This window comes from Condylura cristata, unplaced genomic scaffold (assembly GCF_000260355.1).
Source record: "Condylura cristata isolate star-nosed mole 26May11 unplaced genomic scaffold, ConCri1.0 scaffold00026, whole genome shotgun sequence".
NCBI classification, from domain to species: Eukaryota; Metazoa; Chordata; class Mammalia; order Eulipotyphla; family Talpidae; genus Condylura; species Condylura cristata.
Window position 1 is genome coordinate 13,905,450 of NW_004567127.1, and position 63,976 is coordinate 13,969,425.

The following is a 63,976-nucleotide window of genomic DNA, read 5'->3' on the forward strand; positions in this document are numbered from 1 at the left end:
CTCTCACCGCCCCTGAGCCTCTGGCCTGTACCCCAGTTCTGTCTGTACAAATAAATAAATCTTTAAAAAAAAAAAAAGAAAATTAATTTTGTTTGACTTAACTTCCCCCCCATAACCTCGTCCTAGCTTTTCCCACACAATCTTCCTGGTGTTTTCTATCACTTAAAATGTTGATGTAAAAGATTTTGTTGTTAGATTCTTGACTTTTGACCCTTGTTGAATTCTTAAGCTTTTGGAATACATAATACTATGTCATAGACTGTTCTTTGATACCTTGCTGAATTCTACAAGCTAATATTTTATTTACACATTTTGCATTTTTATTAAGGGGTGATGGGGCCATAACTTTATTTTTAGTGGTTATTAGGTTTTGTTATTAAACTTCACTTATTGAATTTAGAAGATGAATGGGGAGAGTCTTCCATGCTTTTTCTAAGGTCAATGATTTAAATATGGCATTGCAAGTTTGGAGATAATTCAGTATCTTGCCTTTGGAGCTTCTAGAAGTCACCTGTGATCCTTAGCTCATGGGTCCTTTTTCCATCTTCAAACTAGACCACCCAGCCATTGCTTCTTCTGACACATCTTCGTTACTGATTTTGTCCCCCCTGACTCCCTCTTATATGGCCCCAAATATTACATTGGACCCTTAGCAATGACCCAGGGTAATGTTGCCCACCTCAACTCAAGATCCTTATATCTGTAAAATGTCTTTTACCGTGTAAGATAATACAGTCACAGGTTCCAGGAAATAGGTCATGACATCATTTTGGGGGTGTGGGGTTGGGTGGGAAGTAGATCATTATTCAGTGAAACAAAAACTTAAACTAAGCTTCTCATTTCTCCGAAATAATTAGGTTCAGTTAAGCACCATTAACTAGATTGTCTTTACTATCTGTATCTTACTGCCTTTTCTGTTTGTCTGTTATAATACACCGATTTTGTGCCAGGCTATTTGGCCAGTTTTAATTCTTTCTTATTCTCATTAGTACACTCGAAAACTTGAAACACTCATTTGCCTTTTAAAATTTTTTCTTTTCCATCTTCCTTCTCCTCATCTTTTTACCTATTTCTTTCAAAGTTTCCAAAATCAAAAAGTACAAATACAGCAAGATCAAACCTGTGTTGTATTTTAGGTCCAAGTATTTTCTTTAGGAATTTGCTCACAATGGCAGCTAGTGGTTCATACACAGTGACCCATATGTTTCTTTTAAATTCAATAGAAGGAAGACAAGTGTCCAGGGGACAGTTCCAGATAGTTCACATAAATTATCTGGGATTTTTATGCTCATCACACAAACATACAGCAAAAACTCATCTGGATAATATTATCATCCTTCTTCCTTCCCATAACAAATGGAGGATGTAAGATAAATTTCTCTTTTAAGATTACTTGCTATCTATCCTCCCCAAATGTCTAAACCTATAGAAATCTATTTCACATATAGAATGGAAGGTAGCAGAACACAGAGAATAACAGTACAGACTCTAGAATCAGACAAACTATAGTTAACTGCAGCTCATCGATTACTGACCCTGGGAAAATTACTTAACCATTCCAGTTTAACTTTCTTATCTATGAATTAATAGTACTTAGCTGGATTGTAGTATAAATAAAGCAATTCATGTAAAACTCTTAATCTAACACAGGCATGCAGTAAGTTCTGAATAAACATTAACTGCCACTTCTTTTTCCCAAGTCCCATGAAAAATGTATCAGGCATATTAGAAATTTGTTCCCAGCTTTGGTCACCCTGAAAAACCATTAAAACAGACTGCATGAAGTAATGGAACCAATGACAAAAGGAAACTTTCAAAGAATATATTCTTTTTAAGTTTTTCATTAATATTGAGCACAAACTCACTTACTAACTGAAAAGAAAAAACCTGGCTTGCACCATCATTATCCTAAGTTTTTGAGGATACACACACACACACACACACACACACACACATATATATACATATATACATACATATATATATATATTTTAAAGATTTATTTATTCATACAGAACTGGGGTACATCCAGAGGTGCAAGGGTGGTGAGAGGCTTCACCAGAGGCAGAGTGAGGAGCAGAACAGGCAGGCTGATGAAGTATACTGCTGAGGGGAGCAGCGGGCAGGTCAGGAGAGGTCTGCCGCGCCATGTGGGTCACAACCCACTTTCTCAGCCTTGGTTCATACTGTGTGCTTTTACCCTCCCCTCTCCCCCAAGTCTCTGCAAATTGAATCAATTCACTCTTCTCTAAATAGAAGTGTAAGGCTTTTGCTCCCTTCACACCTATGCTCACGCTTCCCCTTCACTTTGAATATTTCTGTCCTTCCCCATCATGATTTGCCCACATCTCTTTCCTTGATTCATGATACCTCCTTTGTGAAGCCAGACCTGATTTCTTCAATCTTCTTTGGCGTTTTCCTCCTCTCAGTTCTCATCTCTATCTATGCATTGATTTTTTAGTTGAATAATGGCTGTCTGTTCACATATCATGCCTCTTAGACTATGGATCAAGGTTTTTGGAAATCTTTGGGTCAAAGTGTCCTTTTGCATTGAATATTTTTTGATACATGCTAAAGAATTAATAACATTGAATTGTATGACTCACTTGTCACATTATGTCCTTGCTTGAGTAGAACTGCCCTGCTCATTTCTCATATTCAACAGAGAAATATATATGACCTTCTGTCCCCTATTCTCCCTCCCCCAAGCTTCCCACCCCGGCCAACTGGTCTCCAAAAGTGTTCTCCAATCATTCCTCTCATGCTATAAAGACGTGTTCCCGTATACATCAAGATATAGATCTGCCTCCTCACAATTCTCAGCGTGTGGGCTGGCCTTCAAACCAGCTTTGACAAATAAAATACAATGGAAATAGGGCCCTCCCTGGTGGCGCAGCGGGTTAAAGCACAGCACTGAGAATCTGAAGCCACTTCCGCATGAGTTCGATTCCCGCCTGCCTCCTGCCCCGGAGGAGACCACATGGCGAGCCAGACCTCTCCTGACCCGCCCGCTGCTCCCCTCAGCAGTGTACTTACTTCGTCGATCTGCCTGTTCTGCTCCCCACTCTGTCTCTGGTGAAGCCTCTCACCGCCCCTGAGCCTCTGGCCTGTACCCCAGTTCTGTATGAATAAATAAATCTTTAAAAAAAAAAATACAATGGAAATAATCATCTGGGACTTCCCAGTCCAGGTAGTATTCTAAGAAGCCCCAGTAAAAGGTAAAGAACCAAAGGTCTGTGTTGGACAGCCACAGGTGAGCTCTCAGCAGGCATCCAGCACACACTGCCAAACTTGTGGGTAAGTGTGTGAGCATTGCAGTATAGTCAAGTCCTTGAAAAACTGCCCCCCTAGCAATGGTGCCTGGAACAGAAGAACCCAAACCATGTGGCTGGCCATAGTCAGTCAAAGACTCAGTAGATATGGTAAAATGGTAGGCTGCAAAGTTTTGGAGGTGGTGTTATACAATAGATCAATCTAACACTAATACACAGTTAAACCATGTGAATTGCTGATACTGGCCCGTTTTTGAACTGCAATTTTATTGTTTAATCAGATATAAACGATAACTTGATTTCCTGTATCCATCTTAAATTTTATGCTAAGCAAGATTTAAGCTTTTTGTCATGGAGCCCACATAGCAGAATGATTAATAGTTATCACCCTGAGAGTAAGAAATAATAAAAGTAAATATAATTAAAATAAATAATGTGCATTTATTATACATACTATGATATGCTGGCTAATGGAAAAATGGGTGCTTTATATCAGTCTTCATGTATAATACTGGGGAGAATTGTCTCTAATTTCTGCTTTCCTAATGTGAGATTTTTATCTACAACCTTCATGATTTGGAGGCACATATTCATAATTATTAATTTATTACATTGTTTTTATTATAACAAATGCATTTTAATGATACTTTACACTCCCCCATAAAAGGAAGCCAATATACTTGCCCAAAATAGAAAGTCAAAACAAATAATAACCACTGAAATAAAAAACAAGTTTCCCTCTCTCACACATCTTAAATACCAATCTCTGGAGATCCTCAATGTTTTAATTTCCTGAGCCCAAATCAGTGTCTGATTCAAGTTTGAATACCCATAGCACTCACCACAGCATTTCAAGTGTAACAGTTACATAATTACAGATGTCAGCTTACTCACCAGCACTCTGAACTCCCGGTACTGAAACCAGCCTATTTTCTGTACTTTGACTCAGTACAGTGTTCTTCCAGCTACTCCTGGGTGTTAACTGTATGACCCTGAGCAGTCTCCTGCCTCAGTTCCCCATCTGTAGTATGAAGGTAACTGTATATACATAATAAAGTGATTATTAAATTGAAATAATGGGGAAAGAAAACAGAGAAGATACCTGAAACAATGGTTTGCAGTCAGTAGCTATGAAGTAGCAGAGGCAGTGATAGCTAAGAGTGGGAACAAGTGAGCTAAATCTTAAGATTGTTCCAGCTTGTTGCCTGGAGACAGTTTATGGGTCATAATTCTGGGAGAAAGGGAACACTTCAGAGCCTGGTGATTTCCTGAACTGAGGAAATTGTAGTCAAGAGAGGTGGGGGTGGTTGGCATATACAACACAGTATTAGCCAAGAGAGCTACATGGGGGGAGATCTGGAAATCTTCCCATCTTTAGTTAGGCTATGATCAGTGGGAGTGGTAGAGGAAACTACCCACAGCTGGGGGAAGGAACCATCCAATAAGAGTGAAGAGAACAGACAGATCTTGGAGTTCCACAGAGCAATGGAAATGTTTATGTGCCCAAGAGTGGAAAGAACTTATAAATCATGGGATTCAGATAGAATACTCAGAAGACTATTAACTCAGCAATAAAAGAAAATGACCGAGGAGCCCTGGTGAATTCTCTGATCCCCTGCACCTCTGACCTGTTCCCCAGCTCTTGTGTGCATAAATCAATACAAAAATCCTTTAAAGAAAAATTGTCCCGTATGACCTATTAAAAAATGCTCAATACTATTTATAAAAATACAAAAATATTTAATATCAAGCAAGGTAAAAACCACAGTATCTTACATCGAATAAAACATTCTGTCATGAAAAGCAAGAAAATATGGCATATGAAAGAGGCAAGTTAGTGAAAAGAAATAGAAGCAGAAATGATACATGTAGAATTAGGAGGTAAGAACATTAAAATGATTATAACCATTTTCAGTATATTCCACAAGGTAGAAGGAAGCTTGAGCATCATGTGTAAATTACTAACATGAAATGTAGTACAATGGGATATAAAAGAAACAACCTGGATGTGATTAAGAAAAGATTAAACAATGCAGAAGCAGATATAATTAGATTAAAAAGACAAAGCAATTTAAAATGAGTTATTCAAAATGAAACCCAAACAGGACAAGAGTAGGGAACAAACAATGGGAGTGCCAGAGACTTGTGAGATGATGCAAGATGTTTTGTGCATCTATAATTGAAGCCCACGAAGGGAGAAGGTGGATGGTGCAGGAACATGTTTGAAATAATTATGGCCGAAAGTTTTCCAAATTTAAGGGAAATTCTAAAACCACAGATGCAAGAATCTTAACAAACACAAAACATCCTTTAAAAATGATAGGAAGGTGTGTCATAGTCAAATTTTGTAAAAATCAAATGTTTTAAAATATCTTTAAAACAACCAGAGATAATAGAAACATGTTAAAGGAACAAAAATAAGCAGATTCCTCATTGGGAGCACTGTAATTTAGAAGATAGGGGAGCTTTCAAAAGGAACTGAAAACAAAACGAAAGTTACCTGTCAAACTAGAATTCTGTACAAATAAAAACATCTATCAAAATGAAAGATATATGAAAGAATTTCTCAGCCATTTAAAAAAAAAAAAAAAGCTGAACAATTCATCTCCAGCAAGCATGCAGCATCAGAAATGCTAAAGGAAGCTTCTTAAACAGAAGGAAACTGATAACAGAGGGAAATCTGAATTTACAGAAAAGAATAATGAATGCTGGAAACAGTAAATATGTGGTTAAATATAAAGTTCTTTCTTTAAATTTCAAGTATCTTTAAAAGATAATTGATTATTTAAAATACAACTAGCAATGTATTGTGGAGTTTATTATACCTATAAAGTGAAACTATCATATTAGTTTTATTTGCTATTCCACAAGACCAAAAGGGATGAAAAGATACTATTGTAATAAAGTTCTCACAAGTGAAATGGTATAATAGTAGACGACAAATTAAAGACATACTCTAAGCCCTAATACAACTATCAAAAGCAAAGTCATGGAATAGCTATTAAACCAACAAAAAAGTTAAAATGGAATTGGATATATATGTAGGTGTGGTATACACACCTACATACATATGTATGTATACAATCAACCCAAAAGAAGACAGAAAAAGAGGAGTAGCTTTTTTTTTTTTAATTTATTGTCCTAGGTTTTTTTTTTTTATTTATTTATACAGAACTGGGGTACAGGCCAGAGATGCGGAGGGTGAGAGGATTCACCAGGAACAGAGTGGGGAGCAGAACAGGCAGATCGACGAAGTACACTGCTGAGGGGAGCAGCGGGCGGGTCAGGAGAGGTCTGCCATGCCATGTGGATCTCACCCGGGGCAGGCGGGGATCGAACTCATGCGGAAGTGGCTTGAGCTTCTTAGTGCAGTGCTTTAACTTGCTGCGCCACCAGGGAGAGCCGGAGGAGTAGCTTTTTTAATGGGTATAAAGTTTCAATAAAGCAAGGACTAAGTTCTAGAGATCTGCTGGACAATATTTTGCCTATAGTGAACAAGATTGTATTACACAATTAAAAATCTGTGGGTGATGTTATTCTAAGTGTTCTTCCTATAAAAAAAATAAAATTAAGAATGCAGGTGGAACTTATAAGAAATAAATAACATAATGTTTGATTTGACCCAAACATCAATAACAATAAAGGCAAACTGTCTAAGTATTCCAAATTTTAAAAAGGAGAGATACTTATGTGGGCAAGAAAACCAAGACACATATGCAATAAATCCATTGTAACTGTACGTACAGAGAGAATGTTAGTAAATGAATTTAAAAATATCGCATGCTTATGCTAATTAAAAGACATCCAGGGTGACTATATTCATAACTGAAACAAGTTAAATTTCAAAGAAAATTTTATCATAAGGGAATGTTTTTATATAGTGCTCAAAAGATCAAGTCTAGACAATTGTACCCCTAAGAACAGAACTTAAAATTATGTTACTCCAACTGATAGAACTGAGAGAACAAATAGACAAATACAACTCTATAGTTGGAAGTGTAAGTGCTCATTTGTTAATAATTGGTAGAACAAGAAGACTGAAGTATACAGAAATATGAATGGAGGTTCTTATGAGGTATCTCTGATGTTGTCCAACAGATCTCCGAAATCACATTGAGCCTTGGAATGTATATTTGAAATGATGAGCACATATTACAAAAAGGATAAAGTCATCAGAGAGAGTATCTAAAATGAGAAGAAAGTCCATATGAAATCCACAATTCAACGACATTCAATGGACATGTGAAAGAATGTGTACAAAAGTGAGAAAACAAAGCCAGAAGAAGTAGGAGAAAAACCAGTGTGATGTGATGCAAGGGAAACCAAGTGGAAAGACTCTTCAGATTGAAGCTGGGGTCAACCGTGAATAGAAAGAAGTTGAATAAGGACAGGGAATCATCCATTCCATTTCACACTGGAACAAAGTCAAACTTTCCACATTGTAATTCATAGTACAGTAATGATTTGCACTTACCCTTGCGTCACCATTTCTGCTGATTCAGGAAAAAAGTTCAAATTTAATTAGTTGAAATTAGTTTTGTGTTTACTCAGCCTTTCAGGGTTCCTCCTCTGTCTTCTTTTCCACTTCTTGGATGTCACGGGACATGGAGGCAGTGGGTGCATTGTGACCCCCAGGCTATGCTCGCCCCCTTTCTCTGCTGGATGACTATTTTGCCCAGTAGAGCTGATGTAGCTGCTACTGACTTTTTTTTTTCTGACTGAGAACTGTAGACCTTGCTTTTGTGTCTGCCAGCCCTAATGTTCCCACACTGTGTGATTTCCTAATCCTACTTCCAAACCACTTCCAGTTCACTAGCAATGATGCTCAACTGTTCCCACAACATATTAGTAAAGCTAAGCCCACGTCTCTTTTGAATGGCTTCAACTCTCGGGGAAGGGAGAGACTAGGGGTATCTTTTGGTGTCTCAAAATTATTTGAATAATTCTAGTGAATCATAATTCTACTGAATAATTTTGTAATATTGACCCCAAAGCAGAAAGTGCTAATAATAGTTATTCCTCTACCATTTCTGTCTATTTCTCGGCTCCTCCTGTCAGTCATGATAAAACTTTCTCCCATTTGTGTGTCCTGGACTTACTTGATATCTTTTGTCTTCTCTATAATATAACTTATTATGTTAGGTCTCTAAGCTATTCTGATGTTAGGGGAATTTTTGGAATGTAGAAAGTGCTTTTACTTGCTCTAGGTAGCCTGCCTTTTATAATCGTTGTCTTCAGCTACATCTGGCTTAATGTTTAAAATTGAGTAATGTTTCAGTCTTTTTCAACTGGGTTCTCTCTGCTTCCAAGAAACAATGAATGGGAATGTAGAAATTGTAAGTTATCAAAAATGAAAATACTGACATCATATTTCAATATTATCTCTGTTATTTAAGTTAAGGGATCATTACTGATTTTGGTAGGAATAGATTCAGAAGCACTATAAGACTTTATTACACTATCTTTGATAAACCTTGGCTATATGGCTATCCCTTCTAGATTTTCTCTGTGCAAAGAAAGGTGAGCTAGGACTATAATTAACAGGGTACTCAGGACTGAGAATTTTTTTTTCTAAGTTGGCGGGATTAGATTCTTAAAATAATTAAAAGATAGCAGAGGTTGAATACAGAAAAAGTGTTTGAATGACAGACCAAGAGTCCAGAAGAGGTGAAAGGAGGTAGTTGCAGACAAAAGAAAATCCTTCCAAAATGCAATGCTCAGGCAATACCTTCTGAAGCATTCTGAAAACTCATAATAATTAAATCCTTGTGTTTTTTTTTTAAAGATTTATTTATTTATGCTTACAGAACTGGCGTACAGGCTAGAAGTGTGGTGGGTGAGAGGATTCACCAGAGACAGAACAGGCAGATGTACTGAAATACTCTACTGAGGGGAGCAGCGGGTGGGTCAGGAGAGGTCTGCCACATGGGTCAGCTCCCTGGTGGGAGGATCGAACTTAGGCTGCAGTGGCTTCAGAGAGCTTCATAATGCGGTACTTTAACCCACTGGGCCACCACGGAGGGCCCTAAGTCCTTGGTTTTTATAGGACAATGTTTCCCAAATACAGACATAAGAGTCACCAGGGATATTTATTTTAAATTTTGATTTCCAGAGATTTTAATTTAGTGGTCTTGGGAAGGGCCCAGGATTCACTATATTTTATGAGTACCCCATGCTATTTTTGTGATAAAGAAAATTTGGGACAATTTCTGCCAGAACAATGCTAAATGGCAAATGAATAAGCACGTTTAAGGGTTAACTCAGCAGTGACTTGACACTAAAGTAAGAGGAACTCAAATGAATAAGGAGAAGCAGGACCTGGTGAGACTGTCACAAGGGAAAGTGAACTTGGCTGTTCAGCTTTCTGTCTGGGAACACAAAGTTATTTTCATGGTAGTATAGTATCTATAAACCTTGGAAAGACAAAGTCAGAAACTTCATTAGACAGCAACTCCTCAAGTCTTCATGTCCATATTCCTAAATGTTTAAATATCAAATGTGACCTTAAGCCAAAGTAATATTGTTCATTTTATCACTCTATTTCTATATTTAATGTTACTTACTATATTTAATGTTGACTTCTGACTTTTCAGAATGTTCATTATTCTGACAACTGTATACGTTTTCAATTAAAGCAAGTTATATGAAAAAAGATAATAATAAAGTTGTTATAAATTGCAAACTAAAACATTCCTAACATTAAGAAAACCTTTCTCCTTTTTATTTATTACATTAGTTTTACTGAGGTAGCATTAGTTTACAAAACTGTTTGATTTTGGTATGGTCATACTTCTTCAGATATATGTCACCACACCACACTCACCACCCAGGCACCCATAAACCTCCACCATAATCCGAAAGACCCTCCTCGTTTATTCCCCAACACCATACCATGCCATTCTGGTAGCTTTAGTACTACAGCCAGAATTTCGAGCATTTGTTTTGGTTTATCTTTATAACTTTGTTTTATTTATTTATCTTCTATAAGTGTGAAATCACTGGGTATTTTTATTTTTCCTTCTGACTTATTTCACACAGCATAATCCCTTCACTTCCATTCATGTTGTTGCAAATAGGAGGAGTGATTAATCCTTTTTATAGCTAAGTAGTATTCCACTAAGTAGTATTCTAGAAACCACATCTTAATTCACTCATCTGTCCTTGAACACTTAGGTTGTTTTATAACTTAGCTATTGAAAATGTGCTACAATGAATACAAAAGTGCTTATATCCCTTCCAATTAATATTTTTTTGCATTTGATAGATAACTAGGAATGGAATTGCCAGATCATTAATCCATTTGTATCTGAATACTTACACCAAATTTATTAATAATGTGTAAATGTAAACAATCCAATCTGGATTGAATGATCTTACAATAGTATGCTGTAACAATAGGAAAGTATAGACCACTACTATTGTAATGATATAGATGAATTTTAGGAGCATTGAACAAATTGAAGCAAATTATTTATAAAAGACTGTGTTGTACAAATTCAGTTATTTGACATTTTAGAAGAGAAAAGACTTCAGTTGTAGAAAGCAAATTTGTGTTCACCAGGGACCAAAGGAGATGGAGTGTGGAGAAGAGATTTATTGCAATGGGGTCTGAAGTGAAGGAGATGTATATTTCTTGATTGTGGTCATAGTCAATGAATCTTAGTATGTGAAAATTATACATCAATAAATCTAATTTTAATAATACCATAAAATATAAATACAAACTTCTTAGAGATAAATCAAATGAAAAAGGAATAAGATTTATGAAATGAAGGAAAAATCAAACTTTTCTGGAATATGTCAAAGATTATCTAAATGCAAAAGGACTATCCTTTGTTTAGTGATTGGAAAAGTCAATGATTTTAAAATGTTAATTCTATTCAAAATGATCTACAGGTTTAATATCATTTTATCAAGACCTCACCAATATTTCTTTGTGGGTCTTAACAAAATGACTTTAAGTTTTATATAGGAACACAAATATATTTGAAAAGAAAAAATTAGAGAGATTTGTCCTATAAGGTATGAATTTACACAATGTTTTATTGACATCAAAGAAAATAACTATCTTAAAAGAACAATATAGAGAGTCCAGAAATAGGTCCACAAGGTTATTTGATATAGGACTAAATGTTCTTATAGAACTGAAGGAAGAAATTATGAGTCATTCAATAAATGGTATAGCTATCCATGGTCTGAGACAATTATTTTATCACCTGAAAAAGAAAATTGGATTCCTACCTTGCACTGTATTTAAAATCAATCCAAAGAGGAAAAAGCTCCAAACTTAAAAATGAAATAATAATTTTTTTGAAATGGCACAGTGCACTTTTCTACCTCATGATAAAAAAGGAGTTAATGATGAAACAAAATACGAGATTAAATTTTTGCTTCTATAAAAATAAGTGATATTCATCAAAAGATACTGAAGTATGAGTGAAGAGAAAGTTGACAAGATTAAAGATAAAGATGGGTCACAAACTAGGTAATGATGTTTACTTAAAACCAACAGAAGACCAGTATCTAGAGCTTCTCTACTTTAAACCTCCCAAGAATGAATATGACTAGAAAAGTCACTAGAAAAGTAGCAAAATTATTTTGTTTGCTAAGATATTATTGAGGATTTTTGTTCATCAGGGATATTGTTCTGTAGTTCTCTCCTTCTTTCCTTCCTTTCTTCTCTTTCTCCCCCTCCCTTCTCTCATAACCTGAAGTAACCTCATAAAACATGTTTGGAATCACTTCCCATCCCAATTCTTTGGAAATTTGGGGTAGATTAGGTAAAGTTTGAAAGTTGGTAAAACTCACTGGTGAAACCATCTGTCCTGGGCTTTTCATACTCCTATGTCCACTGCAGCACCATTTACATTTATTGCAGCAGCCAAATTATGGAAACAACCTAAAGGCCCAACAACAAAGACTGGATTGAGAAGTTGTGTTATATGCACACAATGGAATACTACTTAGCTATAAAAAATAAATTTTAAAAATTCATGACAACATGAATGGAACTTGGTGGTACTCTGCTAAGAGAAATAAGTCAGGAAGAAATACAAATATTGGATGTGAAATAAATAAACAAATATTGGATGTGAAACAAATAAACAAATAAAAGGAACATACCAAATTAAAACAAAACATACTTCAGAAATTTATCTGTATACTTGAAGTCACCAGAGATGTAAGGTGGGAGGGAGTTGGGAGCAAAAAGGGGAAGAGCCCAATGGATTATGGGTGATTTGGCGGTGAGTAGGTGTGGTGACATATATCTAAAGATGTGTGGGCTATAGCTCTAAATCATACATGGTGCTGTAAACCAACATTATTGCAATAACATTACAATAATAAAAAAGAAAAGCTAACAAAAATAAGAGAAAAACAGCTAAAGAAATGTTCAAATATTTCAGAGGAGCAAGCTCAAATTAACCTAAACATAAAAGACCCTTAAATGTATGAAAGGATTTTCAAACTCACTAGTAGTTAAAGAAATACAAAATTTAGTTCATTATGAGAACTCATCTGTACCAAAAGATAAGAATATTTAAGTTACGCAGTGCCAAAATTTGGTAAGCTGTTTAATGAATGAGGATTCTTATTTACTGCTGATGGTGGTATAAAGTATTTCAGTTTCTTCAGAAAATGGATTAGCTTTCCTGGTATCTTGGACATATATCTTACCTATAAATGATCAGTTCCATTAATGTGTATAGAAGCAAAATAATTATTGCCATGTGGGTCAATTCTTACAGATATTGTCCAGGAACAGGTAAAATAATGTTTTTAGAAGCATTGTACATAACATGATAGAAAAAAACTGGAAACTGTCCAAATGCCCATCAACAATAGAAAGGACAAATAGTGTCAAAACCTTATAATGAAATACTAAATAAATAATATTTAGCTATATACAACATGGATGGATTATGAAAAAGCATAATTTTGAATGACAGAATAAAATCACAAGACCAATACACTATTTGATTATGTTTATGTCAATCTTAAAACCTGGCAAGCCCAAAAATAATCTTCTGTTCAGGCACACCTATGTGGGTATAAAACTTCCAAAGAAAGCAAGAGGATGGTTGATATATAATTTAAGATATCGGTTACTACTTAGTAGATTTGTAAACAGTGAATCGCATCTAAGAGCCTCTGATGAATAGTAGTGTTCTATCTCTTGATCCCGGACAGGTGTTCATTTACCTTTATTTCGTGTATACCATATTAATCTGCATTTATTCTTTCATGTATGTTACAATTTTAAAAAAAAGACTTACATATTCCAAGGCTATGAAACCAGATTATCTCTATTCAACCATTTAGGGTGACACAAGAAATTTGAATTTTTATCATATTCCTAGGGTGATTCTGATAAAGTAGTCTGGGAATCACATTTCAATATCTGCTTATTACTTCTGTGTTTGAACCCTTCACTTTTAAAACTTGGCATTTCATAAATATCTACAACTTGATTAAAAGAGGCAGTTTAATAATAAACACACAACTCTTCCAATTCCAGAATTTATCACTTTACTATACATAAAAACTAAACATTTACAGAAGAAAATCAAAGGAAACTTCATTTTTAGATAACATTGGGAAAGTTGCACAAGAGACTGATGACAAAATTCATAAAACTTCTCCGTACCGTATCAGTACCATCCAGAGAAATTCAATCAACCATTATACTGGAGATTGAAGAGTTTAGTACCTGAAACCCAGTGCCTTCTTGATTAATCATTTGACTATAAAAATATAAAACACCGGCATCTTTACAAAACATGAAACTGTTATTAATAATGTCACAGAAATAACATTTTGCTAAGAAAATAATATATTAAAAGGATGACAAAAGTCAGCTGCCAGTCAATATTAAAGTTAAATATTCCTAAAATGCATTAAGTTATATCAGTTCAAGCAACACTGTCCAATTGCTTTAGAGATCTACTGAGTAATGTTATTCCAATGAATCTTGCTATGGCATAATTTTACTTTACATATATACAGAGTGTGTTATTGTATGTACACTTTAAGGAGCCACTCCATAACCACACCTTCATGACCATGCCTGTTTTTCAGGCAGAAAGTTTCCCTCTGGCTTCTTGTTCACTGCAAAAGGCACAGGAAACCGTTTCTCGCTAGCAGTCCATTACATTAGGCAAATCTGGGCTCTGAGCTTTTGCCTTCTTTGTGGAATGATGGGCAGTATTAAGGATTTTTGACTGATAAGTAGTGTCTGTGGGTGAACATTTCAGACATGAGCTACACTTTTGATTTCTGTGCTTCTACGAGACTGTAGGACCCTTTCATGTTGGCTTTTCTTGCAAAGTAAATAATCATCCCGACGGCGGGTATTATTAAGGAGGAGGCACAATAGAGCACTAGAAGTTCAGGAGAAAAATAGTTCCTGCTATTTTCCTTTCCTAGAAAATAACAAAATAGATGCAATTAATGTCTAGGACAAAAAGAAACTGTTTAATAATAAGTTACATGGTTTAACAGTACAACTAATTTTCCAAAGAGAAGTAAAAAAGAACCCAAGAATGCATATTTCTCTGGATTATCCAAACTAGCAGCTGGTAGTTTCAATGTTCATGATAAATCTAAAGATGATAGTTATTGACTTACTCAAACTTGGATTCAATTGATGCAGGTTAGTTGTAGAATTGAAAGAAGGGGCAACTTTTTAGGACTCATTTCAAAGAGCAGGAATGGAAAGGAGAACTTGCTTTGGGAAATAGAAATTTACTAACAAACTAGGAGTCTGATGACCACATGAATCAAAAACCATAAACATTTCCCCAAGAAAATCCTCTTAACATCTACAGTACAACCATTATAATCATATAGCATGTATAGAGTAGTAAGGAAAGGAATTCTTCCTGATAACTTTTAGAAATATACAGGTATCTCTGAAGTAAGACATCTTAATATATGTTTATCTCTTGACAGTCAAGTTACTTGGATAGTATGATGTCTCAGCTTTAATGTCATAGAGGCCTTGTCTGGCCCAGAGACTCGGGGTGGAGGAAGACTTCTTCAGAGACAGAGTGGGGGGCAGAACAGGCAGATCAACGAAGTACACTGCTGAGGGGAGCAGCGGGCGGGTCAGGAGAGGTCTGCCATGCCATGTGGATCTCACCCGGGGCAGGCGGGGATCGAACTCATGCGGAAGTGGCTTGAGCTTCTTAGTGCAGTGCTTTAACCTGCTGCGCCACCAGGGAGGGCCCCGAGGAACCCTAATATATTTTTATGTAAACATTGCATGGTCATGTCATAGCTTTTATCACAGCTTGGAATTAAATGTTTGTTTCTAAGGACATGTGTCTATTTTCTTACCACTACTGAATAGCTAGTACACCTGGATCACTACTAGGATTGACATGCAATCATTAAAAAAATATATTTATTTATGCATATAAGAACTGGGGTACAGGCCAGAGGTATGGTGGGGGGGGGCGGAGAGGATTCACCAAAGACAGAGTGGAGAACAGAACGGGTGGACTGACTGAAAAACACTGCTGAGGGGGGCAGTGGGCAAGACAGGCAAGGTCTGCTGTGCCATGTGTGTCACCTCCTTGGCCAGGGATCCAACTCGTGCTGCAGTGGCTGTGGACAGCTTCACAGCGCTGCACTTTAACTCTTGTGCCACCAGGGAGGTCCCTCATTTTTTTCTTATATGAAAACTTTTTGCTCTTTACATCCTGTTATTTCTGCCTCATGATATTTCACCACTTAATATAGAAACAGGAGGTAATCGCATAAAAAAACTTTAAAATTAGTATTTCCTATCTATAAAAATTATCTGAGAGTCAAAATACTATTTAACATTTTAAACTTTTAAAAACATCTGCCGGAGATAGTATGGCATTTGCTGGAGATTCAGCTTTATTCTTATGTTTGTATAGCATTGTAGATCCTCATAAGAATTAAATTCTTCAAGAGGTGTATATTTAGTCTCAGTCCCAGAAGAAATGAATGATCTCACTTTGGCAATCACTACATTCTTTCTAGAGGTTTCTAATCACTGGAGGTTAATCATATAGAAAAGAATCTGATTACAGGGAATAAAAATTTTCAAGTTATTGAAGTTGAAACAATTTTACCCTAAGCAAAGTGACAATTGCCACATTTTTCTACTTTGCCTTCTAGAAAAAATTCAAGGGTAGTTTTTCAATTGGCTGACCATTATTCTAACTATAGATGGACATTAATATTGATGATAGTGGCATTTTTGTTACTACTATTTTCTCCTTTTCTCCCAATATAATCAATATAATCTTCTGCCTTTCAGTTTTTTCCACAGGCATCTGTGGTGAAACACAAATTTGCTACTCAGTTGATAGCCAGGGCAATCTTCAAATGTGACTTTCTATTAGTTGTAGAAACAATGAAAATCTGAAAGCCTTCCAACTATTCTATCATTGGTATACATTCAAACTAAAACAGAATGAAACAAATTAAAAATGAAGCTAAATGCAAAAGAAATTTCATTCAAAATGCCCCCAAAAGTATCAATTTTTTGCTTCTATTTATGTGTACTTATATTAAACCATATTTTGTCTGAGGACTAAATTTCAAGATTAGTGACTAGGTCAGAGTAACTTTCTGGTCATTTAAATAACAAGTAAAACATGACAATTGCATAAGTTAGTAATTTAATAAAGTTAGAAAAGACAGTGTGCAAGAAAGATTTATAAATGGAGAAGCCTTGATAAGTCTTTAAGTAGAATCATTGAGTACAAAAGTCATTAATTACCAAAATGTAAGAAACTTAATTTCCTGGGGTGAAGCATGACTAACTGTGGCCTGGAGACATCAATGATTAAAGAAACAATGTTTTTCAATCTACTCATCACTGACATATCAGTCTAGAATCATCCTGAACCTCAACGGAGGCAATGATTACATACACCCCTGTGTCATTTGGAGTGACACGACACAGGTTAAGTGTTCTGTTCTTTGAACAGAGTAATTTCATTGACCAGATCAATTCTGATCAGAATAATGATTTTAGACAGATGAATAAAAGTTGTACATGCAGCAAAACCTCCTCATTTACCATTTCTGAATGGATATATTGCTATGTTTGTGTTTTGAGGAGATAGTATAAATGCAGAAAATATGGTAAGATTTGGAACCTTGAGGCAATTGAGCCAGATGAGTAAAATATTCTTTTCTCAGCTAGTTCCAGGTTTTCTTTACATTGTTGGCTAACTCTGACAGCCAAATACCAGAGGCTCCTAAGAGTTACCATTTGTTTTTAGTTCTTTCTACTCTGAGTTTGGCTTCAAATATACAATGGAAGTTCATTAGTGTGTAAGGAGTTGGAGACTGATTCCTAAAGGTTGAAATATTCTGCTCACATTGGTGAGATTAGCAGATCCTACTGTGCATACATAATAGGGCTTAGATGAGAAAGGGCTTGAAGTTTCTCTACTGAGGTCATTGTTCCCTCTCCTTCCATCAGAATAGAATAGAATGGACAAGGGGATTGGGTTTTTAAAGACTTATTGATTTATTTTTGCATACAAGAACTGGGGTACAGACCAGAGGTGCAGGAGTGAGATGATTGATCAGAGATAGAGTGGGGAGCCGGACAGGCAGATCTACTGGAATACACTGCTGTGGGGAGCAGCGGGTGAGACAGGAGTGGTCTGCTGTGCCATATGGGTCAGCTCCCTGGTCGGGTAGCAACTCAGGCCATAGCAATGACAGCACTAAGACTTAACTCTTAGGCCACCAAGGAGGCCCCTATTTTATTTATTTATTTATTTATATCTTTTCTCATTTTGTACATTTTTTCATCTGAGTTGTAATCCCTGTGAGCTTCCCACTACCAATTCACCCATGTGCCATCACTGTGGTCCCATGTGTTTTGGGTTTTTAAAGAGAAAATTATCTAGAGATTCTTTTATACTGTTCAGCATCAAGATTGTCATTCCAGATTATTATACTGAAAAGAGTCAATGTAAGCAATAATGTAGTCGCTCCTTGTTCCAAGAGTGACTTCTGGCAGGAAGAACAGGAGTCTGAATAGACCCTTCTTTCTCCATATGCTAATCCTATTTCTTTAGCTTCCTTATAACCCCCAAGGAAAAGTTTTGAAAATATGTTTAAACACTTAAAATACGTGAGACATCTGAGACCAATGATGAATTGTCAGTTTTGAAAAAGCAAATGGGAATTCTATACTCGCCAATCATTAATCTCAACTTCCTGGCTAAACTCTAAAGGATAGAGCAGCTGTGCATGATTATTTTAGAAAACATAAAGAAACAACCCCCTATGACCATAGAATTTCATTTCATTTGCCAGCTCATACACCTAATTATAGAAATTCTTTATGATCTACAACTCTGGCGTCTTATAAAAATATAAATAATAAACAAAAACAAAAAAATGAACTAACCTTTAACATCAAGTGTTAGACTCCTTAATTGCAAGCCAATCTCATTTTTAGATTCACATTCATACACCCCGGCATCCTGCAACTGGGCCTTGTGGATGGTGTATGCACCGTCTGTAGACTTCAGCACAGTGTCTCCTGTCACTGCCTTTTTCTTTAAGATAATCCACGTTTTGGGAACATTTAGACAGGTGCAGGAGATAATGACAGTGTCTCCTTCCTTAACACTCTCAGAAGGAAAAACTGTGAGTTGGATGTCTTTTGGAGCAACTGTAAAAAGAATTTAAAAGATGCCTCTGATGAGTGAAATATATAAGCCAATTCCTTATTAATTTAATGACTACCAGTAACTGTCAAGGAGTTGTTTATGCTTACTATGCCCATTAAATGTTTAGAGGTATAATTAAAGAAGTAAAGCATTTACTGGGTTGTTTCAGTGATCATGCTTTTAATGGAAGAAGATGCTTCATTTCTCTCATGTCCCTTAATGTAATCCAGCCAAAGAATAGGTGTTTAAAAACATTTATAGGATTCCAGTGTGGTAAAGAACATATTTTCTTGTTATGCTGCTGTACAGGCTTCTAAATTTTGAGTTGGGCTCTCCCAGACCAAGAAACTAAGCTGTTCAAAAATGGCTTACCAATACCATTTACTAGTTATCAGGCACTGAGATAAAAATCTAACACACAACATCTCTATTGATGCATGTCCTATGGGCAGAGAGGCCATATTATCATTAAGAGTGAGATTCTTGTTCCATCCATGAGTTTTGTGATTTGAGTTGAGTCTTTCCCCAACCACAGCTACCGCACTGTGGCATCCATCTTATGGACTTCCTTTAAGGATCTTCATTTAAAATGGATTATTATTATAGAGATAACAAGAAAGTCACCAGTAGCTTCCTAGAAACAACATCAAAGGCTAAGAGCAAAAATGACAGCCCCAGTGATGTAACAGGCCCAAAGGCAGGTATGGGGGTAAATCCAAATTGATTACTTTATGGTTTTACATCATCCTGTCAACCAGGAATAACTGTTCTCAGTCTTGGCTCTCCCTCCTAAAGTGGAGTGTGTATGTGTGTATGTGTGTGTGTGTACACAGGATGGTACATTTCCTAGATCTGGTAACCTGGTCCACTCTTAGGATTCTATGTCAATAAACATATGAACGAGAAGGCACTGTTATGGATACTTGTAACCTTGGAATTTTCCAGGGTGGGGGGATGCATTCTTAGATTTTTAAGTAAATACTAGCAGGCATTTTGGCAAATTTGTTAGATCTGGCAGTTTTAATTTCTAAATATGTATATAGCTCTTCCCATCCTATTTCATTGCCATCATTATTTCCTCCTAAGTGTAAAGAAATCTTCACATAGTTGTGGAGCCAGTGTTCCACTTGAACTAAAAGAACTTCAGGTTAAGTGATTTGGAATGGCTCATGAGAAAGTACCACTCTAGCATCTCTCCAGGTATAGGAAACATCATGAGCTCTTCAAAACCCTCAACACACCTTTTTACTAAAAATCTTGTATTTAAAGAGGACTTTGTTCCAAATCAGCAACATGACCAAAATGACAAATAGTAATTAATCATGCTCTGCTCACCTTGGATAATCAATTCTACTTCTTTTCTGCTTACTCCAGCCTGGTTCATTGCTTCACACACATAAGTACCAGAATCTTCCATTCTTGTAGATATTAAACTGAAAGTAGTATTCTCAGAAAGAGGCTGTAGATTCCCATTATTTAACTGTCGGCTCCACTGGATTTTGGGAGCTGGAAGGTCATTGCTAGAGCATGTCATGTTCACAGAACTACCTTCCTCCAGAGTGGGGGAGGGACTGACCAAGATGGTTGGAACCCTGGGAGAAACTAAAAAGTTGGGGACACTTGTTAGTTTGACCCCTTCATCCCTGAATTCGAAAGAGTTTTAATGGTATTGCCCAACTGGGCTATGGATTCAGCATGTTAGAACAGTTAATAAACTTTGATGACTGTATACCGAAGGTGGTTTCTGTCCCCATTTACTTTAGCAGATACAGAATGAGATGGCCAAGTAGGGGTACATTATAGATATTTTCTAATGGAAGTAATTCTGTAGAATCATTCTTACAACCCAAGGATGGGTAATCATAGATAATTGTGTAATGACATTTATAGCACATTAAGCATCATTATGAATTACTCGCATCTCCTATATAAGGATGGAGTCTCTTTCCACACTCCTTGAAGCTCACACTCCTTGTAACTCACTTCAACCAGTATTCCGTGGAAGGAGCACGAGGCATTCCAAACCGGGATTTAAGAGGCTTCTTTCACTACTATACTTGTGAAACAGTATAGTCTGGTGATTAAGCCTAAGCTACTTCCTCTGAGGCTCAGACACTGCCTGGAGAAAGGGAGATCCCGACACCCCAGAAAAGGATGGTAGGACCAGCCATCCCACAGACCTGCCAACTAACTGAGAATGCATGAGTGAGCTCATCTGATACCATACTAAGCAGGTCAGCCACCCACCTTTCCAAATCACCAGTTCGTAGACTCATCAGCAAACAAACAGTTGTTTTAACTATTGGGAATAGTTTGCTGTAGTTACCATTTTCTGAAATTTCGGGGTTTTTTTTTCACAAATGTTTTAACTGTTAACCTCATGCTAACTCTTGTCCAGCAACCACAATAAAGAAATTCATGTAAACTGTATAGCATTCACATATGTACTCACCGTTAACATAAAATGTCTGTGAACTCTGCCTCTGTTTGGGTTCAAATTCCATCTCAATACTTAACTTAGCCCTACAAACAAGAGCTTTTCCATTATCTTCAGAGGTTGGGATGAAGGTTATTTCCAAACTCCTGTTCTCCAGAGATTTCTTCTTGACCACCTCCAAAAAGTTTTGATGCTTCATAATATTGTCACCCTTCAGTAATTCAATCTCCACCCGGTCAGATGGATATACGTCTGGAATGACGCAGCTTACAGTGACCGGGTTTCCATTCACTACTGGGCTGCTCATCTCAACTTCTGGATCTTTACGGAATGCTGCAAATGCCAAGCAAAAATGGTGTTCACAAGTGTTATTTGATGAGACAATAGGACTATTTTTTAGTAAATGCAAAGGTCTCAAAATGACAGTTTTAACTCACCTGTAATAGAATGATCACAAATATATAGAAAACTTTATGGTATTATATATGTATACATATATATTATAATTATGGTATTAAATATAATAAAATGGAAAGAGGACCTAATGATCGATGGTGGAGGACTCTGGGTAACAGTGACAGGTGTGGTGTGGTAACATATATGTATGTTACCTCTGGACCATATATGGTGTTGTCAAGCAAAATAACTTCAATAAATAAAAAATAAATAAATGCTGGGGGGAAAAATCACTTGTCAAGTAAAAAAGACTTATTTTTTCTTATTTATGATACAATCTTAGTGATTGTTATGTCAGGCATGGTCTTATTAGCAACTACATATTTTAACGTTTAAATATCTTCTATAATGTATTAAATATTTAATATAGACCAGCCTCTTAATATTCATTATCACAGTCTTAAAAACGGCTGGATAAAATGGGTGTCATTTGGCCCTCCCTGGTAGCGCAGCAGGTTAAAGCACAAAGAAGCTTAAGCCACTTCTGCATGAGTTCGATCCCCGCCTGCCCCAGAGGAGACCACATGGCGCGGTAGACCTCTCATGACCCTCCCGCTGCTCCCCTCAGCAGTGTACTTCGTAGATCTGCCTGTTCTGCACTCCACTCTGTCTCTGGTGAATCCTCTCACCCTCTGCTTCTCTGGCTTGTACCCCAGTTCTGTACGAATAAATAAATAAATCTTTAAAAAAAATAAATAAAATAATAATAAAAAATGGGTGTCATTTAATATATTTTACAGCTGGAAAAACATAGAAAATGCATTTTAATGCTAGGAAAACTTGTAAAGTTTATAGAGACTGAGATTTGCACTAGGCCTCCTATCAAATAAGTTACTGAGCTGAGATTAGAACTTGCATTTCTCTGAACTCAGAACCCAGGCTTGGTTTTGCAGAGTTTGCGGCCTCCCTATCAAGGAATTCCACAGGGCCATTCTCAATTTAGACATTTTAATTTCCAATAGCCAAGTTTTGCCAGCAAACCTTAACTATTTCTCAGCTAAAACTTGTGGTTTTGAAAAGCTATAAAAAATTTAGATTCTAAGTAGCACATGGAGTGCAAAGCAATAAAAATTAGACTAAGGTAGAGTTATCAGGTGCAAGAGCAATGCTTAAAAACTTACTGCTTAGCAAAATGTCATTGAAGTCATACATTCTCTAAATTTTCATATTGCAACAAGACTCCCCTGCTGGTTCTCATTTCTACTGAGAATGTGCTTACATCAGCAATCCTGCACTCTGGGTAATATGATAACTCAGTAAAATTTACCCCTCTTTTGAGAGATTCGGATCCCTTTACAAACATACTCTATTCTGAACAAACTCCTCAGGGCTAACACAAGTTTGGGCAGGTTTTTCTGGTAGAAAAAGCTCTACAGTAGTTCTCTTGAATTTGCTGAATAAAACAAAGCAGAAACACTCTCAAATAACATTGTGATCTCCTTGCATATTTTGATCCTCATTCATTATAAACTGAGGAACTCCAGCAATGCCAAATTAGAGACATTGGCGTTTTAAAGGATTGTTATTAAGTTAAAAAGGACTGAAAGTAAAAGTGGGCGTTTGCATTCATTGCAAATCAATATGCTGAGCTAGCAAGTGCTCTCTCCTGGATCTGCTTCTCACCTGGGCTGCCTCTCACCATGCCTTCTAACCAAAGTCACTCCCTGTCTTCATATTTGACTTTCTCCTGCTATCCCCTACAGATCATTTTCCACACACAGCAGATCAGTTTTTCCAAATGTGTTTCCAAAACAATAGACTCAAGTATCAAGTGCCTCCTCAATTTGGAATAATTGCACAACAATCACCTTCCCCCCCACCCAGTTACCTGACTGGAGGCTGACCTCCTGCTCTTTGCCTACCATCACCTCTATACACCCTGCATAGCACACAGAGCAGTGGGGAGCAAGGAGCCTGCAACATGTCCAAGAGCATGATTAAGGAGTATTGGTAAGACACAAACTACTGGCCATGCACGCTGTGTACATATTAATGGACACTTAATGAATTAAGTTGCCTCAAAAATTCTGATGCTGAGTTTGAAGAACTTTTCACACTGCTAAAATCCCTTTCTAACCCTATGAATTGCGCTGTATATCACAGACTAATTTTCTGCTTCTTCCAGTAAAGTTGGGGGATGGGGAGCAGTAAACAATTCTGAATACAACTTACAGTAAGGTACCACCTGGATTCCCCTTTCCAGCTTCTTATTCCCACATGTCACGGTGCACAGGTAAGAATGTTCATTCTCAAAACTGATAGGATTCAGGGTCAGCGTTGACTTGGTTCCCTCACTCCTGGCTTCCCCACTCAGAGGACTGTCTATCTGGGTTCTCCAAGAGAACGTCGGAGACTCACAGCCTGAGACATTACATGTCAACACGAGGGAATCTCCAATCTGAGCAGCAACCTTATGTCTTGGGGAGATCTCGATAGCAAATGGTTTCTCTGGAGGAAAAAGAATGAGATAAAAACCAGGTAAGATTCTTTTCTTCTTTCACCACACTCCAATAAAAGATTTTTTTTTTCTTTCCTGACCTCCTTGCAGTTAACATGTGTGGCAAGAAGAAATTACCTCTTGTCACCTTGGGACCATCAAGAAGGAAACTCCATCTTTTAAGTTAAGAATGACTCACAATAGGCTGTTGATTCATTCATTGAACAAAATGAATACAGATAAAAATTTGTCGAGACAGAGATTGGCATCTTTTCATAACAATAATTCAATCTCAGATCAAATGTAGTTTATCAAATCCTTATAATAGTGAATAACTGCTCAAATAATCTAAGAGGTTCGAAGGTGTCAAGCATTGTGTGAGCTGCTTGATATATATCATGTCATTTAATGCACTGGTACTATTAATTCTCCATTTCCATATTCTTCTGCTTCTTCCTGTTCTCCTCCTCCTCCTCCTTTTTCTTCTTGAGGAAATTAGGCTCAGAAATGCTAAATAACTTTATCAAACTTGCAAGTGACAAAATTGGGGCTTGACGTCAAACAGGCCTGTTTTAAGATTCTAACTTTTCAGTTACTTAAACAGCTAAATCAAGTCATCCTCATGTGGAGATCCAGTCTCAGAGAGATACTGAAAAAAGCTACAAAAAGATGTCTTCTAATGAGACACACCATCCTACTAGCCCAGCACTTAAGAGATTCTGTATCAATAATGAAAGTTATACCACTGAAGGTTACACAGAATCATACTGAAAGCAAAGTTAAAATCGAAGTATTAAGGGATACATAAGCTGTTGCTAATGTTTGTTGATGTGGTAGGAAAGAACTTAACCATTAACTCAGGGGCAGAAAGCTGAGATTTGAGGGCAAACTCCTAAGTGTCCAGCATTCTTTGACAGCCAGTGCTATGCCTGCCTGACACACAGACTGTTTTGAGGTAACTACTGTCTGAAGAGAAAGGGAATTCCAAATCTCAAATCCATTTCCCTGAAGAAACCAGGAGAAGCTGGGAAGCTCTGAAAGTGCTCGCTGAGATGTCACAGAAAAATCAACTAAAATCATCCTTGTAAATAGAAGGTTGACGATAGGGAAAAAAAAGAATTAGGTTATAATGATATAACCTGAAGAGTACATTTTCTGGATTCTTTTCTGTGCCTGGAAAAGCAGTTTTTCTAGTTGGGTTGTTTAATTGTGACATCATAGTGACTTCCAAAGAATGCAGTCCTCAAATTTCCTCAGAAAACTGATAATGTTATTAGATTAGGTACCATTTCCCAGGTCACCCACTGAATTTCCTTTTGAAAATGTGACTCTTTGAGAGTAACTGTGGCCACAGATAAGTCCTTTGAAAGTCCAGTTCTCTATTCAGTACTTACAGTTATTAGTATCCTGTGATATAAAATTCAGAGTAACCTTCTCAAAACCCAGAATATATTTCCTTTATACAGGGAAATGGGATACAGCTTATCATAGGGTGGAGTTATTCTAGGATAGATGATTAACTTCACATTTTTTTTTTATTATGTAATAGAAAGTTTTCTCAAGAATGCTAACCTAATACCCAATTGAGTTAATCTATGGCAAATGAGTTCGAATTTCCTTTTTCTAACCATTCAACTAAAGCTTCAAGTTTTCATATTTTAAAAGTTTGTGTTGTATATGTTTATGTAAATTCATCCAACATTTACTGAGTAATACTATGTAGGAGGCACGCAAGATTATAAGCTCTTCCAGGGTAGTTGCTATAACTTTTATGTCCATAGCCCCAGTGCCAAGCATAATGAATGAATTTTTGGGTAATGATTCTTAACATGTACTAAAATGAACAAAAATACATATTCATTTATTAAGAAGTTTTAAACATTCACAGAGGAAGGAATGCCCAGCTTTGCATGACATTATCTGAATTGGGTGAGTGACTTAAACGTGGCTATGAAAAATGGTGAAAAGTTTGTCAGGTGAAGGAAGGAATAGGTTTTCCTGTCAGGAAGAAGTGTTAACAGAGGCACAAGGCCACCAAAGACACTTGCAAAGGTGGTTTCTGACCAGAATGTGTGAGGAGTTTTATAAAACTACTATCAGAAATGTGAATTTTAATTACACGGAATTAGGGTTCGGTTGAGGTAATGAAAGAGTGCCTGTTTTGTGTAAAGTAGATAACTCTTGTGGTAGTGCACAGGGTTATCTTGGGGGAGAGGGACAGCAGGGTGATCATTGTAAAAGACACTAAACTGCAGTTGAAAAGTCATGCATTTTTGGATTGAAATGGGCCTGTGTTAAAATCACAGTAAATAAACTAATGAACTATTTGAGTCTAGGCAAATGATAGACTAGACTGAGTCTAAGTTTTTATTCACATCACAAAATGTCATATACATAAAGTGGAAAGTAGAATTCCCTGCAAATATTTGGTATACAATGACTCATAGCCAGTGTTAGTTTCTGTGAAACACTATTCTCTTATCTGTGAAATGGATATAAAATATTTTTTCTTTAGTTATTTGTTGAAAAGTACAATCAACACATATAAAGTGTCTAGAAAACAGTTGTTTTCAATGAATATTGTTACTGCAAGAATCCAACTGACAAATGAAGATGTAATGGCAATAAGGCTGGTTAAAAAAGAGGACGTGTGCTAAAAGATCATATTTTTGAGATAGAACTGACAGGATTTGGTGATATGTAATGGGTATAAGAATTTCAGAGTAAACAACATTATAGCAGTCAAATCTTGAAAATCTAGAGTAAGAGAAGAGGACCTGGTAAGGATTACTAGGAATGACTTTACAGGCAGAAGGAAGAGAGAAGTGAGGAGTGAAGGAATGATGAGAGATGGAAGAGTCAGAAAAGGAAAGCCAGGGAAACTAAGAGGAAAGACTCCCAGGATGTGGAAGATGAACACAGAATTGTGCTTAAGTACATGACAATCAGAGGGGTCATTAATGAATCTTAAGGAAGCAACTTTGACATTGAAGCTTTCATATTATTGAGCAAATATCAACAACTTTTTCATTTCTTTTTTACAGTTTGCTTACCTTGAACGATTAATTCCACCTCTTTTTTGTCTCTTCCAACCAGATTAACTCCTTCACACATATAAATTCCAGAATCTTCCATCCTCATAGCAATTAAAGTGAGAGTTGCATTCTCAGAAAGGAGTTGTACATTTCCATCATCTAATTTCTTTCTCCAGATAATCTGTGGAGCTGGCAGACCTTCGCTGGAACATGTCATTGTTACAGAACCACCTTCTTGCAGCCTTGTGGAGGGATTCACAGATACAACTGTGTTCTTGGGTGAAACTGAAAGGGCATGGTATTAGTAATTGCTAAGCATCACCTATCTATCTTTACATGTTTTCACAAACTTGACAAATTCACTCCGCCAAACTAGTCCAAAAAATTTTCTCTGAATTGAGACCCTCAGAGCAATGTGGTTCAATCTCTTAAATAATCTCCCATCTCCACATCCTTGCCAAGTAGATCTAAGTCAGCTTCAACCCGTGGAGCTAGGTAATCTACCCACTGCCTTAAAAACAGTCCATTTGATTTTTGCACAGCTGTAATTATTAGAAAGTTTGTTTCTCATTGAGCTGAAATATTCTCTTTGTAAGCAACTTTTACATATTGGTCATTATTCAATCCTTCGCTGTTACAAAATAAATCAATTAATGACATACTGGTCATTATTCAATGATGGACATTGATGACATATTGGTCATTATTCAATTATTCAATGATTCAGGCTTAGTCACATGCCTGTCTTTCAAATACTTACAGCTATTTTCCAAGCTTTATATTCTCTAGGAAAAATATTCCTCATCTTGACTGTTCCTTTGAAAATACTGATGAAGACCTTTCCATTTCCTTGTCTTTTAACTAAGTATGCAATAGTAGACAATACGCCATTTAAATACGATGTCTAGAACACATTTTAGACTAGAACACAGCACAGTGAGTCTACATCTATGTGATTCTGAGACTGTAGAAGTCTCCAATTCCCCAGAAGTATCAAGGAACACGAAGACAATCAAACCTCATTTCCTCCCCAATGTACATGTACAGGTGAGCACATGCATGTGCATACGCCCATACAGAGTAGGTGCTACCTTGTAAAATCTCTATGCTTTGATATTTGAAGGCCTAAGAGTTTATAAAACTTAATTAAAAACATTTATCATTTGAACTCAATTCCTATTATCCAACTAGTTGATATTGTTTTTAATAGATAGGAAATAGAGAAGTGGTCCAAGTTTACAATTCGTGGAACCTTAAGTTCCATGGGGCTCTTTTTTTTTTTTTAATAATACAATAGTTTATTTTTATATCAGTTTGTGCCTTTTTCTATCTTAGTTATAATCCCTGTGGGCTTCCCATCACCAAATCACCTATGTACCATCACCACAGTGCAGCACACTTCCCTCCCCCTCACCATTCTTGATCCCCATGGGCTCTTTTAACTGAATTATGCTGTTGGAAAACATTATGTTCTCAGTGAATAAAAATGGTAAAGAAAGAAACTACAAATAAGTTTCTTCTTGACTTTGCTCTTAAGTTTATTGCTGGATTCATACAGAGCTCTTGACCACAAATACTTACTGTAGACTTGCAGGTTTTGGGTAGTCTCCCTTCTTTTGGATTTATCATCAAGTTCATTAATGTGTAATTTAGCTTGGCAAACAAGGGCCTTTCCAACATCCTCATTGACAGGAGTAAAGGTTACCTCCAAACTCTTGGTTTCCAGGGACTTTGTGTGCATACCCTCCAGAAATTCCTGATTCTTCATGAGTTGGTCACCTTTAAGTAAATCTATCTCCAGTCTGTCAAAAGGGTAAACATCAGGAACCAGACACGTGACTGTGATTGGCTTCTCAAACTCCAGAGGTCCACTCAAGTGGATCTCTGGGTCCTTGGAGAAAGCTGTAAAGATCAAATGAATACATGTGAGTGGGGTTTTTGTTCATTTTATATAAAGTTTGTTAAAGCAATGCAAACTGATTTTTTAAAAATCAATACAGAGTTATTATGACTAATTGTTTATATAACAGTTTGTGGTTTAAGGGGGCTTCAACAACTGGAGTCACTTTTTAGAAAGCTCTTCAGTTTTAAACTTGCATTTACTAAGGGTTGCATTTTTTTTTTTTAAGATTTTACTTATTTTTTCATCAAAGAATTGGGGTATAGGCCAGAGGTGGGGGGTGGCAAGGGGATTCACCAGAGACAGAATGGAGAGCAGAACATGCAGATCTACTGAAATAAACTGCTGAGGAAAGCAGCAAACAGGTCAGGAGAGGTCTGCTGCAAGGTGTGGGTCAGCTCCCTGTCTGGGGAGCAAACTCAGGCTGTCACAGTGGGCCTTAGTGGTGGCAGCACTGAGACTTATTCCCTAGGCCACAAAGGAGGCCCCAGGGTGTTTTATTGTAGGAGAAGAGAAATTCATTTTTCTTGAATTTATATGTGCTAGTCCTTTATGCTATTTATGAACACAAATGAGCTTATTTTATCCTCACAATGATCCTAAAACACAGAAACCACATTTCACAGATAGAAAAACACAGATGGTATGCTTGTATAACTTTCCTAAGGTCATACAGCTGGGTAAAAGATAAGGTTGAGATTTAAACCCAGGATTTCTATTATTCTACATTGCTACTACAGATTTATATTATGTTATATCACATTCTCTTATTTTAGACAGAGAAGATATATTTCCATTTTACAGGCAAGGAATTTGAGGCTTAGAATACCATTGCAAAGGACAGTTCATGGGCAAGATAGGGTAAGTGAAAAGAACCACTTTAAATAGTTGACTTCTGACAATGGTGCTTCTGACAGGAATTCATCCACTAGAAAGATACATGTGCGCAATCTTTAAACTCTGAAAGGCAGATTTGGCTCCTGAAATACCTAACTCACAGTCTGAAATAGTATTCCACTTGAGCCATTTAGTGTCAAGGAAACACACTATTCCAGTTTGCTATGGCCTCCTTTGCAAGAGTTACCTTTTCATTACCAACCTTTATTATTGAAGCAAATTGACTGGACTCAAGATTCCATGAAATCAGAACACAAAGTTCCCAACTGTTAAGCACTATCACATTTGAATGTGGGATGGAGACAGGACAGTTAATATTATAAGAGACAGACGTTTTGAAGAAAAAAATCTCAGGCAAGATAATTAAAGCCAGAAGGGTCTTCATTTGTTTTAAATCTTCAGCTATTTGGTATTTATGAGCAAAATCAAAGGAATTGAAAATGCTTTGCAGTGTGAAAAACACTGTTTTTCTATTTTCCACTAGTAACTTCTGCCTGTCATGTTCTGGAACTAACAAACACGTCTATAGTCCAAACAGTTTGCTGTTAGGTAATTTAAGAACTTACTTCTTTTCTCTGTATTTATATAAGGGGACTGTTTAAGGGGCTCAGTAGGCTGTTCAGACATAAACTATGCACATACAATCAGCATAATTGAAAGCAGCCGGCCAGCCACAGTTTCTTCAGATGCAATGGCCACCTATGGGGATTGTTGGAGACACAATTAAGGTTCCTGGGTGAAGTTGGACTCCATTACAGCAGAGGAGACCCGATATAGTGGTAGATAATCAAATGAGCTCTTTATGAAGAGTTAACCATAAGGACTCCATTTTTGGGTTTTGTTTTCTTGGACTCAGTAGTCATCAATTACCACAGGCCAGTGAATTACTTCAGGTTCATTGCCTAACCCTTTTGCTAGATTTATTCGCTGGATTTAGAACTGACTGGAATACATTCTGGAAGGTTGTTAAACAAGGGGTATTCATTCACATTCAGGAGGCAAATCTAACTCTTCAGACAATTAACTTGAGGTTGAGCAGTTGAGCATTAAGGCTTAATGACACTAAACAAAAATAAAAGCTTCCACAATTTATCTGTCCCAAAGTCAAGCTAGTGAAATGTTTGTAGGCAGCTTTCTTATGTTTGTAGGCAGCTTTGTTATGTTTAAGGGGACAACTTGGTTAGAAAAGTCTATTGCTAAATTATGGAACATCTACTTAACTTTTCAGCTATTTTAAGCACCAACTTGTGTAAGAAGAAATAAGTGGAAAATCCCTGAAGGATGGAATTCATAAATCTTTTATACACATGGCCGAGTAAACATGCATTTACTCAAATTGCATTTTTAAAAAAATATAAAATACAAAGAATCTTACAGACCTGAATTTTATTGCAAGAAAACTGAAGCCCAGAGAAGCTGATTCTCACAGATGATCAGCATTTAGGGGAAAGAGTTGAAAAGAAAAGTCAAGATTTGGTTTCCTGGTCTAGAGCTCCACTCAGCTAGCTCTACCTTCCTTGATGTAGTTTGTGCAAGAATCTGAACATGAACATTCCTTATAAAATTGTTGCAAAATACCCTTTTACAGGAACTTATTTTCCAGCAAAATTGAGAGAAAGTCGAGTCTACTCTAAAGTACTCACAGTAGATCTCCACCTGGATCCCTTTCTCCAGCTTCTCAGCACCACAGGTAGCTGTGCACAGATATGAGTGTTCATTCTCAAAACTGACAGGGTTCATGGTCAGCGTGGACTTGCTCCCCTCATTTTTCACCTTCCCGTTTAGCGGACTGTCTATCTGGGTTCTCCAAGAGAATGACGGAGACTCGCATCCTGTCGTGCTGCATATCAGTGAAACAGAGCCACCAATCTGAGCAAAAATCTGGTCTTCAGGGAAGATCTCAATTTCAAAAGCTTGAGCTGTGAAGGCAAAAAAAGAGAAAGCAAACTTTTGACAGGTTTGTTTAGTATCTCACACTCTCTTCTCTGTTCTAGTATAATTTCCAAAATATGAGCTGACAGATCTTCTTTCTAAACTGTTTTGTACTGACTGCAAAGCCCTGGAGTGTTGGAAGCATCTTCACTGAGAAGGACCAACTTTTCTACTTTGATGCCCATTTCTCAGTGCTGTTTTTGTTACTTGCCAAGTTTGATCTCATTGCCAAGTACAGAAAATGAAAGATATAGACCTTACCAGAGAATGAATCCAATTACTCTTTTTAACATTTGAACAAAGTTATCCAAAAAGCATCAATTTGAAGTTCTATCACAGCACAATGGCACATAGCAATTCTCAGGAGAGATCAGATATGAAGCTAAATTGTTTGCCCACTATTTAAAAATCCGAGTGCATTTCTTCCCTACCCTAGCAAAAGTGACTGAAGTGAAAATCAGGGCTAAAATGGAATTGTAAGCATTTGAAACAGATCAAAGAGGAGAACTTACACGCTGCAAACATCATCCAAAGTAAGTTTGAGACGCCAAAGACCGCGACCATTTTCCCAGGCATTTTAAGTTGCTGCTGTGATAAGAAAATAATAACTTCCAAACTGTCCTTTCTGTCCCACCTGAAAGAGCCTGGGAAGAGTTCTGACCTCCAAAAGCCAGTGAGGCTCAGACCGGAATAAAATAGAAAGTCTGCTCTTTATAAAGGATCTTGTTGCTGAGGCACAGAGGCGGAGGGAAATCCCTTCAAGGGGAAACCCAGAACAGAGCCAGAAAAAAAGTTTAACTGACTCCCAGCCAAGTCCAAGATTAACCCCTCAGTTGCTTTCAGTGCTGAAACTACGCTCTCATTTCTAGAAAAAGAACACTTCCAAAGCCATAAAGTGAAGCTTTTCCTGATGTTCACTTCAACTAAACACCTTTGCAAGACAGCTATCAGGTAATACTTAATGCAAAATGAGGTTTTTAGAATCCAGTGGAGGAAAGGAGAGAGGGACAGAAAACAGTCAATGCTACTCCAGTTTCTGTGGTGGTAAGGTACCACTATGTCATGTGAACTGATTCTTCTCCACTAAGAAGATATGCTGCAACTGTGAAAGAGAGAGAGAGAGAGTATATCTTTGTGGCTTTATATATTTTATTTATAAAAATGGCAATTTTGACAATAAACATCAACTCTCTGAAATTAGTTATGAATGGAAAGAAAAAGAATGTTACTAAAACTAGAGAAATCATTTTCTTTCTTTTTTTTTTTTTTAGAAAACTTACCAACTCTTTGCTTTAATTGCTGCATAATCAGGAGTCTTTTGCAGACTAAAATGCAAATGTATGGAATTCATCTGAATTGGTAAATGTCCTGGACTGTAATATTTAATCATAAACACAGTCAAAACATGAAAACTAATTTGTTTTTGTTATATTGGGGGTGATGATAACCCCCAATGATATGCGCTTTTCTCCTCCAGGGAAATGACTTTTTAAAAGGTATTTTTGATTGGCGGTTTTAGCCTTGCACACACATAGCTCAAGTCTCTGCAAAGTGCTTGCCATCAAAAGAAACCAAAATAGCCACTTCCTTGTATTATAAACAGGCAGGTCTGTTCCCCCACTGGATTATCAGTTTCAGTCCCTTTCATTGATGGGGCAAGTTTTGTTCATTATTGTATCTGCTTCCCAACATCTAATGCATCATTTTGCATTCAGTGAGTACAAAAATGCAATAATAAATATAAAACTAAAATGTGGAAAGGAAATTTCCCAAATACTAGCAATGTTACAAAAATACTGCATAAAAGAATGCTCAATTCTAGGTGAAAACCCCAATCTCGTAGGATCACTGGGATGTGTACAATAAATAGCCCCACACTGCAACAGAGATAAAAAAAAATTGAGAACCCACAACTGTCCCTACAAGATTGGGGTGGCTTCTAGACTTCTTGAATATTGATGCGGTTTCCACTAAGGAAAAAGGTCAGAAAGTTAGCTTCAGGCAAAATAAGCTGGTCTGCAGGTAGTTTAGAGGTCCTTGGTTAATACTGGTGTCAGGGAAGATGATCAGAAATCAGAACCACTTATGTTGATTTGGGAAACTTTAGAAGAGATCTAAAGGGGGTTCTGGGTTTAATTCATCTTTCAGATGAAATGACCGACAGGACCCAGAGTGGCATCACTGAGACTTCAGTTGCAAATAACTTCAGTTCTGAGTTTGGATATGATGCTAAACCTGGAACACTGGGGAAAATGTCTAATTTAGTAAGTTCGTAGTGGTCTCAGCAAAAAATTTGATAAGTCCCTCGTCATAACTTTGATTTGGATGCCTTTAAGGACTACTCCTAGGTTGAACTGACTATACTTTCTTCTGTAGCCTCTATAGACCCAATTACACCATCTATATTTGTTTACACACATGCTTAACTGGGAGTAATAGTGCCGTTTGTTTTTTTTAAGATTTATTTATTTATTCATTCATACAGAACTGGGGTACAGGCAGAGATGCGGAGGGTGAGAGGATTCACCAGAGGCAGAGTGGGGAGCAGAACAGGCACATCGATGAGGTACACTGCTGAGGGGGGCCGCTGGCGGGTCAGGAGAGGTCTGCTGTGCCATGTGGTCACCTTTGGGGCAGGCGGGGATCGAACTCATACGAAGTGGCTTTAGCTTCTTAGTGCTGTGCTTTAACCCACTGTGCCACCAGGGAAGGCCTGGTAATAGTGCCATTTTAAATGATCAACATTATTTTTGTGACTATGAAATCAAGTGCGAATGTGAAATCTCTTTAAATACAGCAAAGTAGGACCCTCCCTGGTGGCTCAAGGCATTAAAGTAAAACACTGTGAAGCTGTCTGCAGCCACTGCTGTACAAGTTTTGCTAGGAAGGTGACCCACATGGCACAGCAGACCTCTCCTGTCTTGCCCGCTGCTCCACTCAGCAGTGCACTTCATCGGTCTTCCTGTTTTGCTCCCTGCTGTCTCTGGTGAATCCTTTCACTGCCCTTGCATGTCTGGCCTATACCCCAGTTCTGTATGCATAGATAGATAGATAGATAGATAGATAGATAGATAGATAGATAGATAGATAGATAAATAAATCTTTTAAAATAAATAAGTATAGCAAAGTGTTACAAAGATAACATGTAATAACATTGATATTGGCCATATTAAATTCTTTATGAACAACTTTCTAGTAGTGAAATAATCTCAACAATGGAATGTGTTGCCTTGTTAATTCACCAATTCCTAATCACTGAGGTTGTCAAGCAATGTTGGATGACAATTCTTAAAATGTGGTAGAGGTCGTTTGGCTTTATATGGAACCATGAAGTATCCACTGAATGACCAGGTGCCTGCCAATATTCAGTGTTATTCCGGGTCGTGCTGTCCATCTTTTCTAGTCTAACTACACTGACCCCGCACAAGCTCTATCAAAACAGCATATTCTGACGTTGCTCAGAGAGACTTCAGGCACAGCTCTTGCATCCTTTTAACAACTCTAAATTTGTAACAATGCCAACACTTTTAAGACTTCCAAGTCGTCAGTTTATTAAGGACTTTTCTGAGGCAGAAGTTCCTCTTATATTTTCTTGAATGAACCTAACATATCTGAGGAAAGTTACATCCCTAGTAGGAACCCTGGCTTATAATGGCAGTGATTCTTACTAAGAGGAGCAATTCGTTTTCTTTTTTTCTTTAAACATTTTTAAAGGACAGGTCATTTAGGAATAGAAATAAAAGAGAAGAACCTGCGTAGTCACAGATGGGCAGAAGAGCTGCTGCTTCTGAGCAAAGGGGAAAGATTTGTGAAAAGAAATGCCTGCGGAGTCACAGCTAGGCAAGGTTGTTAAAGACGCCTGTGTAGACAGTCATGAGGGGAGAGCTGTGGAGTAATTCCTTTTTCTAAAGGGCACATCAGAATGGGGTGGAGAAAGTAGCAACCCCCTTTGGTAGATTCTACAAATGTCAATTCCTCCCAATATAAGGATCATTACTCAATACAGATTCAAAGGATCACTTTCCTATGACTCCATGACTTTCCATGTAGCAGAAATCTTCATGCATTCACTCATTCACTCATGATTTATGTATAGAGGTAACACTGTACAAACACTGTATAACAGAAATCTTTTACAGTGATGTATGAGGCTCGGGGTAGGCACTTCCAGTCTGGCTCAACCCCTTGAGGAAAATACCAAGGACCCAGATTCATTCTAGCTTTTGGTTTTGTCTTGTACAGCGGGGGGTAACCCAAGAGGCTAAGATGACTGCACATCTTTAAACACATATCTGTATTTCAGGCTGGAAAACTCAGAAAAGAGAAGGATAACAAAGGCAGTGAGGTTACCCTCTTTCAAAGATCTTTCCAAAAAGCCCCAGGGGGTGACTTCTACTTGTTACCTCACTGACCAGGAGGGAGATTGAATATTGCGAATTTTATTGTTCCAAATAAATGAGGATATTTTGTGGAAGAAAAGGGGAAGAGTGAAGGATGAGTAAGCAATTAATAGTGTCGGCCACAGTTTCCTTATCCAGTTCAACACACTAAGTGTTCATTGAGAAACCACTGTACCAACACTATTCCTGAGTAGGGAGTGCAAATGAAGATGAGCAGAGTTCCTGTTACAGAAAGAACTGTTGTCACACGATATTACTTGTGACTCAGAGGAAGGAGTCGTTTACTTATTTCTTACCTATAATTAGGAAATAAAAAAAACATGTTAGCACACTGATTTAAGTTTGAAATTTTCTGGAAAGCAACTACAGGAAGGGCCATTGTTTAAAAATCTACTTCACCATGGATTTATGTAAGTTTCTGGAATTTTGAGGAAAAGTTGCTTGTAAAAATAGAACGCATAAGCCCTACTGAGTTTTTGGTCTGGCACTGATTTATTACATAGATAATAAAAGCATAAAAAAAAACCCTAAAATTAATTTTTTTCTTTTTAGTTTAGAATTCATTTATGTTTCAACCACATAACCCCACTTAATAAATTTAGCATTTCATATGGACAAAAGTGCTTTTGTGTATTCCAGTTCTGTTGAAATGACTTTCCCCTTCTCTTTGCTTATCCCCCTTTCTGGCCTTCTTAAAAACTCCTTGAAATTATTTCATGGCCTACTGTTTCCAGTATGAGCTTTACTTTCTAAATATATTTTGACTCTTCAGGTATAAAAATCCAGCTTTTACATATCACCCCCTCTTGGGCTCTGTCTGTTCCTAGTGCTGTGAAATGATATAAAATAAGCAAGAACATTGTTTCCAGACCAACAGATGATAACCAAGGCAGTAATTCAGTATATTCTTTCAATTATTAACACCATTTCACATTTGTCTAACTTTTTAGATACTTTTCAAAGACCCTTATCACCTGTGAGCCCCACAGAAGCCCCATGAGAGCAGCAAGTGGGTGCTTGTGTACTCACAGAGGTGACTACGACATGGACACTCAGAAGTTGAGTTAAAAGGACCATGAATTGGGGCCCTCCCTGGTGGCGCAACAGGTTAGGACACAGCACTGCAAGTTAGCTGCAGTGCGTCAGAGCCCAGGAGGAGATCCACCTGGCACAGCAGACCTCTCCTGATCCACCTGCTGCTCCCCTCAGCAGTGTAATTCGTCGATCTGCCTATTCTGCTCTCCACTCTGTCTCTGGCGAAGCCTATCACTGCCCCTGCACCTCTGGCAATGAGAAGCCCATTTCTGTATGCATAAATAAATAATCTTTAGGGAACATCAAAATTAGATCTTAAACCCAACTCACCTCACAGCCAATTCACTACTCAGTGAAGGACATCTTGCCTCCACAGCAGGGCTCTAGGAGAGATGCACCTTTCCATGAGTGACTCTTAAGAGGACCTAAAAGCATGTAAGTTCCAATATGACTCTATCATATGGCAGATGACTTAGGAGAATCCACCACCTCTCAAGGTGATGGCTATGAACTTCTCAGTACCACCTTCAGCACCACTTAAAAGTTTAACACTGAACGACTCATCTAGACCAGCTGCCAGTATGCAAGCAGAAGAGATGAGCAAACAGCATGAGGTCACCTTGTCCAGAATCACTCATTTTCATTTTTTGTTTCTAAATTGAGGTGTAACTGACATGCAGCATTCTATTAGTTTCAGATATACAAAACAATTCTTCACTGATTTTATATATTGTGAATTCTTGCCACAAATCTAGTTAATATCCACCAGTTACAATTTTTCTTATGATGAAAATTTCTACAACCTATCCCTGCGCAACTTTTAATATATAATCCAGTCTCAAATATAGTCACCATGACTTATTTATTTTAAAACTAGAAGTTTGTACTTTTTGATCCTCTTTAACCATTTCACTCAACACCCCTCACATGCCCTCAGATTCAATTTTAGAGGTCCAAGTCTCTAACTCCAAGCTAGTAATTCTTTCTGCCTTTTGTATTGTTTAGAAGGAAAATTAATGGAGCTTCTGAGCCTTAAAACACATTTCCTATCCATCCTTATAGCTGCCACTAGCCAACTGTTAGTGTGATTCTCTTGGAAACTAGCCCCATAAAACCATTCCTCTTTACTTCCTGGACCCAAATTAATTTAACTGCATTCTTCACTTTCAACATGAGCGACATTAAGGAACTGCGGAGATAAAAATATTCAGGACCCTTCCATTCCAAAATGATTGCACAACTGTTTACATTGTGAAAGGAGACTCAGAGGACATTTCATGAGTTTGCACTCAACAGGGACAAACAACACAAGAAAGAAAAACACAGAACATGTAGGGAGAAGAAATCACTAAACCAAAAGTGTTAGAGCTCTTAATAAATTATTTATTTAATATGGAAGTGAGCTCATGAGTTACAATGATTGATTGGAGCCTAGATATTTTCCCCCAAAGCACAACTCCTTTGGAAATTTCTCTTTAAAAATGTGGTTATTGCTCCAGTTTATGTGCAATATTAAAGTTAAACAACACACATTTTTTCTTTTGGAACTTACCACTTCAAGAACTGTAACATTTTCAGGATATCATTAAGACCAAACAAGTAGTCAGAAGGGAAGATACATCATTATTGTTTCTGGGCTATAGGGAGAAGCTTTAAAAAAAGAGAGAGAAAAAGTGGCCAAATATCTGTTGGTCCAGGAGTATGACTCTAAGCAAACCAGCATAAATCCTCTTGCAGGAAACTTATTTCTTTTCAAGATCTTCGTGGAAATCCTATTTCATGTCTTTAAATCATTGCTTGTGCTTTTTGTACTTCAGATAAACTTTCTATTATCGACTGAGACTCCAGACTCTTGGATTTACTCTGTATATCCCAGTGTTTCTATTTGAGCTCCTTGACAAGACATGTCTATGTCTCCTTCACAGTTAAGGTTGGTGGGAAAATAAATATTTATCAAGCATTTCCCATGTGCTAAGCACTGTTGTATGAACTCAGCAATACAGAGTTGAAAGGGCAAAAAAAAATCCCTGTTTTTGTAGAGTTAACATTCTATAGAACTAAACAAAGAAACATGAAGCATAAATGGACTGGCAAAGGGAAGATAAGTTAGGAAAGACAGAGAAACAAAGCAAACACATGGTGAAAAGTACAAAGTGTTTCACAAGAGGATGGTTGAGTTTCTTTCAGAAGTTTCCCACTTGCTTTTTCCTAGTTTTTTAAAAAGCCTATTAATAACCTCAGCTATAGAATATGATATGGAGTAAATATCTTAAGAAGTCACACACCTAAGAAGCTCACTGGTTTTGCTCCAGCCCTGTGCAGCATAGATTCTCCATGGTGCAACGTTAGATTAAACACAGGTGAGGACAATGGAGAACATATAGAGCACAGCAGGTCAGGTTGAGTCTAAAGCATGGGGTATAGGAGCAATAAGATAGAATCAAATAACTGCTAAATATAAGTTGGGAATGTAGAGTAAATGAACTAAGTAAGAGGTAGTAATCAGAATATGGAAATCTTGATACCAAGATTTCAGTTAGGAATGTTATGGGAGGTGACAAGTTTTAGAGAATGACTATGACAAAGAATGAGTAAATTCTAGTGAAGGTAGCAAGTATGTCAAGCAGCAGTTCAAAGAATTCAAGTTCATGAGGATACTCAAATTACTGGGAATAAAGAGGAATAGTAGAGGAAGACACTGAAGCAGCTATTCAAAATCATGAACAAATAAAAAAGAACCACCAGAAGGTATCAGGTTAAAAATGAGGACATTGGGCAGTAGTGGAAGAGCAATATTTTACAACTGATAATAAGGAGCCCTAATCTAACCCCTAGCACTGGCATATAGCAGTCACCAGTTGAGGGAGTTCTAGTAGAAAGAGTTGTCAAACCAAAACATGCTTCCACTAGAATAACTAGATGAAGGACAGGGTTAAGAAAGAGAGACTGGGCCCTCCCTGGTGGCGCAGCGGGTTAAAGCGCTGCACTAAGAAGCCAAAGTCACTTCCGCATGAGTTCGATTCCCACCTGCTCCGGAGGAGATCCACATGGCGAGGCAGATCTCTCCTGACCCGCCCGCTGCTCCCCTCAGCAGTGTACTTCATCTCTCTGCCTGTTCTGCTCCCCGCTCTGTCTCTGGTGAATCCTCTCACCCTCCACATCTCTGGCCTGTACCCCAGTTCTATATGAATAAATAAATAAAAAATCTTAAAAAAAAAAAGATAGAGACTGTCAACTATCAGAGATTTTTCAGATGACTGTAAGTCTTAGATGGACCAGTAGTGGCTCAAAATAAGTACTGTCTAGAGAGGTGTTGATAGAGTCTAGAAGTTTGGACTTGTCAGCAAAGATGTAAGAGAAAGGGGATTTGACCCAATTATCGCTTAGAGGAAGGTCTACAGTCATAAGTAATTATTACCACCTTCTGTGTCTGATTTCAATGAGCAGTTTGTAGTGGTAAGAGGCAGATGAACAGGGAACGGGAGTCTTTCCAGGAGTTTATTGAACTTTGGAGGAAGAACAAAATAGAGAGATAGTCTTAACGGTGACAATTCAGTAATTTCCCTTAAAACCTACAGCAAAATCACTAATATTTGCTGATCCTGTTCCAACAGGACACCTAAGAGTATAAACAGGTGTGAATGATACAAAAACTAGTAAATTCTAAGCTAAAATACCCCAATTAGCCTTGTCATTCCATCCAACGTGAGCATTACAGTTTAAGGAGAAAATGTATGATAGAAAGATGTTGTAGAGATCACTCATCTTTATGCATGGTCCAATCCTTGTAGAAAACAGTATGGAGGTTTTGCAATATATTAAAAATACTTCTGTCACATATTCCAGTAAATGTACTCCTAGGCATGAACCCAAAGAGTTCTGGGCACTCATTCAGAAGTTCTATTCAGTCCTATGCTCACTGTGGCTCACTGATAGTCAAATATGGAAACAATCTCTGGTACTGGATGAAATGTGGTAATGGTAATAGTAATTCACTGGTACAATGGATTTCTACTATACTCCAAAAAAAGATGAGGTATTGCCATTTTTGAACTGGAGGGGATTATGCTAAGCAAAGTTGGTCAAAAAGAGAAAGACAGGCCTTCCCTGGTGGTGCAGCAGGTTAAAGCACAGCACTGAGAAACTAAAGCCACTTCCGCATGAGTTCGATTCCCACCTGCTCCAGAGGAGATCCACATGGCGAGGCAGATCTCTCCTGACCCACCCGCTGCTCCCCTCAGCAGTGTACTTCGTCGATCTGTCTGTTCTGTTCCCCACTCTGTCTCTGGTGAAGCCTCTCACCGCCCCTGAGCCTCTGGCCTGTACCCCAGCTCTAGATGCACAAATAAATAAATCTTTTTTTTTTTTTTAAAAAGGAGAAAGACAAATGATTTCACTTGTCTGTGCAATATAAAGAAGCAAAATAAATGGATAGACAAAACTAAACCAAAACAGACTCTAAAAATCTGACTGCAGACTCAATGCAACTGGATAGAGGCAGAGAGGGTTGGGGACTGAAGGAGGGAAAGTGGCCTTTGGGGAAGCACCAGGGAGGCTGTGAAGTGTAATGTACACTGAAGAGTGGGAAGTTCTATCTCTAGACCAAATACTGTGTTGTAGACCAGCACTACCTGAATAAAAAAAAAATACACCTGAAAATAACTTGCAATTATCTTAAAGAAGAAAAGGATAACTGTATGCTTTTATTTATATGTAGCCTATAGAGAAAACAAACAACAAATGAACTTAGTATAACCAAGTATATCTTTGAACTATAGGGCCAATTTGGTTTCCAGAGGAGTGGAAGTAAGTGGGGAGCCAACTGTATGGTGAAGGGAATATTTGGATTTTTAGCAGTAAACAAAGTAATACACATACATCACATATGTGGTCATTTGCAAGGAGGAACATTTGAACTTTACATGTCAAAATGCAGTACACCCTCAATTAAAAAAAAAACTTCACATTCATCAAGTGCTTCATAATTAAAAAAAATTTCTTAATATAATTGATCTCATCCTAACAATCCTAGGAAGTACACAGAGTGAGTAATTTTACTTCTGTTGAACGGAGGAGGAAACTGGGGTCAGAAGTTTAACTCACTTGCTTGACGGCACACAACTAAGTAACAGGAAAGCTAAGACTAGAACTTTAAAAGTTTCCAGATCCCAGGTCTGGTTCCTTCTGCTCTAGCATAATGCCTATTTTCAGAACAGCCACCATTCAGGTCAACCCCAGACTTTTTTTTTTTCCCGTACTGGTAGGTGCTGTCCAGTAAAGCCTGTAGATAACTAAAGTGTCAACCTTCCTTTAGATGTGGCATCATCAGATACAAACTATTTGCATTATTTTTTTTTATTCTGAGTTAATAAAACCAACTTTCTCCTTCCAATTCACATTGTGAATTAACTGCCCTCTTAAAGTATTTCAGTAAATCAGCTGAATTAAAAAAATTCCCTACTTTCCATCTGGGCATATTTTTGTTGGCTTAGTATACTAGCTGTGGAAATTCCAAGATTTCCATATAAGAAATTAAAAAGTTTATAATGTGATTTGCCATGTTATAGCTAAAACAGGACTTAGAAGAATATCCTGTTTTTGTGAAGCCTTTGTACCAGGATGAATAGGGTAAATAGCAAGCAATTAATGTATTTTAAAGGAAATTGTAATACAAATATTGCATTGTCCTTATGAAGATTCAAACTTTTTTTTAGATTCAAACATTTTTTAAAAATTCCTTTAGCAACAGTGTTTTAAGAATTCCAATGAGAAAATAAATAAATCCCCAAGAGGAATAAGTAAGTAGGGAGAAATACTGAACTTTAAATGAAAGTAGACAGCTTTGATCTAAAGGAGCTCCCATTTGAAGAATTCTGGCACTTACAAATAACTGGGCTCTATTATTTCCTCCATTCCAGGTCTTGAGGCCACCAGACAATAAGCTTCATAAGCCACAGGCACCCAGAAAGCTTCCATTTCCCATACCTCTCAGGATTCTGGAGGAGAAATGATGGAGTTGTCAATTTTATGATATTTTCAGAGCTATTCTTCTTGCTGTTGTTGGGTTGTTTTGTTTTGTTTGTTTTCCAAATAATTGCTGTATAACACTTTCTTTTTCTCCAGATTAGCATACTGAATAAAACTTAGAAGGAACCGCGCTGTGTAACTCTCCACAAAGCATGACCCTATTAAGGCTGCTGTGAAACTTTAGTGGTTAAAATTTCCAAAATCAGGCCCTCCCTGGCAGCGCAATGGGTTTAACCATGACACTATGAAGCTATCTGCAGCCACTGCAGCATGAGTTGAATCCCCTGCCAAGATACTGACACACATGGCACAGCAGACCTCTCCTGTCTCACCCACTGCTCCCTTCAGCCATGTATTTCAATCAATTTGCTTGTTCTGCTCCCCACTCTGTCACTGGTGAATTGTCTCACCACCCTCCCATCATACCTGTGGCCTGTACCCCAGTTCTTGAATGCATAAATAAATACAACTTTTTAAAAATTTTCCAGAACTGGGCCCTCCCTGGTGGCACAGTGGGTTAAAGCATAGCACTAAGAAGCTAAAGCCTCTTCAGCATGAGTTCGATCCCTGCCTTGGAGGTGACCCACATCGCATGGCAGACCTCTCCTGACCCACCTGCTGCTCCCCTCAGCAGTGTACTTTGTTGATCTGCCTGTTCTGCTCCCCACTCTGTCTCTGTTGAATCTTCTCACCGCTCCGGCACCTCTAGCCTATACCCCAGTTCTGTATGCAAAAGTAAGTAAATCTTTAAAAAAAAAATTTTTTCCCAAAACTTCTTCTATTGGAAGAGCTAGGAAAACACCTCATGCTGAGGTTTTTAAGCTTAGAGTAGTGAGTGCTATCATTAATATTTACTACTAGTAATAATGTGCTCTTGCGTGGGAATGATGTATTAAAAAAATAAATTCTATTAGATTGCAAGTAATTCCCATGCAGAGTCATCAGTCTTACTCACATGTATTCTGAAGTGCTTTTCTGATAGGAATTAATGTTTTAATCTGGCAGACAGAGAGCTGGGTTGCCAAGAAGTTGTGATCTTCCTTAGGCCCACAAGCTTCGGTGGTTCCATTGTAGCTATTTGGGGAACTAGAACTTTCTTGAATGGGACTAAAAAGGTAGAGTTACATCTTGCCACTGCTACATTTTCCCATAACCCTCAGCCTATCTTATCTTGACTCAGCAAGTAAGACTAACGGACATTCTGCCAATTATTATGATGGTTGCAATTAGAGAAAAGAAAATCTGCAGTCATATTTGTTCTGCATCACTGCAAAATATTTATGAGCATCACCTAAATTTTGGTTTATGGATATGAAAATCATCCATCCTAAATGGTGATGAGGGAAAATTTGATGCCCTTTGATCAATCCCAACCCCATCAGTCACAAATGAAGCCATCAATACTGAAGGCATAAAACGACAGCAGCTGGAATTCAAATCCTGACAGAGCCCTCTTTCCACTAATCTCTTACAATGTAATAATTTTTTTCAATACATGATTCCCAACCAATAGCACATTATTACTAATGCTAATTATTAGTGATGGCACTCATGATCTCTTACAGAGCAGCAATTACTACTCAGTGCGTAAGAACCACAGGACTAGATAATTTTAAGTCTCCTCATAGAAATGGTTTTGAAACTTTTTTTTAAAGATTTATTTTATTTGTGCTTACAGAACTGGGATACAGACCAGAGGTGTGGTGGGTGAGAGCATTCACCAGAGACAGAGTGGGGACCAGAACAGGCAGATTGACCAAGGACACTACTGAAGTGAGTAGGTCGTGAGAGGTCTGTTGTGCCATGTAGGTCAGCTCTCTGGCCAGGAATCGAACTCGTGCTTCAGTGGCTTCAGCGTGCTTCATGATGTGGTGCTTTAACCCATTGTACTATGAGGGAGAGCCCGGCTTTGAAACTTTTAACCCACAGAGTTTCACAACAATCTTTCTGGATTCATGAGAGTTACATAGTACAAGGACATCTGCCTTTAGGGTTGCACATTAAGAATGAAGCAATTTGTGAGTAGTTCCATTGGCTACATGGTGGGGAGGGGATCTCCATGACCATTTTGGGCAAAGAAAAAAATGTTCTTTAAGGATCAGACCTGCAAAGAGACCAAAACTGATCATATTAAACTCAGAGAATGTAGAATTGATTTGTTACAGGAAAAAAGTCACTTTGAAATTTCAAAAAGTGTTTATTTTGAAGCCACAACACATCTTTTTGCTGTAGTACTTAATAATTCTATTATCTTATTCATTCCCATATCATCGTTGGATGACAGGTCCATCTTACAGAATGTAGAGAGTAAATAGTAGTTTTCCTGGGTTATGTAGAAAACAAAAAACAGTGAGTTTCAGCTACCTCAGAGAGAAAGAGAGGTCACATCTCTTAGTGATGGCACTCATGATCTCTGAAGATTGATTTGTGATTTCTCCCTATTGGCTTCTGCTGAATATTGATAAAGCATGATCCAAAATACACCCATCTTCCTAATATTCTAGTTCAATTATGTGAACTAATAACTATAGTTTTAAGCCATGAAAAGAGGAAGAATGGAGGTAACTGAATAGCCATATGTGAGTTTGTCTTATTTTCCAGTGTGTGTGTGTCAATTATTACTGGAAACCAGACTCTTCTGGAATCAGGAATGGAAATTTGGGCAAAATTCCCTTAACCTACTATCTCTTACACAAAGGTCAAAACTGGCACAGAGAGAGCCAATCTCTACCTCAACACTGGGCAAAGGATGCTCTGTAACTGTGATTCTCCAAGCACAGCCCTGGCACCATCAGTATCACCAAACAAACTTGCACCCCAGAACTACTTAATCATCAACACAACCACTGTAATCCATCAATTGGTTTGATTCTGATGCTGATAAAGTATGAACACCACTATTCTTCAAAGACTCTTTCTCAAGGAAATCCCCTTTTCTCCCTAAGATACACAAAACAAGAGACTGAAACGTATTCTTATGGTCCAAGCTGTTTCTTAGCATAACGCCTCCATATGTGTTAATAGTTTTGCTCTAGCAAACAGTAAATCATTGAAAGAACTATTTGGATAAAAGGAAAAATATGTTATGTTCTTGATCCAAAAAATTAGAAAATGAGGCAATCAGATGAATATAAGTGTATGTTTCCATTGTAGTTTGCTTTTTCCGCTAGCTGTAATAGCTTAATGACTTAATAAACAACATCTTGGCATTTGGCCTTTCCAACTAAAGCCCAGAAGACTCATCATGTTTCCAAAAACATAGGGCTGTCTGCAGCAGAAAGCCCAATTACAACCCAGGCCTTTGGACAAAAATTGGTTCACACTTCCAGTAGACTAACACACTATGCTACTTTCTGAAAAACAAAAATGTCATGACAACTGAGGAAACCTAGAGAAATTTTCTTCTAAAATTCTAATCTGGTGTATCACTTAAACCAGTTTTCTAATGCTTATTGTAGAGGCCCTCTAAGAGACATTTTACTTAAGTGATTGGTGACATAACTATTGTCTAGAGGGACTGATGATCCAAAAGTCATTGAGGAAATTATCTTAGAAGTTGTAGGACTGGGCCCTCCCTGGTGGCACAGCGGGTTAAAGCACAGCACTAAGAAGATAAGCCACTTCAGATGAGTTCGATCCCCGCCCTTGAGGTGACCCACATGGCGAGGCAGACCTCTCTTGACCTGCCCACTGCTCCCCTCAGCAGTGTACTTCGTTGATCTGCCTGTTCTGCTCCCTGATCTGTCACTGGTGAATCCTCTCACTGCCCCTATACCTCTGGCCTGTACCCCTGACCTGTACCCCAGTCTGTAAGCATAAATAAATAAATCTTAAAAAAAAAAAAAAGTAGTACGACTAAGTTGTGGGTGATGGTTCATAGAGGAGGAGGTCAGAATCTCTTACACAAAGGTTTGCTGTGTTTAAAACCTGCGGCACCCAAACACACACCTCGGGCAACTTTAAGGGTGATCTCCCTCTAACCAAGCTGACATCGGGTCACTGCTCTCAAGGACGTAACTTTCCATCATGTGTTAAAGAAAGCATTCTCCCTTGTAAGAGAATTCCTTCATTCAGCATTGAAATTCAAAGCCCCTGTAAAAGATAGAAATGCCTGTGTGAGAATGTCTGGAATGATTGTCCGACTTTCTTGGGGACTGAAAACCTGACACTGATAAGAGAGTTCTTGCAGCCTGGGTCTGCAGGCGACAGTATCAAAAGAATGTGGGGGCGTTGTATGGAAGAGAATTCAAAAAATACATACACAATGACAGTGATGGCTTTTTCCATTTTCTTTTACTGGCAGATTTCGTCTCAGTTCATCTCAGTTTTATAAGCTGTGATGTCAGGCCTTCCCTGCAGCTCCCATAAAGGGTGACCAATTAAAAGCTTTAGTTCTCTTACCTTGATGGATGTTCAGGAGTCAGTCACCTGTGAATTTCAAGGCTAAGACCTGTGCCAGCAAATTACTGGTATTTGACTGTCCCGATTTTAATACAGAGGTACTAATTCTATGGCAGCAGAAAACAGTTCAAGGAGGTCACTAGGGTTGCTATCAGCCAACAGGAACTTGCATAAACCACATTGTTAATCTAGCTCAACAAGTCACTATAGTGCAGTATTCACAAAGGAGAGAATGGCTAGACGGGAAACGTAATGCAACAGATCTAATTCACTTTCTTGGTTCAGGATAAGACAACTAAGTGCAGGCAATGGGATACGGTGCAAAGAATAGAGAAGAACCTTGTAATAACAAGAAGGTCAATTTTTTGTGCACTTAGTGACTGCAGGCATTACTCTTAATGTCTGATCCCTCCACTGATTCTCCTGTCATATGGTGATGACGTTTGTAATACCAACTTTACATTAAGAGCGGCAAAACAAAACAACCCTACAATGTTTTAAATATACTCTAACCTTTTTACCCCCAGAGTAGAAATACAGAGTTCAAATGGATCCATAAGGATCTTACATGATATTGATTTTAGCCCCCTTTAGGGCAAAGGAACATATTGGGAGAGTAATAGGGTCGATTAGTTATTAAATTCATCATGAGAAAAATCTACACAGTGGTAAATTGTCTGCAGCAGGGATAAATGCACATGTAGTGATATGGATGAATATGAGATACATGGTCCTGAGTAAAAGAAAATTTTAAAATAGGTAGAAGTAGAAAATGTGATATGATTTATATGAATTAATGTACACATATCATGTGCATGTTGCACAATCACAAACAAAAAGATACATATTAAATAATAAAAATAATTAAAATAAGATCTTGCTTTGACCAGGGGTGATAATGGGCCATGAACTGAGAGACTCATTAACTCAATCTTCTGTATTGATATCTAGAAAGGAAATAGTTATTATATAAAGGGTATGTGTTAGGAAGATATTTGTTTTCTCCCACCCCACCCCAAACTTTTCATCTTTTTTCCAACTCTTGATTGAAGAAGTTTTCTTCCTTTGATACTTATTCACTATAGCAATTCTCCCACTACAGAAACTAATACAAACAACTCATTTCTATTGTTCTTGTATTTCATTGTCTTACTTGTTCTAATACTATTTTTTATTATTAGATAAAAAGAACTGCTTATATAAGAGAAGCTCCCCTTGATGAGAAATTGTAAAGTCAAGGTGAACCATTTGAGAACACTTGTTGTCTGGTTATAGACACCAAAGATGCCGAGAGATCTGTGAATGTAGAGTGAAATTTTGAGTACAATCTCATTTAACTTTTAAAAACAGTATTACAAGTGACTGGTTATTCTTCTCTTTGAAAGTAGGTCATTAGAAATTTTCAGGACTAGATGACCCCCTCCCATTGAAAACCATCCCCCCCCCACAAAACATATCAGTGAATATGTCTAATCAATTGACATCTTTGAGATACTGTGAATGGTATGAATAAAGTGAAACGAGATAGTTAGGAGACTTGAACAATCTGGTGACAAATGAAAGATTGACTGAGGTAAAATGTAGCTTGTAGGATGCATTGTCCAGAGAACTGCCCAGTAGAAGGTGCCAGGCACCCTCACTCTGCCTGGCATCTGGCTTCCCCCCCACTAAGGAAGTGAAGGAGTTACAGCAAGAGGCCCTCTTTTATGTATTAACAAAAGGGCAGGTGTTTGTAGGTGTATTGCGGAGGAGGTTTCTGACGTCTCTTGTTCTGTGGATTATGTTTAACTTGTCACCTTGTCATCGTTCTTTTGTGTTTCTTATATTCCCCCTTTAACATGTTCACCTTGTTTTACTGACTCTTTTGTTCCGTGAGATGTTAAGGGTCATCAAGCTTTCATAGCCATTGTCAAGATGTTGTCATTTTGTCAGGAAGATCAGTCACTGCATTTGTCCCATTCTGTTGGTAACTTCTTTGTGAAGTTTAAAGTGGTGCAGACATGCTTCTTATACTTTGCTTGATCTTGATCATTCAGTATCTTGGATTTTGTAAGGCAATGAAAAGCATGGTATCTGGTCTGCCCTCATGAGGTTTATATTCCAAAAGTTTGCAAAAAGAGCATTACAAAATAGAAAGACTGATATCTTCTCTTTATCCCTGCCTCTCTCTATATATATTTTTATCATAATTATTTCACCAGAATACTGTGGACTTTCCAAGAAAGATCCACATATTCAGTTGTCAGTTTCTCAGACAATAAACAATTTGAAGACACCGTTATTTCTGGTATATTGCATTAGGTGGCTGGATTTAATTTTTTTTTTAAAGATTTATTTATTTATGCTTACAGAACTGGGATACAGGCCAGAGGTGTGGTGAGTGAGAGGGTTCACCAAAGACAGAGTGGGGAACAGAACAGGCAGATTGACAAAGCACACTGCTGAGGAGAGCAGCAGGTGGGTCAGGAGAGGTCTGCCACTTCTTGTGGGTCAGCTCCCTGGCCGGGGATCAAACTCATGCTGCAGTGGATTTGGAGATCTTTGTAATGTGGTGCTTTAACCCATTGCGCTACCAGGGAGAGCCCTGGATTTAATTTTTTTAAGATTTATTTTATTTATGCATACGGAACTGGGGTACAGGCTAGAGATGTGGGAGTGAGAGGATTCTACAGAGATAGAATGGGGAGCAGAACAGGTAAAATGATGAAGTACGCTGCTGAGGGGAGCAGCAGTCAAGACAGAAGTCTGCTGCACATGTGCATCAACCCCCTTACTGCACCATATGGGTCACTTCCTGGTTAGGGACTGAACTTGGGTTGAAGTGGCTGTAGCTAGCTTCGGTGGCTGGATTTAATTTTAGTCATTTGTGAGAGTTTAAACTCTATTATGATGCTTAAATAAGAATGAAATTTGATCTATATTGTTTGTATTCCCTGTGACTTAATATTTCCGGGTACCGGAAAATTCATCTCAGGGACACATAGCAATGCATTGGCCAAGTTGGTTTCTCCAGTTGCTGAGCCATCACAAGCAGAAATTAAAGACAGAGGAAGGAAATGCTTCTGTAATTTGTAGGGCCAAAGGGAAGAATTGGCATGTGAGTGATTCCCCATAATATTAAGAGCAGGTCATAGTAGAGCCTTCTTTTGTAATCTTTAGGAACAATGTAGACAACAAGCTTTCTTGAAATGCATTCCTACTTTGAAATGTAAGTCCAAAATGTACAACTCTTTTAAAGTCCTGTGACCCAGCGCATAATTATAAGCACCCCATTTCTGTCTGAAAAACCTGTCAACAGAGAGAGAATTGTGCCAAATCACCAGAAAAGCTAAGTCACATACCAACAGAAAGTCATTTCTGTTATTGTTTTCTCTATATTACCTTAATCATTTCTTACAAGATAATCCAAAATCTACATTTTGAATGCTGTACCAGCTAATGGCACAGTAAATACATGAGTGGCAGCCTTTCCCCCTACCAGCTTGGTGTTACCATCCATGTGATGGAGAAGAGGATGGAGATAAAACTTTAATCTGAGGACTAGGAGAAGGCCCAGCCCAGTTGGAAGGCAGTTGTGTTGCACCAAATGGAGATGCTGGGGGTTGGGGAGTGAAAATGGAAGCATCAGTCAATGGCTGAAAGGACCTGGGAAATATGGGTGAGAACTAAGTTGTGGGAGAGATTGGCATTGTGCTCTCCATTTGTATTGTATTGGAAGGGCTGCTTCTGTTTGTCACATCGCCATTCATTGCAGGGCATCAACCCTGCCAGGGAAGGCAGTGAATCCTAGAAACAACAGGGCATTGCCAGAGTCCAGCTGGACAATGATCACAACAGGTTCAAACAGAAGAAGTCCCTGAGAGCCTCTCTACCCTCCCCTTCCTTTATTCCACCTAATGAGTTTGTGGTGGCTTTATAGTGTGTCAGCTTGGCAAGGATGTACATTTCCAAGAATTCCTATCTCTGTAGTTTCAGTTAAATACATTTTTGTATGTAGCACTGGGAGTGATAATGAAGCCACACTTATTGTTTTATCCTCAGATATCAGAGCAAGATAACCACTAACATTTGAAGCCAATAGCTAATGTCATTTTGTTAGTTTACTTTATGGGTATGCAAATGACCTGAGCTGTCTGACTCATGGACTAGAGGTGTTTACCTCCACGAGGAAGAGTTCCAATTTCTCACTGCCTTGAGGTTCAAGTTACCAGTCCACTCTTCTGACTCATACTCACATGCTCCGTTTCTTCTTGCTTCCTCTGATTTGATATCTATCTTTTCTTTCTGACTGGCTTCCCTAAAGATTTTAACCTTTAGCATCAGAAATTAAGACAACAGCCTGGCAGGAAGTTTTAAACCAGATCTTTTAAGTCTGTAGGTTTGAACCTTCACTTAAAAGCCATCCCTGAATATAGAGAAATGGGTTGGGTTCCTTCAAGTGATTCTGTGCACGCGAGCAGAGCTATGGCAAATTTAAAGCAAATGAAAAACATTTTAGAAAGTACACTCAGCTAAGTGAAGACATGAAGAAGTATGCTGGGGAAGTGGGTCAGCGAGTTGTGGGAAGGGATTGGCAAGAGAGGTCATGAAAAAGTCATGGTTCGGGCCTCCCTCCGTGGCACAAGGAGTTAAGACACAGCACTATGAAGCTATCCTCAGTGACTGCAACATAAGTTCGATCCCTGGCCAGGGGCATGTCCTACATGGTGCAGCAGACTTCTGTTCCCAGCCGCTGCTCCCCTCAGCAGTGTACTTTGTTGATCTGCCTGTTCTGTTCCCCACTTTGTCTCTGGTGAATCCTCTTACCCCCACAAGATGTGAGGACAAGATAAGAACCCACTGAAAAGATGAGAGAAACCAATAACCAGAGGTTACAAAGAGCTAAAATGAGTGCCTGTCCCCAGACTGAAATATTTCATTATAAGATATTAGGAATACTATGAAGAAGTCCTTTGCCTTAGTAGTGGGAATAATTAAGCTAGAACAAGTGCCAGCTGGTTCTATATAACTACTATTAAGAAAATTATTATAATCCTATTTCAAATGCTTTTAGAGCTAGAGAAATAGCAAGTAGAGAATTGGAAGTATAAAAAGACCCAGACGGAACTTTTAAGAAATAAAAATTGGAAATGCAAATTGCACTGAATGGGATTAATGCCAGTTTAGACATGGAAGAAGAAAAGATCAGTAAAATTGAAGATGTAGAAGTAGAAGCTCTCATAAAAAAATGAAGCCCAGAGACCAGACAAAGTACAAAATTTAATAAAACATTAGAAAGCAATAAGGGCAACTTGAAGATTCCAAACATCCATGAAATAGAAGACTTCTTGAGAGAGGAGAGAAAATTTGCAACAGAAAAATATATGTGAGGAAATAATGTCAGGGAAAAAAATTTAAATTGATGAAAACAATAAACCACTTTAAAGATGATGAAACTGTAGTTCAGAGAGGCCATGAAATTCTAAATCAGTCATTCAGCTAGGAAATTATAGACTATGTTGAACTCATATCTTCCTGACACCAACATTAAAATATAATACTATGTTCACCAATTAAGTAGAAGTAACCCTTGAACCAAATAGTGAATATGCACTGACATTCTTAGTTACAACTAGAAAAGGAAACAGCCCCTTAGTCCTTAAAGAGGTGTGGAGGGCGAAAGGAAGTAATTAGAGCAGCAGTCAGCTTTCACGGCACCTTAGAGCAAGAGAGAAATTGCAGGGTCATAAACACCGAGAGGTATCTACTTCCTTGAGTCCTCAGCCAATGGCAGCTGAGAATGTTATAAAAGCCCTTATAATGTCAACCATTCCACACAATGCTTCCTTCAGAAGAAATGTATGTGGATGGTTTCCTGCCCACCCCTGACCCCCCCACTCCACATGGAACCTTCTCAGAAAGCAAAAAATGAATCCAGATGTGGAAGCACAGAAACAGTCTTTCTTAGCAGGTGTGGGAACAGCTGACTCCCCTAGGCTTTATTCTGTTCTGGTTCATAAAAAGCATCCAGCAACCCGTTACCTTTCTGGGCAAGATAGAGCCATCTGGGTGCAATGGAAACAGCATGATAAAGGTCTCAGTGGTGGGGTTATTTGAAAGATAGCCCCAGCAACTGCAGAGAAACTTCTGTCAGTGTTAATGAAAGGCAAGGCGTTGTTGCTTGTGAGGACCCTGCTGTCAGTCCTTCCTACTCCCCATGGGCATTATTTCAGAAACCTCTAGTCGGGAAAGCCCCATTTCCCCTTCCCCCTGCTGACCAATTTTCTCTTGTTTCCTCTACTTTTCAAGCTTCATCTCTAATGACTAACTGACAAAGTCAGTCACTTTTCAAAGCAATTTTGGGGACAAAGAGGAGTTTTGCACGGAAAAAACTGAGGGTCCTTCCAAGCCTATGAAACTTGAGTGGAGGCCAGCTGATTTATGCCTCAGTGCTAAACTGCATGACTTACTAGATGAGGAAATTTTGTGGCTACCTTATGAGTGAGGGGGAAAAAAATCTCATAAAGTTTAGGTGGGTTGTTTTACTGGCCACAAAGAGGAAATTATAAAATCTTGTCCCAATGAGGCATGCAGCTCTGCTATTTTTAGGACAGAAGAAATGAAACTAGAATTGGGAAGAAAATATATAAATTATGAGATTTTATAACTAATTAATGTATTTCATTTAGACCTTTGCAAAAGGTAAGACAACAGAGTATAAATCATGTTAGCTCTTTTACCTTGAACCATAAAAGTGAAAATGATTCACATTGTGAATTTCTAAAAGACAGAAAGTGTGGTTGGGTTGGAGCAGGGTGGAATGCACTGTTACCTTTCTTTCACCCACTAGCATGTAGAGACTGATTGTGCATCATTCACATTTGTTTACTCAGTGCTTGGCATGTAAAGTTGCATGGATAGTACAAAAGTTTTTTGTTTTTTTTTTTAAAGATTTATTTATTTGTGCATACAGAACTGGGGTACAGGCCAGAGGCTCATGGGTAGCAAGAGGCTTCACCAGAGACAGAGTGGGGAGCAGAACAGGCAGATCGACGAAGTACACTGCTGAGGGGAGCAGCGGGCGGGTCAGGAGAGGTCTGCCAAGCCATGTGGTCTCCTCCGGGGCAGGCGGGAATCGAACTCATGCAGAAGTGGCTTTAGCTTCTTAGTGCTGTGCTTTAACCCGCTGCGCCACCAGGGAGGGCCGAGTACAAAAGTTTTAACAATCTAGTATACTTCTGTGAGCTGTGTGGAGTCCCCAAAAGTGCTGTCTTTGATGCACATGAGTGTAGGAAGAGGGAGAGTACAGTAGAGGGGGGAGAGAGAGAACAATAACCCAGATGTGTTTACCACCCCCTTGGTCAAAATGTTCAGTATGTGATGAAAATGAACTTGTCTTCGGTAGGAAAAGAGATGAAGGAAAATGTGGGGAATGTCAAAATTTATCCTGTGAAGTCCTAGGGACACATCTGTAAAAAGGAAGAATGATAGGCCCTCCCTGGAGGCGCAGTGGGCTAAATAAAGCACAGCACTGCAAGTGAGCCCCATCTGCTTTAGTGTGAGTTTGATCCCCACCCTGGAGGTGACCACATGGTGCAGCAATCCTCTCCTGACCCGCCCGCTGCTCCCCTCAGCAGTGTACTTCGTCTATCTGCCTGTTCTGCTTTCCACTCTGTCTCTGGTGAATCCTCTCACCGCCCCTGCGCCTCTGACCTGTACCCCAGTTCTGTATGCATAAATAAATAAAATCTTAAAAAAAAAGGGAAGAATGATAAATGAGGGGTGAGGGATATTTTGGTTTCTAGTCCAGCATGTGAGGACCTTGAAAGTTATGAATCCATTATAATAAGCAAAATGCTGAACAGACAGAAAAAAATCAACAGCTCTTCTTCAGTTCATTAGAGGGGTTAAGACATAACAAAGTTCCCAAGACAGTGAGCCGTGGCTTCTGAGATCAAAGACTCAGCAGCAGAAATGACCCAGGAACCAATTCTGGGGTGGGAAAATCTAGCCTGTAAGTGATGAATTGCTGGGCGCTCAGCACAGACAGCTCTGGGAGATAAAAACTCCAGAGGAACTTGTCCAATCTTTGGTGGAAGGGGAGTGAGGGATGGCAGGGAGACAGGCACAATATTGGAAAATTTACCTCCAGATGCTCAACCAAGTGCTCACAAAAAAAATACCTTATTGTTTCAGACAGGAGTTTGGGGAAAGGCAAATATTTTAAATCTGTCAGCATACCATGTTCTCCTTAACCAGGCTTTATTAAGGGGAAGATAGTTAATGAAGTATAACCTGCCGGGATATTATTAGAGCTTAGCTGATGTGATGAAAGGAAATCTGTAACATCCAGCTTGAGGCTTCATGTGAATGGAGAGAAATCCTTAGCTCCAGCCCACCCTAGTCATCCTGGCCCTGCTAAGCAGGGGGCCTGAGAAGCCATGCGAAAGTTAGAGGCACAGGCTCATTAGACAAAGTCCTAATCACAAGACTGTCACACATGTCCTCTCCCCCAGCACCTCACCACATCATTAAAGGCCTATTTATAGCAGTTGTACATTATGTCCAGCTATCAAGACAGAATTACAATTGCTTTTGATGTACACACATGCACAACAAAGAAAACCTCACACAATTTGAAGAGAGACATAGCAAGTATTAGAACCCAACTCAGATATGACAAACATTGGAGCTATCAGACTGGAAATTTAAAATAACTATGAACAAGATGCTGATGGGGCCAATGGCTGAAGTGCATAATATGCAAACAAAAATAAATGCTAGGCCCTCCCTGGTGGCGCAGCGGGTTAAAGCACAGCACTAAGAAGCTTAAGCCACTTCTGCATGAGTTTGATTCCCACTTGCCCCAGAGGAGAGCCACATGGCGCAGCAGACCTTTCCTGACCCGCCTGCTGTTCCCCTCAGCAGTGTACTTCGTCAATCTGCCTGTTCTGCTCCACACTCTGTCTTTGGTGAATCCTCCCAACCACCACATCTCATCCCCAGTTCTATATGAATAAATAAATAAATCTTAAAAATATACATATAAATAAATGCTAGAAATAAGAACAAAAATTAAAACGACACTGTCTCAGAAATGAAGGTCATTGATGGGCTTGTTAGAAAACAGACCATGATTGAAGAAAGAGTTCCTGAGCTAGAGAACATAGCAATAGAATCTTCAAAAACTGAGAAGTCAAGAGAACAGAGGAGGAGAAGAATTAATTTGGAGACTGACAATGCCCAATTTCAATACTTACTATAAGGCTGTGGTAGTCAAAACAGTGCTAGTGAAAGAACTGACCAACATTCCAATGGACTAGAGAGACCAGAAATAGCTCGCGATTTAGTCCATATAGTCTATCTAAATTTTACAAAAAAGTAGAGACAAAACAATTGAGGAAAGGTAGTCTTTTCAACAAGTGATGCTAGAAAAATTGGACATATCGATGAAAAAAAGGGGTTTATTTCACAAAAATTAACTCAAAGCAGATCATAGACCTAAACATAAAACCCAAAACTATAAAACTCACTGAAGATGACTTAGGTGAAATTCTAGATGTCCTTGGGAATGGGATGCCACAAAATGGGGCAAGGTGAATAGAGACATGAGTTTTTTTAAGAGAAAAAAGCCAAAATTGAGTAACACACATATGGGGAATTTTCATGCTTATAAATTCTAAAGAATAATGGATTGAACTGGGGATATTTATTCTCTGTTTAAGGACTGAGTTATCAAGGACAGAGAGAAGGAAACCTGATAGACAGTTAGGAAATGGCCTTGTCTTCACTTTATTAAACTGAGATTCTCAGTCAAGTAGGCATGTTCACTGGTAAACCTCTATCTGGATGAGACATCCCCAAACTACATTGTCATAAAAGGGGGTGAAATGATTACTTCTTTGATTAGGAAAAAGGACAAAGAACAAAAAATTTCCTAAGGTGTTCACAGTAAGATAACGTGCATTCAATACGGTGGATTTTTAAGGATGAAAATGCTGTAAGGTGAATGACAATGGATACATGTCACTGTACCTTTGTTCAAGTCCATTGATTGTACTTGCCAAGAGTTCTAAGACTTTGGATGATTATGATGTGTCAATATAGGTTCACCTGCAAGTGGAGGGGAGGGGGAAAAGTATCATTTTGGTGATAATGAGAGTTCATTAATCCTCAGTGAATCCACAGTTTTATAAAGATGCTTAGTAGAATTAAACTTAGGAATCTCAAATTTATTCTATCAATTACATTCACTTTCAATAAAGAGGGATGAGTGATTCAAGTCTGGGACTCTGACACCTGGATTCTATTTGTTAAGCACAAGCCATCACTCAGGTGATGCGTTTCTTTAAGTGTTCTCATCAAAAATGCTTTAACATTAAGTATTCAGCCCAACCACTTTCAAGGTACATAGGTCCATGGGTCACAGTTTGAATGGCAAAGACATTTCCTGCACAAGTACCACCTTCCACACTCCAATTGCAAGGTAAACTCACTAGAAGCCATTTAATTTATATTTCCTAACAAAAGAAAGATTGATTGCACCCAAATGAAGGAGATTCAGGAAGAGGAAAAGACAAATGGGCGTTCCTCTGCTCAAAGCAGACATTCAAACTCTTGGTTTAGCCCAGGAGACAGGCCTGTTGTCCAGTCTCCTCGTACTGCAATCTCAGGCTTCTTAGGGAGTAATTACCAACCGTGTGTGTGTGTTTAAATTACAGAGCACCGCACAGTTTAACCAAAGTGTATTAACTTCCTTTCTAAGTTTGACGTTGTAATAACTATTGTCATACTGCTAAGGGCCCCTGACCCCATGATGGAAAAATCTAAGCTTTTCTGCCTCTCACCACTGTTTGGACTTTGAGAAGACAAAAAGGAACAGATAATAGGACATGAGGTGCTTATTAGGAAAGCTTTCATGAGCTGAGACTTGCAAAATGAGTGAGTAGATATTCTTTTGGCATTCTGGAAGAAGGGAGAGTTCCAGTAACTATTCAGAGGTGAGAAACACCCTGGAGTGTAAGATTCCTAGTTTCCACCTCAATCTCATTCTCTGGTGTGTGCTCACCTAGACATAGAGGGGGACTGGGAAATTTAGTGCCTGTCTGGGACCTACTGACTAGTGACTCTGGAAGAGGACCCCAAACAGTTATCACCCTACCAATTCTGCCACAGAAACCAAGGGAAGACAAATTCAAACACATAGTCAACAATTTTTAACTTTTTCCTTCAACATTTGAATGGACAAAATGTGATATATATACACACACGCAGAAATATGTGTGTGTGTGCGCATCATGGGATGTTGTATATACAAGGAAGGAAATTCTAACATCTACCAACACATGGCTGAACCTTGAAAATGTGCTAAATGAGATATACTAATCACACAAGGAAAATGTCATCTAATTCCCCTGCTGTCGGGTATTTGGAGTAAAGTTCATAGAAACAAAGTAGCTTGGTCAATGACAGAACACTGGGGAAGGAGAGCAGGAAGTTGATATTTAATGGACACAGAGTTCTGAAGAAGATGAAAAAGCTTGGCAAGGGGATGATGGTGTGAAATGTACACTTGAAAATTGTTAAAAGGATAAATTACACATCTTTTTGATAATGAAGAAAATAATGGGCCCATGAAGATGCTTAGCCCTGTGTAAAAAATAGCTAATATTTACCAGTCATAACCCTGCTGAAAAAAATCACATGTAATTATGTTACAGTGCAGCCCAGAGTGGACTGCCTGTCTGTGGGGCCTCACTCACACGCTCAAAATTCAGTTACACTGCAGGGACAAACAAAAGGGTCAATAACAGGTATATTTACAAAAGGGGAAAGGAATAGGAAACAACCCAGGGAAAGAGCAGGGTACAAAGTAACTGGAGTACCTTACCTGCTCGGCTGACTGAAAACACCGAGTCACGTGGTCCAGAGAGTCGTTTTCGAGCAAGAGAGCAAGAGAGGCAATCGTGCCCTATTTATCCCCAAAATGTCCCAGAATTCCTGCTAGCTCCACCCTTGGGTCCTTGCAGTTCTCTCCCTGGTACTGCTGGGAGTTGTAGTTTCCAATCACTGGAGTAGGGGGTAGAGTCCAGAAAGCTGGAGTAGGGGGTGGAGTCCATAAGCTCTGCAGAGTTCGTTTAGGACATCCTTCCCCTTAACAATTAGAAAACATCAAACTTTTCATTATTTTAAATATACATATCCCAGCGGACTTTGGTGGAGGACCATGGTGCCTTGTTGGCTTGATGTGATGAGTGCCGTTCACCTGAAGAGGTTTGAATCCAATCCTGTGGTGTGCTGTAAACCACCATTATCTCAATACAAAACAATTTAAAGGAGAAAGAAAATATGAAATCTTTTTTTCTACTTTATTTAAATGAATAACTATAGATTCATTTGTCTCTACAATGACTTCAGGCCTAGTGGAGCCTGAAGGCTACCGATTTTCAGGTCTAGATGAAACCAGCTAAGTTCCTTTAACACTGTCTAGTTCCGGGCCCTCCCTGGTGGCTCAGTGGGTTAAGCGCAGCACTGCGAAGACGATCCCCTGCCATGGGGAGACCCACATGGCACAGCAGACCTCTCCCGTCTCAACTACTGCTCCCCTCAGCAGTGTACTTCGTCAATCTGCCTGTTCTGCTCCCCACCCTGACTATGGTGAATCTTCTTACCATCCCTGCATCTCTGGCCTGTACCCCAGTCTGTATGTATAAGTAAATAAATTTTTTTTTTTTAAAGACTGTCTAGTTCCTTTCAGGCCTGGGTAAATACCCACAAAATTTATGGCAGTGTTTAAGCCAGCCAACCCATAAAAGAGTGATCAGAATGCCAGTGGAACAAAAGCATGGTAACAAACCAAATATATATACAGTATGGTACCTCTTTCCCACAAATAGGATCTTTGTATAAAGAATATGAATGAATATGAATATGTATTATTCATGCCACAAAAATTTGATAATGAGCTAATCTAAGCAGTGTACTCACAAGAGAGGGATGCTTCTATGTACTTGTCCTCTTCTAAAATGTACTTTATAAACACATATTGATTTAAAATCTGTTACTCTGAAGAGAATATTCTCAGGCTTTGAGAATTGATTTTAGTCACTTTGGGGGAGAAACCCCAATTGTACACAGTAGTACATCACTGTGATACCTCATCTCTTTAAGCAATTTCTTTAAAAAAAAATTTCAACAACATTAACATCTTCTAACCATAGTAGGCTTAATTGTCTGGCATAATTAAACATTTTCCAAGGCATCCAAAGATCAATTTCAGGCCACGGAACATATCGCGTAAACAACTTCTTCAGTAATTTTAACTTTCCTAGCAAAGATTTCTGTCACATAGGGCACAGAGGAAGTGACAGGATGTCCAAGAAAAATATGCAAACTTGGCAAAAATTACATTTGTGAAACTGCCCCCAAAATCCTGACACACTGTTTGTATTCTTTTTTCCTCCTCTTTTGTCCTCTATTCCTCTGACCTTGTTTTGACATTCTTATTTGCTTCTTGTTCCTTGGTCCTCTCTAGAGCATCCTTTAGATTGTTGTTGGGTAAAAGGGAACACGAACTCAAGACTCATCTCCTAAGAACAATGAGCCTCTTATAAAGTAAACACTTAAGGACTACTTTTTTGTTGTTGTTTAAAAACAGTATCAATGGGGGTGGGTGGGGAGGGAAGTGCACGAGATTATGGTGATGGCACACGGGTGACTTGGTGATGGGAATTACAATTGAGATGGAAAAAAAATGTACAAAATGATGTAAAAATAAACTTGTAAAATTAAAAAAAAAGAATGATAAAAAAATAAATAAATAAAAACAGTATCAAGATTGAGGACAGCAAAAGCAGCCGGTATAATGGCAATGTCAAGTTTCCTCTTTCTATATGCCCCTCTTTCAGGAAGCTTCAAGAGGGCTTACACCTTTGCAAGACAGGGAGACAGAAATACATTTTTATTGTCTTTTGAAAGAGTACGTAGGGCAAATGACAAATTCACAACTGCTTTTTGTCTTGCACACTTTTGGAAGCACTAAGGTACATATAATGTGAATACAAAGCTCTTGGGTTCTTATTTCTTTAGCTACTTTTAGAGATGGGCAGTTCCTTACATCCTCCAAAGTGACTTAGGGTCCTGGGGTGTCAGAAGTAGGATTTAGAACCTATCTTATGGGCAGAATTAAACACTTTGCTGTGCACATGGTAATTGCTTAATATGTACATAATAATTTGGGTTGTCGTCAAGAAATATTTTAAATAACAAACATGATACTCAAAAAAGAGTGATAACAAAAATATTCTAAATGTCTACAAGACTTTCACAAAAACAGCATAACAACATAGTTCCCTATGCACATCCTCTCTTTTCCATACATCCTTAATTGAGGTAACTATTTTGAATTTTTATAGCCCTTTCCGCTGGCATATTTTTTCCATATTATTTTACCATATGCATATTACCTTTTAATTTAGTTTACATGTCCTCCTTTTAATTTTTTCATCAGTATAGGATTTCATGCTCTTAGAACACCATTGTTCACATACTTGATTCCCTTTGTCCTTATCCAATAAAGTCATATCACAATGATAAAATAAATGACAGATAGCTATATAACAAAGATATGTAACTATTATCCACTAGTGGGCTCTCCCTGATAGTGCAACGGATTAAAGCACCACACTATGAAGCTCTCTGAAGACACTGAAGTATGAGTTCAATCCCCCATCAGGGAGGTGACCCACATGGTGCGGCAGACCTCTCCTGACCCGCCCTGCTGCTCCCCTCAGCAGTTTATTTCAGTAGATCTGCCTGTTCTGCTCCCCACTCTGTTTCTGGTGAATCTTCTCACCCACCACACCTCTGCACTGTACCCCAGTTCTGTATGCACAAATAAATCTTTAACAAGAAGAAAATATATCCACTAGTATGCTAGAGTATACATTTTCCATCATCAAGAACATTTTGTTTGCTTTCTTTTTTCATTTAAAGAGTTTTCTCCATGACTATGTAATTAGTCTATTGTATCTTTCAAACATTTTGAGAAGTCTTTTTTGCACACTTTCCGGTATAGCTCTACCTTCTGGATTTCTGTACTCTGTACCAAGCATCATTCTGTAACTTCCTTCTCCACACTGCTACCCTTAGTTAGCGGTTTCCCAAGTGTTTTCTTCCTCTTTCTTGTCTTACCCTTCCCCAGCAGCTTCCTATGACAAGATGCATGGAAATGGCATTTTCCAAGGCTTTCTGTGCATAAAAATTATTTTTCCACACTTGGTAAGTAAATAAATAGGAAAGGGACTAGCATATGCAAAGGTCCAGCTGCTAGAAAGCACGGCGCATCTGTGACACTGTGCAAGAGTTGCACCAACCAATTGAGCAATCAAAAGCTGGGTTGCAGCATTATTTTCACATGAAGATACTTTCAATTAAGAACAAAGCAAAATCTTCCATTGAATATTATTTCAAAAATTTACAAAAGCAAAGATCACCTAAGAACCTGCAGGAGAGTCTTACCTAGATAGTCACGGAGATTTAGAGATTATACCATTAATCTTACATTCCTAACCAAAACTCAACAGCAAGTCTGAGGTAAGATGATTTAAGGAATTTTGTCTACCACCTTTCAACAATTTTTGCTACTTTCATGTGACTTTATTGTGGCTAATTTACATATAGTCTCTCCTTAACTTGACTAAGTGTCAGGATTTTTAGGGAGAACTTTATAAGAAAAAAGCAAATCAAGTTCCAGTTGTTACCACAGACTTAATAAATGAGAAGCCCACCTGACTGAAGATTTGGAGTCTATACATGGGGTAAGAGGGGAAAAAAAGTCAGATTATTATGGAACCAGCAGGTAATGGAATCCCACCTCTCTTCATGCCTTAGAATGTCCAATTACCCCTCCTATTCAGAAAGAAAAGACTACACCTTGTACCTCACTCTATCCCATGCACATGGCTCTCTAATGACACATGTTTAATACACTTATGTTAGATTAAAGAATGGATGGTACTTTACACCTAAAACTATAATGCTGCTCTCTCTATATATATTATATATATAATTATATATATGTGCGTGTGTGT

General features: G+C 38.2%; 1 protein-coding gene across 1 annotated transcript; it reads right to left on the minus strand.

The window, feature by feature from the left end:
- Positions 1-13,792: 13,792 nt before the first annotated feature.
- Positions 13,793-32,707, minus strand: VCAM1 (vascular cell adhesion molecule 1). Its single transcript, XM_004689732.2, has 9 exons — positions 32,556-32,707; positions 31,755-32,030; positions 28,896-29,216; positions 27,333-27,599; positions 24,015-24,290; positions 21,402-21,719; positions 20,285-20,551; positions 18,685-18,951; positions 13,793-14,695 (listed from the first exon to the last, which is right to left on the minus strand). Exons 1-9 carry the CDS (start codon positions 32,617-32,619, stop codon positions 14,535-14,537), a joined length of 2,217 nt encoding a protein of 738 aa, XP_004689789.1. The 5' UTR covers positions 32,620-32,707; the 3' UTR covers positions 13,793-14,534.
- Positions 32,708-63,976: the final 31,269 nt, after the last annotated feature.

Bases quoted from the DNA above. Each gene is read 5' to 3' on its own strand.
- VCAM1 (XM_004689732.2), bottom strand. From the start codon at position 32,619: ATGCCTGGGAAAATGGTCGCGGTCTTTGGCGTCTCAAACTTACTTTGG. The intron at 24,291-27,332 runs GTAAGCAAACTG...TTTTTCCTCCAG, and splicing joins GGTGGAATTAATCGTTCAAG to AGAAACCATTTGCTATCGAG. The intron at 14,696-18,684 runs GTTAGTTCATTT...GTTATTTTCTAG, and splicing joins TCTAACACTTGATGTTAAAG to GAAAGGAAAATAGCAGGAAC.